Below are 70,942 nucleotides of genomic sequence, written 5' to 3'. Positions count from 1 at the left end.
GAGATTGGTCAAGTATGGTATAAACAGTACTCCCCTAAGTTCCCAAGTGATGGAAGCTCCTCAGTTGAGGACTTGTAAGATCCAAGCCATTGAGTAATCACGAAACTTCTAAGTACCGAAGTGTGGTATCATTTTCACTTGCCTTATTTGTCTCATATGTAGATGTGGCATCTTCTTTGGAAGTACTTTTCCTCCATCCAGGGGTGGTATCTTTAACCGATGAAGATGCACAAGGTAATGTATCAATTTCACTTGAAGCTTACTTGTAGTTTCGAGTTTGGTCAAGTGCGATACAAACCTATAGTAGGAATCCCCTAAGTCGTCGAGCTAGGAGATTTGCTGAAGGCGGTAACAGACAAGGTAAGTAATCAGACTTCCAAGCAAGCAACCTGGATCGGAGGTTTGACTTCGGCTTCCGATTGGTTGTTCTCATTCTCTCTGTGTCGTAAATAGCAACAAGGATAAGAAGAAGCAAATGGAGAAGAGATGATATGAGATACTTTTGCTTTTGAAGAAGTAACTTTCCACAGACTTATTCTTGAACTAGGCTGGAGGGTTTTCTGGTTTCCTCCAGAGTATAAGGTCGACTCAAGAATTTGAGGATCAAATCAAGTCATCAAATCTAGAGTATGTTCGACCCTAATGATATGGGATACTTTTGTTGTTGACAAAGTAATGGATTTATCGGCACATGTTCTGTTACGCTTGTCTCCACATGCTTCTTTGTATCCTTCTCACTTGCCCTATCTGTTCCTCAGACAGATGTGGCATCTTCTCTGGAAGCATAAGATGTTAAAGATGAATACTCAAGAGCAATGCCAGGTAAGTAATTAGGCCAGGGGTTCCAAGCAGTCAGTTCCTGACTGGAAGCTTGATTCCAAGTGCTGACTGATTGCTCTCTTTCTCCTTATCTTGCAGGTAAGAACAAGGCCAAAGGAAAAGACAAGGAAAAAGCATGATATGGGATACTCTTTCTTTTAACCTTGATGATATGAGATACTCTTTCTCTGGTGTGGCTTGTTTGCAGAGGTATTATTGGGAGGAAAATAAGCTAAGTATTTCGAAAGACTCTGCTCTGAGTGTCATCTCGGATGTGAAGAAAAGTTGAGCATTTGTTTTATTTGCAAGTCTGCCTGGCTGTGGAGGATGAAGGTCGACATATATAGGAATTGTCCCAACAGCGAGTGGTAACGCTGTTCCTTTACCTTCTCGGTCATAGCAATGTAGTGGGAGCTGCAAGATTCATGTGTTTTAACTTTATCAGAGCACTTTGAAAAAGTGGTATGTGGTATCTGGAAAGCTGATGTTGCATGTGAAGATTACAGACAAGCTTTATCCAAGGAAATCTAGCTCTCAAAGTTCGGAGAGTGATGCCTCTTCGGTTTTTGAACAAGCAATCCTGTTGGGGATCTGGCTCTCGAGATTCGAATAACGGTGCCTCTTCGATTTTTGAGAAAGCATTCCTGTTGGGAGTCTGGCTCTTAAGATTTGGAGAACGGTGCCTCTTCAATTTTTGAGCAAGTAATCATATTGGGAGTCTGGCTCTTGAGATTTTGAGGGCGGTGCCTCTTCGATTTTTGAGCAAGTAATCATGTTGGGAGTTTGGCTCTCGAGATTCGGAGAGCTATGCCTCTTCGATTTTTGAGCAAGCAATCTTGTTGGGAATGTTTTCTCGAATGTGAGTAAAAGTTGGGCATTTTTGCCAATCTGCCTTGCCACGGAGCACGGAGGTTGACACACATAAGGACTTTCCAGTTATCAAGCAGTGGTGTTGTTCCTTTACCCTTATGGGTAATAGTAGGGTAGCTGGACCTTCAAAATTTATATGTCTAAAATTTTTCAGATATCTTTGGCAAAGTTATCTGTGGTATTCGAGGGGCTGATGTTGTGTGTGGGGATTGTCGACATATTTTACTCAGGAAAATCTTATTCTCGAAATCCGGAGAGTGGTGCCTCTTCGATTTTTAAACCAACGGCCCTGTTGCCCTTTCTTTTATAGGGGCACCAATTGTGTGCAAGAAGTACGTTCAGAGAGTTATTACTTCTAGGAATTTTCCCCTTATTTTTGTACTTCAGAGATTTATAGCACCTCATTTCTCCTTCATCATTTCTGAGAATGTCTGGCCCATCTGACCGTTGTTTTGACTTGAACTTTGGTGAAGAGGTAGCCATGCCCTCTCAAGGCAACATATGGCGCCCATCCTTCTTATCCCCTACTAGTCCTCTTACCGTTGGGGACTCTGTGATGAAGAATGATATGACAGCTGCGGTGGTGGCTAGGAACCTTCTCACTCCTAAAGATAACAGACTATTTTCCAAACGGTCTGATGAGTTGGCTGTTAAGGATTCTCTGGCTCTCAGTGTTCAGTGTGCAGGTTCTGTGTCTAATATGGCCCAACGCCTATTTGCTCGAACCCGCCAAGTTGAATCATTGGCGGCTAAGGTGATAAGTCTCAAACAGGAGATCAGAGGGCTTAAGCATGAGAATAAACAGTTGCACAGGCTCACACATGACTATGCTACAAACATGAAGAGGAAGCTCGACTAGCTGTAGGAATCTGATGGTCAGATTTAACTTAATCATCAGAGGGTTGTTGGTTTGTTCCAAAGGCATTTATTGCCTTCGTATTCTGGGGCTGTACTATTGGAAGTATGCCCACAGAGCCACTCATTTGATGTAATAGCTTTTGGAATACTTATTGTATTAAACGTTTATATGTTTAATGAAGGGCAAAACTTATTGTTAATCACTATTTATTGTATCATGTGTTTAAGCAATAAGGGAATCCAAGGAATGTATTTGATCTAAGAAAGAAGTGATTTAAGTAAGTTACATTAACGAGACATTTCTCTTATGTTCATTCCTAAAACGTTCCTAGCCATAGGATTGCCAATTGGACATTGACAATCCGCTAAGGTTAGTATGTGTTATGTCAACTCAAGCGTGAGTATGACTAGTCTCAAGTCATTTAGTGTTGGACACTAAGACAAACACATAGGTGCTTGAAAGAGTAATCGAGTACACTGAACAACGATCAAAAGAGAGTTCGAACATACATGTCATGTAAGAACTCGTTAGTTGCAATATGCAAAGTAGTCATTTGACCTGAGGCATCATAGATGTCTAATGGTTAGGTCCTTGATCTTTGATCATGTCAAAGGCATTCCATCGAGAGTGTCCACGGCATTGTTGGGGTCAAGCTATCTAGTCATGTAGGCATATGAATGCACAACAAGGGATCTCTAACCTTCCATGGTGGAAGGAGAATACTCTAAGATATGATTCGGGAGTCTTTAGCCAAAGCATACGAATATGACCTAGGAAGTATGTTCCAAATCATATTCAATTGAATCATATAAAGAAGTATCACATTTAATAGTAGACATGAAACAAACTATCATTCAAACAATGTGATTAAGAGTATTGTATTATAGAACGACCGTATTGCATTGTAATTGTAACTGGATAGGTTCTCCAACCACTTCTACTTAGCTTAGGTAGCCATGATATACTGCTAGGTGTCACTCATGGTTTGTGGAAGCCCTGAAGATTAGCAAACACTAATCTTCAACAAAGGGAGAATTGAAATGTTATTTCAATTCACAATCGATTGTTAAGAGTAACAATCGACCACTGCCTCGCTAATTGGAACCTAATGGATCGTACACCGAGTAAGGGTGAAAGTGAAGAAATATAAATGAGATGGATAAGTGATTAAATGGTTTAATTGAGAATGGTCAAGATTAATTAATTAGTTAATTAATTTTACGAAAGGTTCGTATTGGGCTTTTAAGTTGGTTTTGGGTTTCGGGGCCCAAAAGTGTTTTGGTCCACAAGGCCCATTATGTTTAAGTTGTATGACAACTAAAACAAAATGGGCAATTAGCCCAATAACAAAGACAAGGCCCGCCATAAAGGTGAGTGGATGCAAACTTGAATTAATTACAAGTTTGCCACTCAAATGTGATGTAGTATAAAGTCAACTTTATAACTATTTCTCATTAGGGTTTTCTTGAGACAAAGAAGAGAAACATTTTCTCTCTTTTTCTCTACAAGGAGGCCGGCCACATAGAGAAGATATAGTTAGCAATCTTTTCTTCTCTAAGTCATCCATTTTATCTTCACACCTCATCCTTGGTGTAGAGACTTAGAGACACCAAATCTTTGGTGTTTTGGAGATCCTTTCCTCACATCCTTAAGGAGCAAAGGAGCATCAAAAGGAAGAAAATCACAAGGAAGATCCAAGGAGCTAGGAAGTGACTTGAAGGCCCTCCACTTGGGTGAATCCCTTGTGTAAACAAGGATGAGCTTCAAGGGTAATGAATCTCTAAAACCTTCTTTCTCTTTAATGTTGTTAAAGAGTCTTGTGGTTCACCATTCATTAGGCTTTGAAAGTCATGGGTTTTAGAATTGTTTTTTAATGCATGCCTACTTTAATGTGTTAATAGTTTGCATATGTGTTCAAATATTCTCACATGTTCTTAGCTAGGACAAAATTTTTCCTTCATGTACCGCGTAATGAAGCTCCAAATGATCAACCTTTGGTGCCTCCTCTTTCTGGGGTTCTGCCTAGTACTGAGGCTTCGAATAATCACCATACGGTACCTCCTCTTTCTGGGGCTCTGCAGACTGTTGAGACTTCTTCTGAGCAACCTTTGTGAAGGCTCTCTCTTGTTTTTTTATTTTGATTCATGTATATGTACATATTTGTAACTTAGCGGAGATATCAATAAACAAGCTTTGCTTTATTTCAACGTATTGCGTTAAATACACCAAGGCCTTCTTCACTAAGTTCTTTGAGTTTTTTCTTTTGTTGAAGCTTGTATGTTGAAGATTTGTGAATGAAGCATGTTTGTTGAGGTAGTGCTCCCTTAATTTCCTGAGTGGGGAAAACTTCTCGGTTGGAGACTTGAAAAATCCAAGTCACTGAGTGGTCGTGAGACTTCCAAGTATCAATGTGTTGTAGCATTGGTAGGAGTCCCCCAAGTCTCCGGTCGAGGGAGTTGACGAATGAGACATTTCCTTTCTGAGTGGTAGCCCAAAACTCCTCCTTCATAAATATTTGTTATGAAAGTTGTTAGGCCCAAATAAGAGGAGGCCTAGATATTTTTTATTTTTTATTTTTTCGAATTTTCGAATTTTCGAATTTCCCAAAAAAAAAATATATATATATATATATATATATATTTTTTTTTTAAAAGCTTTGGAGGTGAAGCTTTGAGGTTGAAGCTTTGTTGGGTACCATGAATTAATTTTGCTTCACATTATATTGATCAAGATAGTGTGAAGCTTTTGTGTTGAAGCTTTGTAGGTGAAGCTTTTATAGGTGAAGCTTTTGTAGGTGAAGCTTTTGTGGGTGAAGCTTTAGTGGTGGGTGAAGCTTTAGTGGTGGGTGAAGCTTTTGTTGGTGAAGCTTTTATGGGTGAAGCTTTTGTGGTGGGTGAAGCTTTTGTAGGTGAAGCTTTTGTTGGTGAAACTTTTGTAGGTGAAGCTTTTGTGGTGGGTGAAGCTTTTGTAGGTGAAGTTTTTGTGGGTGAAGCTTTTATGGTGGGTGATGCTTTTGTTGGTGAAGCTTTTAAGGGTGAAGCTTTTGTGTTGAAGCTTTTGTATGTGAAGCTTTGGAGTTGAAGCTTTGTAGGTGAAGCTTTAGAGTTGAAGCTTTTGTTGGGTACCATGAATTGATTTTGCTTCACACTATCTTGATCAAGATAGTATCAAGATAGTGTGAAGCTTTTAAGAATTTGTAGTTGTCATCCATTGATGAAGCTTTGTTGAATTTCCCTTTTTTTTTTTTTTGTTTGGGAAAACTAGAAATTTGTTGAATTTCCCAATTTCTTTTTCTTTTTCTTTTTTTTGGCAAAACTAGAAATTTGTTGAATTTCCCAATTTCTTTTTCTTTTTCTTTTTTTTGGCAAAACTAGAAATTTGTTGAATTTCCCAATTTCCTCTTCTTTTTTTTTGGGAAACTAGAAATTTGAAAATGTGGGAGGGACAACATATACAAATTTTGCTTCCACACTGTTGAGCAAGAGATTGTGATGCAAGCCACACTTTGTAGTAGTTGAAGGTTTGGATGAACCATATAAATTGAATTTGCTTTGAACAGTCTTGATCAAGAGTGTGTAACTTTCTATAAGTTGTAGTTGCCCTTCATTGATGAAGCTTTTGTTGGCACCATAAATTGGTTTTGCTTCACACTGTCTTGATCAAGAGTGTGTGAAGCTTTTGAGAATTGTGGTTGAACTCTTTTGATGAAGCTCTTGTTGGCACCATAAATTGGTTTTACTTCACACTGTCTTGATCAAGAGTGTGTGAAGCTTTTGAGAATTGTGGTTGCCCTTCATTGATGAAGCTTTTGTTGGCACCACAAATTGGTTTTGCTTCACACTGTCTTGATCAAGAGTGTGTGAAGCTTTTGAGAATTGTGGTTGAACTCCTTTGATCTTGTTGGCACCATAAATTGGTTTTGATTCACATTGTCTTGATCAAGAGTGTGTGAAGCTTTTAAGAATTGTGGTTGCCCTCCATTGATGAAGCTCTTGTTAGTACCATAAATTGGTTTTGCTTCACACTGTCTTGATCAAGAGTGTGTGAAGCTTTCTACGAGTTGTAGTGTTTGCATTGTTACAGAGGAGAAATGTCTGAAGCAGATGTAAGAGGGTTGAATAGCTTAATCTTCTTATGTCATGCACTGAAGTTGTTGTTGGCTTGCAATAAGACTTTGTTGGTGACTATAACTCTTGTTAGGCATAAGTGCACCCCTAGTTGAGTTGTCAAGCTTGATGGTTTTTGATTATTTGTAAATGCTAGGAGTTCACATGTACAAGTTGTACCACTCTTCTTCTGGTAGGTGCAATGAATGGTGAGTTGCTTTCATCACTTGGTTGGTGGTACGAAGATGAGTTTCTTCATCACCTTTCATCACATTTCATCACTTGGTTGGTGGCACGAAGATGAGTTCCTTCTTCACCTAGTTGGTGGCATGAATGGCAAGTTGCCAAATGATATTAGAGTAAGGGTTGTACATTTCATCACCTGGTTGGTGGCATGAAGATGAGTTCCTTATTCACCTAGTTGATGGTATGAGTGGCAAGTTGCCAAATGATATTAGAGTACGGGTTGTACATTTCATCACCTGGTTTGTGGCATGAAATAGAGTACAAGTTCTATATTTCATCACCTAGTTGGTGGCATGAAGATGAGTTCATTCTTTACATTTCATCACCTGGTTAGTGAGAATAAGGGCAAGGTGTCGAGGCACATTGTAGCAAGTGTCGAATGACACAAAGTATGTTGAACCCTTTCGAAGCACAGTTGGCTTATGTATGAATGTGTTGGAATGTATGATTGAATGAATATACTGTGAAGCTGTTCGTTTATTTGTATAGTCTTGTTGACATAGACTTTGTTTCATGTTGGAAACATTCATGTTGAAGCTTTGAACCCGAGTGTTTCATTGCTAGGAATGTAAGAGGATTAGGACCGAGTCGTCTAAATCACCTCTTTATTGAATTCATGCCAAATAGTCTTCGTTACATAGGATGCTGAACGGCTGCAGCTTAACATTTGTACAATGTGAGTTTACTTGTAATAGTACTTCAAGTGATCAGCATTCCATAGATGGCCAAGGGTCTTGCCATCGGAGCTTCTAAGCTTGTAGGAGCCAGGTGACTGATGCCAACAACTTCAAACGGTCCATCCCAGTTTGGACTAAGTGTTCCTTCACTCGGGACTCTGTCGCAGAGTAATCTTTTCCTCAATACCCAGTCCCTCACTTTGAAAGAACGAGGTTTGACTCTTGAGTCATAGTTGTTGGAGATGCGTTGCTTGTAGGCGACATTCCTCAAGTGAGCCTAGTTTCTGTGTTCCTCGACTAGATCTAAGTTGAGGGTAAGTTGTTTGTAATTTTCACTTTGCACGTAGTTCTGGATTCGGAACGTTGCTTGCTCAAGCTCAACTAGGACAACTGCCTCTGTACCAAAGGTAAGTGAGAATGGGGTTTCTCCTGTTGATGTCTGATACGAAATGCGGTATGACCAAAGAACTTAGGGTACAAATTTTGGCCAACAACTTGTAGCCTTGTCCAAGTTGGTTTTCAAAGTTCGTTTGATTATTTTGTTGATGGCTTCAACTTGTCCATTAGACTGGGGATAAGCTGGGGAGGCAAAACATAAGTTGATGTTAAACTTAGAGCAGAATATCTTGAACTTATTGTTGTCGAACTGTCGCCCATTGTCAATGACTATCGCATTGGGAATGCCGAATCTACAAAGGATGTTCTTCCATACGAAGCCTTCTATTTTTACCTCAGTAATGGTTGCCAAGGGTTCTACTTCAGCCTACTTTGTGAAGTAGTCAACTGCAATGATTACATAGCGGACCTTACCCTTCCCTGTAGGCATTGGGCCGATCAAATCAAGGCCCCATTGGGCGAAGAGCCAATGGTTGATCATATTTTCAAGAGGGGAGTGAGGAATAGTTGCGTAGCGTTGACACTTATCACATAATCGAGATATTCTAATGGCATCTTGGTGAAGTGTTGGCCAGTAATATCCTTGGCAAAAAGCCTTGTGTGCTAGGGATTGAGATATAGCATGATTTTCGCGAAAAACCTTCGTATCGTTCAATGTCATAAGATCTTCGCTTTTGTCTCACCGGCTTGGTCTTGGGGTCAATACTCAAGCGATGACATATGATATTGGGAGAGATGCCTGGCATGTCCTCGTATGACCAGGCAAAGACCTCAGTGTTCTTTTGTAAAAAAAAGATCAATGCCAACCGAATGGGTGGTGACAAGGTGGTGCTAATCTTCACCATGCGATCTAGATAATCTTTTGAGATAGAAACCTTCTTCAACTCTTCAGCGGGTTGTGCTTGCTGGGTGAAAGAGTCGTTTTGAGGATTGTCGGGTTGACTATTGCCACCATGAAGATCCAATTGGCTTCATTTGAGCTGGTTTTTATGACATGGTCATGTATAGAAAGGGTTTCCTTCCTTAGGCACAGAAAGGTGTTGTTGTTTAACCGAAGTGTTGTAACACGACCGTGCACTAAGTTGATCTCTTTTGATGTAACCATTGCTATAGGGGGTTGGAAATTTCATCAACAACATATGTGTAGATACCATGGCATTGAGATCATTGATGCATGTGCGTCTAAAGATGACATTATATACCGTTGGGCAATCAACCACTAGGAAGTTAGTGGTAATGGTAGATGTGTAAGGGCCTATACCAATGGTGAAAGGTAAGTGTATGCTCCCCAAAGGTTGCACGATATCACCGGAGAAGCTTATTAGAGGAGAAATCGAGCGATCGAGCAAGTGTTCAGCTACATTAAGTACCCTGAAAGCTTTAGCAAACATGATATTGACAGAAGCCCCCGTGTCTACCAGGATTCGTCGTACTTCAAAGTTGGCTATGTGAGCTTCCACGATTAGTGGGTCATTGCGAGTGTAGATGATGATACCTTTTTCTTCCTCAGGGTAGAAACATATTGGATCCTAGTTAGGCTTTTGATACTTGCCTCCCTTGATGTCTTCCACGTGAAACACTTGGTGACTAGGCTTTAAAGCTCGTTCGTTGTTTTTCATGGCTCTGTTGGACGATTCAGATATGGGTGTGCTGCCGCTTATGGAATAAATCACATTCACTTGGTGTTGGTTACGGTTATCCCTTGAAGGATGAAGGATGAATTGATCAATTTTTCCTTCACGCACCAAAGCTTCAATATGATTACGAAGGGTGATACACTTCTCGCCATTATGGCCGTTATGCTTTTGGTAGCAGCAAAACATGCCCGTGTTCTTCGTGGGCTTGTAACCTGATTGTCTCAGCATTGGCTTCGGTATCAGGTGTGCTATGCTGGGTTAAATGGCCACGCATGTGGAGTTCAAAGGTGTGTATGTCTCATACCTCGAGGCAGGGCATGTCCTGACACGTGCTTGGCCCACTGTGTTGACTGCCTGGAGGCGGGCATTATCGTGGCGATACCCTTGGTTATCGCGATAGTGTCCCTTACTCCTTTTACTAAAATAAGACTGGTGAGAATGAAAATCTTTCCTTTCACCCTGAGGTTGATATGTCTGTTGACTTGGCAAAGTATTAAGTAAGTCAGGGGGAGGCACTGCTGCCGTTTGGAAGGTCGAGATTTTCTCATTTGGTTGGACCTGGCTTTCAATTCCTACTTGCTGATAAGGGGTGGATATGGGGGCTTCCCTTGATATGTCCTTAGGCATGGTTGTAAGCTTGTGCCATCACCTCAGAGTAAGTCTTCCAAGTGTTGGCATTGATCATGTACTTAAAGAAACAGTCACATAGTCCTGCCGTGAAGGCTTTGAGGGCAGTCTTATCGTCTGCTTTGACACAACGGGAATACTCATGGCTAAAGCGGTCAGCATACATACGTAATGACTTGTTTGGCTTCTGGCGAATAGTGTACAAGTCATCCGCAAAGTGCAAGCGATCGGTCTGGAAAATGTGTTGAGAAACAAACAATTTCCTCAATTCCTCAAATGAGTCTACCGTCTCAGGTGGAAGATGGCAATACCAGTTTAGTGCTCCGCCAGAGTGAGTTGAGGGCAAGAGAAGACATCGCTCTCATCGGTGTGCATCCGGTATGCCATGGTGGACTCAAAGAGGTTAATGTGTTCAATCGGGTCCTACTTTCCAGTATAGAGTTGCAAGCCAAGCTTTTGCTTTGTCTTTGCTTGGAGGAGGGTGTCGAGGATCCTTCTTGTAAGAGGGCCAGGCCTAGGTTGGTTCCAATCAGGTATCTCAGCTTGTCGTTCGGCCTTCAACTTGTTTACTTCCTTAAGGAGTTGTAGGACAAGAGGGTTCTGAGTGGAGTCATGTACCACTGAAGCTTTCTTTCGTAAATCTTTATCTCTTCTTGGAAGTAGGAAGGTTTGATCAAGAGATTATTTCTGAGTCCCCTTTCTGTACTGACTTCCAAGGTATGTCTGTCGGAACATCTCTGAGTCCTCTATACCTTCGTGTTTCTCTAAGACTTGTTGCCCTTTCCCTAAATTGGTAGCCGGTCTGAGACATGGGAGGGGACCGAGTCTTTTAGAGACTCTTGGGTCATTGATCTTCGAGCTTATATGGATGGGATTGTCTCGACGTTGCTTTAGGAAGTCTCGACAGTCGCGAAAGATGGCTTTCGATCTTTCCACTCCTTCTATAAGGAGGTGTCTTCCTCCACTCCTCTTACTTCGGGTCGAAGCAGCTGGGTTGAGAGAAGTCTCATGTTGGTCGCCATTTCGATGAGTATCTCGCTCCTCAACAGGAATACCCATGTCGAGGGCAAATGACCTTCCGTGTTGGGGGGCACCTAGTTGATGGTTGACTTCCACAGGGGTGATGAGCTCATGTGTTTTAGTATACCTAGCCTCGTGGAACATCTCGAATACCTTCTTATACTACTCTTGGAGGATCTCATTCTTCATCACTATCTTGTTGTTCTGAGCCTCCAACTCATCGACTTTAGCCTGAAGAGCAAACTTCTTTTGTTCTTTCTTTCGTTGCTTCGCACCAGGTGCAAAATGGGTGTCATTCGACGTGTTGTGGCTTCCTTTGCTTCCCATGTTGGAGAGGGATGCTTGGTCAAAAGAGAGTGTACGAATGGTGGAAACCAACTTGACAAAGCTGAAGAGAATGGGAATAAGTGTCGCTCCCACAGACGGCGCCAAATGTTGATGCACAAAATCAGTGAGGACTTTGGTACAACAGAAAGTGTTAAGTTTGTGACTTTCGCTAGATTGCTCCGATCATTAGTGTGGATAAGTATGTAAATGGATAGAGATAGGGAAGCAAACACAAGATGTACGTGGTTCACCCAGATTGGCTACATCCACGGAGTAAAGGAGTTCTCATTAATTGTGAAGGGTTTACACAAGTACATAGGTTCAAGCTCTCCTTTAGTGAGTACTAGTGAATGATTTAGTACAAATGACATTAGGAAATATTATGAGAGAATGATCTCTATTTATAGAAGAGAGTTTCTAGTTTCATTCTGACATTGACATGTGTCGTGTTGTGATTGGCTTCTGATGTTGACACATGTTATGCTATGATTGGCTTCTGATGTCGACACGTGTCGCGCTGTGATTAGCCTCCTGGTTGGAGGGAAACTCTTCTGGGTCCTTGACGGTATAACATTGACCGGTGCTCAGTAGTTTCGGGATTAGTCAAGTATGGTACAAATAACTCTCGAGCATGATTTCTATATACATATGTATTACTATTTTCTGGGAAATTATACGGGTTTTACGGCGAGGGGTTATAACGTTTTCAAAAGGTTTTTAATAAAGACTTTATTTTCAGGTTCACTCACCCTTGTTTTTCCGCCCCTCCAGGTTTTAGCTGTTGAAAGTTTGTAACGATGAGGATTCTTGGAAAATCTCAGTATAGGTGGCTACCTCCGAAAGTACGATCCTTACCCTCACTACTGTACTTTACTTATGCTCTGACGTCGCGTGTGAAATGGGTTCATTCCCGCTTACAGCGCACTCTTGTCTTTAGGCACTTTTAGGTTTAAATTTATTCACATTTTTCACATCATTATACTTTATGGCTTCGTCACCTTCCAGGTGTTGGCCAGCACAGCTCGATTCAAAGTCCTAGTGGACATTTCGGGTCGGGGTGTGTCACAGCACCCCAAAATGGTGAAGCATTCTAAATACCATAAATTGCCCCTAAAATTTTAAATATTATAATTGAATTAAAAGGAGTTAAAGAAATTCAACACACTTTAATTTTGAATGAACTTAAAATTTAACAATGTTAGTGGGTGTTTTATGGTTAACTTCCAGTTTATTTTTGAATTTTTTTTAATAAAAGGGCTTAAATTTCCTAATTTTATTTGTAAAAAAATTTAACACAAAAAAATTTATTTGTAGGGAATTGATAGGAAGTGGGAAATGGATAGGAGGAGAGAAGACAGAAAGAAAAAAGAGAGAAGAGAAGTGAACGGGAGAAGAAAGAAGAGAAAGAAAGAAAGCGAGAGGGGAGGTGGGGCCGGGTGGAAGAGGATAGAGAGAGAGAAAGAAAAACGTGACTAGGGTTGGGTGGAACAAAAAAGAGGGAAAGAGAAAAAAATTGTAGTTAGGCCAATTTTATTGGGATGTTAATGTTGAGTTTTACTTTAAGAATAGTCCTTAAAGACATGGGTAGGCAATGGGTGTGTCGGTTCCGGTTGGACCTAAATTCGCTGGCCGACCCAATGGGCTCGGGTAGTGATTTTTAGAACACATTTCCAACCACTCAAACATGTAAACCAACCTAACCAACCCATTGTTATGCGGGTTGGGTTGGGCGGGTTTCTCAGTTTGAGCTTCATATTGTTTTTTAATAACAATTTTATTATTCTTCACAAACAAACATTAAAATCATTCAACCGAGTAAATCCAAATTTCCTTAACAAAAATGAACTTGAAATCTCAAATACTTTATTTTTGAACTTAAAATCCACGTTCCAAACTTCAACCATGAAAGAAAATCAACTTAACAATTCTATAATCTTAATAAAATCCAAAGCTAAACATAAAATGACATATCAATCCCAAAATTATAATAAAATTCAAAACTTAAACATAATGAAAAGCTTTAAGATAGTAGCAAGGGTTGGCGACCATTAGCAAGCTGAGACAACAACTACTAATTTATTCCCAAAGTCAAAGGTCCAAAGCATTCAAAAGGGGCTATAAGCATGCAATGGATTCCAAACATTCATTAAATCATTAGTTAACCATGAATAACAACACAAATCATTAGAATTTGGATAGAAGTTTACATTGATTAGTTCATAGAAATTGCAAAGTACCTTAAATCGACCATGTACTAATCAACGGTATCCATTTCAGATGTGGAGGCAACTGAAAGTTCTACACGACATATATAAATTAAAATAAAACAAGTCAGAAAGTATTTAATTGAAAAATGAAAACCAAATACAAGTTTAAATAATTTGTTACCTGATATTATCTGCTCATGGATTTCCATCTCCTCAATGGCTGATGATTCAACTTCTGAAGAGATAGGAGATGACTTAACCAGTTTTAAGTGCAAATCAGTGCCTCTACCATCTTAAGAGTCAGGGAACTCCTATAATCATCAAGAATACGCCTTTCGGTGCTAAAGGTATATTCAAATGCCACTGTGGAAACCGGTATTGCAAACACATCCCTTGCAATCTTAGCTAAATTGGCTATTTTTCCTAGTGAACCTTCCACCATTTCAAGCATTTAATTGCTTATCCATTGGATTCTCATGAGGTTCCAATAAGAACCTATCCACCTCATTTCTTAACTCCTCTATTTCTTTGTTTTCTTATCTTTAGAAACTGAGACAACCTTGCATCTTTAATAGAACTACCATCAGCAACTTCCATTGGCACACTGTTGCTAGATGAACCAACATTAGGAGCTTGGGGAGCTTGTTCATTAGAATTCAAATAAAAGTCATAAAGCTGCACTAACACATCTTTAATACAATTGGTCAATGTAGTCACTTCATCTGCACCGTATACAAAACTGAAGCAAAATGAAACATAATCCAATTTAAATCTTGGATCAAGCACCATTGAAATAATCAGTAGCTTATTAACATTTCCCACAGAACTCCAATATTTGTCTTACTTGGATTTCATACTAATGACCATTTTTGTAACAAATGATCACCATTGCTATTAAGGACTGTTAATTCTTGTTATATCAAGCACATCTCATGAAATGCAATATTGAAGTTACAGTTAAAGTCCACTGAACTTAAGTGTCACATCATCTTCCTCCAGCCTTTCAAAAACCTAACAAAAACTTATGCATTATCCCAATCATCACTTGTATGAGGAATAGACCCTTTTTTTTTTTTTTTTTTTGCATCACCATGTATAAAGTAAGTAACAAAATGTCTATCATCTTCCTCCAGCCTTTCAAATGCTTTTTGGTACTTAAAGGCAGCAACCAACATTAAATAGGTGGAATTCCACCTTGTTGGTACATCTAAAATCACAAGACCCTTAGACTCTATTTTCACATGTGTTGGAAGTATGCCCACAAAGCCACCCATTTGATGTAATAGCTTTTGGAATACTTATTGTATTAAACGTTTATATGTTTAATGAAGGGCAAAGCTTATTGTTAATCACTATTTATTGTATCATGTGTTTAAGCAATAAGGGAATCCAAGGAATGTATTTGATCTAAGAGATAAGTGATCTAAGTGAGTTAGATTATCGAGACCTTTCTCTTATGTTCATTCCTAAAACGTTCCTAGCCATAGGATTGCCAATTGGGCATTGACAATCCGCTAAGGTTAGTATGTGTTATGTTGACTCAAGCGTGAGTATGACTAGTCTCAAGTTATTTAGTGTTGGACACTAAGACAAACACATAGGTGCTCGAAAGAGTAATCGAGTACACTGAACAATGATCAAAAGAGAGTTCGAACATACATGTCATGTAAGAACTCGATAGTTGCAATATGCAAAGTAGTCCTTTGACCTGAGGCATCATAGATGTCTAATGGTTAGGTCCTTGATCTTTGATCATGTCAAAGGCATTCCATTGGAGTGTCCACAACATTGTTGGGGTCAAGCTATCTACTCATGTAGGCATATGAATGTACAACAAGGGATCTCTAACCTTCCATGGTGGAAGGAGAATACTCTAAGATATGATTCGAGAGTCTTTGGCCAAAGCATATGAATATAACTTAGGAAGTTTGTTCCAAATCATATTCAATTGAATCATATAGAGAAGTATCACATTGGATAGTAGACATGAAACAAACTATCATTCAAACAATGTGATTAAGAGTATTGTATTAGAGAAGGACCGTATTGCATTGTAGTTGTAACTGGATAGGTTCTCCAACCAATTCTACTTAGCTTGGGTAACCATGACATACTGCTAGGTGTCACTCATGGTTTGTGGAAGCCCTAATGATTAACAAACACTAATTTTAAGGGAGAATTGAAATGTGGTTTCAATTCACAATTGATCGTTAAGAGTAACAATCGCCCACTACCTCGCTAATTGGAACTTAATGGATCGTACACCGAGTAAGGGCGATAGTGAAGAAATTAAATGAAATGGATATGCAATTAAATGGTTTAATTGAAGAATGGTCAAAGATTAATTAATTAGTTAATTAATTATACGAAATGTTCGTATTAGGCTTTTAAGTTGGTTTTGGGCTTCGGGGCCCAAAAGCGTTTTGGTCCACAAGGCCCATTATGTTTAAGTTGTATGACAACTAAAACAAAATGGGCAAATTAGCCCAATAACAAGGTAAGGCCGGCCATAGGGTGAGGGGTTGCAAATTTGGATTAATTACAAGTTTGCCACTCACTTGAAATGAAGTATAAAAGCAACTTTATAGCTTTATTTTCTTCAAGGGTTTTCTTTGAGGCAAAGAGGTGAAACATTTTCTCTCTTTCTCTCTACAAAGAGGCCGGCCACTTAGAGGAGATTTAGCTAGCAATTTTTTCTTCTCTAAGTCATCCATTTCATCTTCACACCTCACCCTTGGTGTGGAGACTTAGAGACACCAAACCTTTGGTGTTTTGGAGATCCTTTCCTCACATCCTCAAGGAGCAAAGGAGCACTAAAAGAGGAAAATCACAAGCAAGATTCAAGTAGATTGGAGGTGACTTGAAGGCCCTCCACTTGGGTGAATCCCTTGTGTAAACAAGGATGAGCTTCAAGGGTAAAGAAACTCCAAATCTTTACTTCTCTTTAATGTTGTTAAAGAGTCTTTTGGTTCACCATATACTAGGCTTTGAAAGTCATGGGTTTTTATGAATTGTTTTTTAATGCATGCCTACTTTAAAGTGTTAATAGTTTGCATATGTATTCAAATGTTCTTACATGTTCTTAGCTAGGACAAAATTTTTCCTTCAACATGATCCACATATTCCTTAAACTTCTTTAGCCTTGAAGGCGAAGACCTCACATACTTGACAGCGGATCAAATTCTTAATATTGACTCATGCAATTCCTTTAACCCCTTAGACACAATCATATTCACAATATGAGCACTACATCATATATGCATGTACACACCATCAAGAACAAGAACATCAGTTTTCCAATTTTTCAATTTCCTTTTCACATACTTAACAACCTGATCATCTGCTGTAGCATTTACAATTATAGTGAACACATTTTCTATTCCCCATTCAATCAAACACAATTTAATTAGTTTTCCAATTGTTTCCCCTTTGTGATCAGGTACAGGGCAAAAATTCAATATGCGCTTATGCAAATTCCAATCACAATCAACAAAGTGAGCAGTTAAAACCATATAACTAATGTCTTGTGCAAATGTCTAACAATCAGTGGTAAGGCAAACTCTTTGTGCATTTGTGGTCAACACATTTTTCAAAAGTCTCCTTTCATCCAAATACAATTGAAACACATCTCTCGCAATAGTTTTGCGTGAGAGAGGGGTAAATTTTGGGGAACTAATACCACATAAAAGCTTAAACCCTTCATTCTTAACAAAGCTAAAGGGTAGATCGTTAAAAACTACCATCTTGTTTAACCCAACCCTACAAGCTTCCTTACTAAAGCCAACTGCCATAAGGCTACCAACTTTCTCCCGAAAGCTAAGGATTTTTTTTATTTTGTCCTCAACCCGATGAGGATACCTTTTACATTGGTTAGACAAATGATTCCACAAACTAGAGGTCCCATACTTCTTAGTATCACAAGCATAACTCTTCTTGTAGTAGTTGCAAGTAGCTCTAAGGTCATTGGGATCAAAAGATTCACCACCATCAACTTTGGTGAAATGATCCCACACTGTGGACATTTTCCTACTTGGTTTTTTCTTCTTACCACTATCCACCAGTGGAGGAAGTGGCATTGATGAAGCATCAACATCAATCAAAGTTTGAGAACTTACTATTTCAGTAGCTTCAACACACATATCTTTCCCAGCCATTGTATTCCAAAAAGCTCACTCAATCTAATATAATACAATACAATATGAATGCCAAATAATACATAGAAAACAAGTGGAAAAAACAAAGAAAAAAAAAACACTCTAACATGCATAATATAATCTGAATGTGCAGTATTGATTCAATACACCAATATTAGTCTATTAGATATCAAAATATTCTGGAAATTAACAAACCCAATATAGAATACATAAATTTACAACTTATACATAATACATGATTTTCTATTAATAAGAAAGATGCTTGTATGTTTTGGAAATTAACAAACCCATTATACAATATATCAGTAACCAATATATTGTTAATTAAAATTTACTCAATACATAATACATGAATTTACAACTTTTACTCATAAACATTCTGCAAATTTTCACAATAGAAATTTGATTCACTTAAATTTAACCAAAGCATCATCACAATCAGATCATGATATTACCAATACTCAAATTAAGACTCACCGAAAGGATAAAGGTTAAGTCTTTATCACCCAGGAATATAAAGCCTTAGAAAACTGCACCAAAAAGAGACAATCGAGTTTGAATTTCAATCTAGTTGAACATGAAAATAAATTGAAGAAAAATTTGAGGGAAATACTAAAATCATCACCCAAAAGCAGCAGCCAACTAATCAAGAATGATAAAAACTGAGATATTAGGGTTTTGGGATGCAGTGGTGCAAAGAAAAACAATAAAATTATAGGGTTTTTATAGATTGAGAGAAAAGGATGGATCAATCTCGAAGAGGCCATAGAGAATAATCAGGGATGAAATTGATTCTTGCGTGATTTTCCAATTGCTTGATTTCTGAAATTGTGTATGCGGGTTGGACAAAAAGAGGAGATTGAGTAATTGAGAGAGGAAATCGTGTAAATGGGCTAACATATATCTATATTTGGGTGACCGGGTTCAATGGCTTTGTAATATTGCAACTCGTGTAAGATTAGCCATGACTTCACGTGTGACGACCCATCCCGAATATATATTTATTTTATCCCAAAAAACGTGGAAATGTCGATTTTACCCTTGAATGTTGGGATATGAATGTATAAATGGGCTAAGAAATGGACCAATTATCTTATGCCTTATTTCTTTGGACCCAATGAAAAATTTGTAGGGTTGTTAGGACTAAATTCTTCATCATCCGTACAATATGTACGGTCATTCAACCAACCACCCTCAAAACGTCACAGATCAAGTAACACTAGGTTGTTTTTGGACTCCTTTCAAGCTTAGGAGTCGAACCATACCTTTAGTTTGACGTGAGGACTTCGGAAACTCGAGACACCCGAGCTTCGGCAAGGGGTGTAAATTGCTCTATGGTGATCGCGAGTGTTTCGTGGAGTTTTAAAGTTCTAGGAGATCTTAAAACTACTTCATGAAGATTGTAAAGGAATTTTGGAAGGTTTTGGACATCGGGACACTCAAGTTCGTCGAGTTGCAGGTGTGGCCGAACTATCGAGACTTTTTCTAGCCAGTTTTCGTTGGTTTTAGGACGTAAAAGTGAAACCGGCAAGTGAAGCTATGACCGGCACCGGACTCCGGCAAACCATCGAGGGAGAAGGAGAATATTCCGTCAATTTTGACGGAATATGCTAACTACGTCAGGTGAGATGTTTTCGGAGGACGAACGCAATCAGGCTAGACTCAGGGATTACAACCCTGCCACATACCAGTGAGTGGGCTTTTGGTTTTTAATATATGTATATATGCATTACATTTTTCCCAGAAAAATTTAATTAAATGATTTTGCGTTTTTATGCCATGTCAAATGCTTTATATTTTAGAATATGCATTAGTAGTTATGTATGTTAGTATTTGATGTTGCGGACGCTCAGGTAAGTTCTAGGTGAGTATATGTGTTATTGATTGTGAGTTGCATTATGATGGTCATATATAGATGCATTTAGAGCTCATAAACCTGCACGCTGGTGTTAGTGCTCCCGCTCGTGGCCAGGGCACAGTCCTTCACATGATGTTCACCTCCCGCACCGTACGCTCACCTTGGATCCAAGTTTGGTGCACAACCCTGACGTACAAACCACAATAAGTGGTTTCAACTCGTAAGTGACCCGCGATTTATCACAAAGCCTTCACGTGATCATAGCACTTGAGCGTACTTATTACACCTAGCTTTGTCATACATACCACATTATGTGGTTCCAACTCGTGTGCAGGCATACTTGATGAGCTATAGGTTCAGCCGTACAGGCCACAATAGGTGGATCCGACTGACATATCACTTTTCATTGATTTACTTCACCTAGTTTACATATTCATTATGCTGAGATATTTGACATGGCATACATGTGGATTTTGGTATTTCGAGTATGGTTTTGATATATGTATTTATTTTATTTTCTAGGAAATTATACGAGTTTTACGGTGAGGGGTTATTATTATTTTTGGAAAAGAGAAATGAGTTTGAAAAGCTTTATTTTTGTCCACTCACACTTTTTGTTTTGCACCCCTCCAGGTTCTAGGTAGGCTTGCTTATTGGTGGCTTACGAGGAGTTGACGGCGGTTCTGACAGACTGTAATCAATGTAGGATCATATCTCTGGTATTGTATAATTAGTACTTGATCTGCTGGACTGCACTTACATATTTGTTTAGTGTAAATTAGTTAGTTTGGTTTTTATTTATTCGCATTTTATATCATTATCACTTCCGCATTGCGCACATGGCTACGTCACCCTCATGTGACAGCCAACACGCCTTGATTTTGGTCAAGGTGTGTCAGTTTGGTATCAGATCCTAGATTTGGCAGTCCTGCATATTTTGTAAGTATTCTAATTATTTTGGTGTCTTCTGTCATAACCATGCCGCTTTGTAGAGAGCCACGTGCTTCAACTAAGTTTAGTTTCCCCGATATTACTCAACTTGGGGAAACGATTGCTAATGCCATTCATTCTTTATTTCATTCTCCCCAGAAGACTCCCTTGGAGACTGTGTATAATCTGAAGTTAAATAACTTTGTGGGTAATGAAGGGCACGAGAGAGCTGAGTGTTGGCTCAATCATCTTCAAAAAACTTTTCGATTGATGCATAGACAAGGAAATCTTCCCGAGGATAGATGGGTCGAGACGACCACTTGGTTTTTAGGTAAGGAACCTACATCTTGGTGGAGGCAAGAATCATTTCAGTTGTCATCAGAGGAGGCTACTGATTGAGAGGTTTTGAAGCGATTATTCCAGAAGAGATTCATACCTCCAGAGTATATAGATCATAAGAAGCAAGAGTTCATGCATTTAAAGTAGGGGAAGATGTCAGCTAATGAGTATTACAGGAGTTCACTGATTTATCTCGTTATTGCTATGAGATTGCTGTTAATCCTGCAGAGATGCTTCATCATTTTAGATTGGGTACTAAAAAAAAGTGGCGTTCTATGGCGACCATGACTCCATGTGCTTTATATCAGGAGTTTTATGAGATTCTGTTACGGGTTGAGGATTCTGAAAATATGCCCAGTGACAGTGGAGAAGAGGAAGAAAAAGATAATAGTCAAAAGAAAATTGATAATAAAGATAAAGGTCAATCATCATAGTGACCTCGTAAGACGCAGAGTTTTAAGAGAAGTGGTACTAGTTCCAGTTCTTCTAGCGGGGGTTTGAGTTCCATTGCACAGAAGAGAGGTGGCCGGTTTTCAGGAGTATCTATATTTCAGAAACAGATGGATTCCAGCAGCACAGGTGCTCCTTTATGTTGTAGGTGTAATAATCGACATTTTGGGGAGTGTAGGCGAGGTAGCAGCGGATGCTTTACTTATGGTCAGTTGGGACATCAGGCTATTCAGTGCCCACATAATCAGCAGAAGCCCTAACCACCTTCCTTACCACCACCAGTTCCGATTCAGCAGGTACCAGGGCCTAGTGGTTATACCCAGATGGGTCACGGGGTTGCTTATCATTATCAGGGGGAGATATCTCCATATTCTGAAGGACAGTATCAGTATCTATATGATCCATATCATTAGAGTGGCTATGCTCAGTATCCAGAAGGTTATGCACCATATCCGCCATATTCAGCTGGGGGATCACAATGGTATCCCGGGGGACAATCCTAGAACGTGGAGGTTACTTCTAGTAGTGCAGGTTCATCGAGGCAACCTAATCATTCTGGTCAGGGACGTAGTTTGCAGGGACGTGGAAATCAAGCTAATAGAAGTCGTGAAGGATGACAGCAGACACAAGGTCGTATTCACCATATTACGTTGCAGGATGCTCAAAATAATCCTGACTTGATCATGGGTACGTTAAATATTCTTGGCCTTTTTGCTAGAGTATTAATTGATTGTGGTGCTACACATTCTGTTATTTCTCATACATTTGCTCAAACGATGCAACCTCATCCCATACCTCTCGGGCATGATTTAGAGTTTTCAATGCCTATAGGGGAAACATGTTATGTGAGCTGGGTGTATCCAGGATATCCAATGTTGGTAGAGGATGTTGTTATGCCAGCTGATCTCATTCCGTTATATATCGTTGATTTTGATGTTATTTTGGGCATGGATTGGCTGCATTACAATCGTGCCAAGATGGATTGTTACGAGAAGACAGTCACCTTCCATCATCTAGGCATACCTATGGTCACATTCGTGGGTGAGCGTAGTGGAGTGAGACATGACGTTATTTCTGCCATGAGGGCTAAAAGGTTGTTAAAGAAATGTTGTCAAGGATATTTGGCTTATGTGGTGTTGAATGACAATACTCCTAGTAGTGTGGAGGATGTACGAGTGGTCAGGCATTTCCCTGATGTATTCCCTGATGATTTACCTGGACTGCCGCCAGACCAAGACGTGGAGTTCACTATTGATTTACTTCCAGGTACAGATCCTATATCTTTAACTCCTTATCTAATAGCTCCTGCTGAATTGAGGGAATTGAAAATTCAGTTACAAGAATTGGTTGATAAGGGTTTTATTCAGCCTAGTACTTGACCTTGGGGAGCTCCAGTTTTATTTGCATGGAAGAAAGACGGGACTTTAAGGTTGTGTATTGATTATCGGTAGCTGAATCGGGTAACAATTAAAAACCGTTATCTGTTTCCATGTATAGATGATTTATTTGACCAACTTCGAGGCGTCTGTGTGTTTTCTAAGATTGATTTAAGGTCTGGTTATTATCAATTAAAGATCAGAAGTGGAGATGTTCCTTAAACAGCTTTTGGGACTCGATATGGTCATTATGAGTTTCTTGTGATGCCCTTTGGGTTAACTAATGCGCTTGCAACTTTTATGGACTTGATGAATCAAGTATTCAAGCCATATCTTGACAGGTTTGTCATTGTATTTATTGACGATATTTTGGTGCTAAAGAAATTGAGGGAACACCAATTATATGCTAAGTTTAGCAAATGCCAGTTTTGGTTAGATCAAGTGGCATTTTTGGGGCATGTCATATTAGCTCAAGGCATTTAGGTGGATCCACAGAAGGTAGCGGCTGTTGAGAACTGAGAATAGCCACGAACCGTCACCGAGGTACTGAGTTTCCTTGGCTTAGCAGGTTATTATTGACGGTTGTCAAAGACTTTTTAGTCATAGCTTTACCACTGACGAAGTTGACTAGAAAAGATGTTAAGTATGAGTGGGATGATAATTGTGAGTAGAGTTTCTAGCAACTAAAGTATTGTCTCATTCACGCACCTGTTTTGACACTTCCAGACAACATTGGTAATTTTGAGATTTACAATGATGCTTCTTTGCATGGTTTAGGCTGTGTACTAATGCAACATGGTAGGGTGATTGCTTATGCTTTGCGACAATTGAAGCCTCATAAGATGAATTATCCAACTCATGATCTTGAGTTAGCAGCCATTGTATTTGCCTTGAAAATATGGAGACATTATTTTTATGGAGAAAAGTGTAAGACTTTCACATATCATAAAAGCCTTAAGTATCTTTTCACCCAGAGAGATCTTAATCTTCGCCAGCGGAGGTGGATAGAGTTGCTCAGCGATTATGATTGCACGATTGAGTATCACCCTGGTTGTGCAAATGTGGTGGCGGACGCGCTAAGTAGGAAATCTCAAGGCCGAATTAATGCTTTATATGCTTGTAGTGTTCCCTTTCTTGCAAAGTTGAGATCCACTGGAGTGAAGTTAAGGGAGGAAGATCAGGAAAAAGCTTTACTTGCTAGTTTCCAGGTCAAACTAATTTTAATTGATCGTGTGCTCGAGGCTTAAATGAATGATAAGGAGACTCAGGAGTTCATTCAGGCAAGATCACAAGGAAAAAAGAAAGATCTAAAGATTCGGGAGTCTAACGGTATGCTTATGCAGAAAAGTCGAATGTACGTGTCGAATAATGTAGAATTAAAGAAAGATATTTTCGATGAAACTCATATTTCGGCATATGCAATGCATCATGGGAGTACTAAAATTTATCACACTATTCGACCTTTCTACTAGTGGCCTGGCATGAAAAGAGAAATTGCCGAATATGTGAGTAGGTGTGCAATTTGTCAACAGGTCAAAGTTGAGAGAAAGAAGCCTTTTGGGCTAATGCATCCACTTCCCGTTCCCCAATGGAAATGGGAGGATATTACTATGGATTTCGTGTATAAGCTTCCTCATACACGAAATGGTTACGATGGCATTTGGGTCGTAGTGGATCGGCTTACTAAATCAGCACACTTTATACCAGTAAGGGAGAAATATTCCTTAAGCCGATTAGTTGAGTTATTTATATCGAAGATTGTTAAATACCACAGGGTTACGGTTAGTATCATTTCTGATAAGGGTCCTAGATTCACTTCTAAGTTCTGGGTGGCATTTCAGGAAGCTCTTAGTTCGAGGTTACTCTATAGTACGACATATCATCCATAGACAGACGGGCAATCTGAAAGGACTATTCAGATGCTAAAGGATATGCTAAGATCTTTAGTATTGCAATTTGGTGATGCTTGGTATAGGCATTTGGATTTGATGGAATTTGCCTACAATAATAGCTACCATTCGAGTATTGGTATGTCACCTTTTGAGGCACTCTATGGTAAGTCTTGTCATACTCCTTTATGCTAGTCAGAGGTTGGTGAAAGAGTATTGGTGGGCCCTAAGATCATAGATGAGACTACACAGAATATTCAGGTAATTAAATATAACCTGAAAGTGGCCCAGGATCGACAAAAGAGTCTAGCAAACAAGCACGCCATTGACAGAGTGTATAAAGTTGGTGATTAGGTATTTTTGAAGCTATCACTGTGGAAAGGGGTAGTACGGTTTGGGAAGAAGGGTAAGTTAAGTCCTAGATACATCGGACCGTACCAGATCATCGAACGAGTCGGTGAAGTCACTTATAGGCTTGAGTTGCCTCCTAAATTATCTAAAGTGTACGATGTTGTTCATGTTTCTATGCTTCGTCATTATGTCTCTGATCCATCACATGTAATACCTCCTCAACCACTGGAAATTAATCCAGATTTGACTTATGACGAGGAGCCGGTGACGATTTTGGATTTGAAGGATAAGGTTCTGAGGAATAAAACTATGCGCTTAGTGAAAGTTTGTGGAGGAATCATTCAATGGAGGAAGCCACCTAGGAAACAGAGGATCATATGAGAGATATGTATCCATGTTTGTTTTATGAATATTAGTGAATTGTTATGTTATTGCATGAAATTTCGGGGATGAAATTTTCTTAAGGGGGTAGGTTGTGACAACCCGTCCCAAATATATATTTAATTTATCCCTGAAAACGTGGAAATGTCGATTTTACCCTTGAGCATTGGGTTATGAATGTATAAATAGGCTAAGAAATGGACCAATTATCTTATGCCCTATTTCTTTGGACCCAATGAAAATTTTGTAGGGTTGTTAGGACTAAATTTGGTAGCCCAATTGGAATTTAAGTTGATTTATATGTATGCCCAATTCGAACCATCACACACACACTCACATGTGCACACGTTGACTTCTCTTTCTCTCTCTCTCTCGATTCTTCATCATCCGTACAATCTGTATGGTCATTCATCCAACCACCCTCAAAACGTCGCAAATCAAGTTAGACTAGGTTGTTTTTGGACTCCTTGCAAGCTTAGGAGTCGAACCATACCTTTAATTTGACGTGAGGACTTCGGAAACTCGAGATACTCGAGCTCCGGCAAGGGGTGCAAATTGCTCCGTGGTGATCGCGAGTGTTTCGTGGAGTTTTAAAGTTCTATGAGGTCTTAAAACTACTTCACGAAGCTTGTAGAGGAATTTTGGAAGGTTGTGGACATCGGGACACTTGAGTTCATCGAGTTGCAGGTGTGGCCAAACTATCGAGACTTTTTCCGGCCAGTTTCCGTTGGTTTTAGGACGTAAAAGTGAAATCGGCGAGTGCAACGATGACCGATGCCGGACTTCGGTGAACCATCGAGGGAGAAGGAAAATATTCCGTCAATTTTGACGGAATATGCTAATGGCGTCAAGTGAGACGTTTCTGGATGTCGAACGCAGTTAGGCTAGACTCGAGGGTTACGACCCTACCATATACCAGTGAGTGGGCTTTTGGTTTTTAATATATGTATATATGCACTACGTTTTTCCTAGAAAAAAATTAATTAAATGATTTTGCATTTTTATGCCATGTCAAATGCTTTATATTTTAGAATATGCATTAGTAGTTATGTATGTTAGTATTTGACACTATGGACGCTCAGGTAAGTTCCAGGTGAGTATATGTGTTATTGATTGTGAGTTGCATTATGATGGTTATCTATAGATGCATTTAGAGCTCATAAACCTGCACCCTGGTGTTAGTGCTCCCGCCCGTGGCCAGGGCACAATCCTTCACGTGATGTTCACCTCTCGCACCGCACGCTCACCTTGGATCCAAGTTTGGTGCACAGCCCTGTCGTACAGACCATAATAGGTGGTTCTGACTCGTAGGTGACCCGCGATTTATCGCACAGCTTTCACGTGATCTTAGCACTTGAGCGTACTTATTACACCTAACCTTGTCGTACAGACCACATTATGTGGTTCCGACTCGTGTGCATGCATACTTGATGAGCTATAGGTTCAGCCATACGTGCCACAATAGGTGGATCCGACTGACATATCACTTTTCATTGATTTACTTCACCTGGTTTACATATTCAATATGATGAGATATTTGACATGGCATACATGTGGATTTTGGTATTTCGAGTATGGTTTCGATATATGTATTTATTTTATTTTCTGGGAAATTATACGGGTTTTACGACGAGGGGTTATTATTATTTTTTGAAAAGAGAAATTAGTGTGAAAAGCTTTAGGGTAAAGTACAAAAAACTACCTCAACTATTGGTGTCACGACACTTTCATACCTCATCTTTTAAAATTGACAATGTCATACCTCATTTTACGCATTTGTGCCAATGTCATACCTTCTGTTAGCCTGACCGTTAATTTGTCAGTTAAATGCTGATGTGACTTGATTCGGGACCCACTTTCTATTAAAAAATTATTCAAAACTAAAAAAGATTATTTAATATTTTTTAAATATTAAAATAATAAATAAAAGTAAAAACAAAAAAAACAAAGCTTCGTCCCTCCCCACCCTCTTCTTCCTTCCTTCCTCCTCCCTCCTCTCCTCTTCTCCCCCATCTACCAGCTGCAACCCAGAAAAAAGAAGGAAAAAAAAAAAAAAAAACCTACCTTCGTCCCTCCCCCCCCCCCCCCGCCCGCCGGCATCATTCTCTCTTCTCCCCCATCCCCCTCCCACCCCCTTTGCAACCCAAAAAACAAAAGAAGAGAAGGAAAAAAAAAACCTTTATCCTTTCCCCCCCCCCCCGCGCCCATATCCGGTCACATCCCTCACCGCACCAACCCCACCCCTCCCAAGATTCCAAGATCCACACACCTGCAACCCAAAATCCACCAGCCCCCAACCTGAAGAAGAAGAAGAAGAAGAAGAAGAAGAAGAAGGAAGGAAAGGAAAAAAAAAAAGGAGGAGGAGGAGCAGTTTGTCCATCCCCCACTCCCCCCAACCTAACCTCCAGAAGAAGGAGAGAGAAAGGGAGAAGAAAAAAAAAAGAAAGAAGGAAACCAGTTCATCCATCCCCCAACCCAACCTCTTGAAGAAGAAGAAGAGAGAGAGAGGAAAAAAAAAAAACCCCAGTTCGTCTCTCCCCCCTAAAGCCAACCTGCAACCCAGAAAGAAGAAGAAGAAGAAGAAGAAGAAGAAGAAAGGAAGAAGAAGAAGAAGAAGAAGAAGAAGAAGAAGAAGAAAAAAAAAAAAAGGAGAAACCCATCTTGTCCGTGCAGAAGAAGAAGAACAATAGAGAGAGAAGAAAAAGAAAAAAAAAGGATGTAGAAGAAGAAGGAGAAGAGAGAGAGAAAAGAAAAAGAAAAAAAAAATATATATATATATATATATATTTAACTTTTCTTCATTATTTTAATATTTTAAAAATATTAAATGATTTTTTTTAGTTTTTAATATTATTTTATTAATTTTTTAATAAAAAGTATGGTCTGAATCAAGCCACGTCAGCATTTAACTGATAAATTAACAGCCAGGCTAACGGAAGGTATGACATTGGCACAAATTCGTAAAATGAGGTATAACATTGTCAATTTTAAAAGATGAGGTATGAAAATGTCATGATTCCAATAGTTGAGGTAACTTTTTGTACTTTACCCAAAGATTTATTTTTGCCCACTCACACTTTTTGTTTTGCACCCTTCCAGGTTCTAGGTAGGCTTGCTTATTGGTGGCTTACGAGGAGTTGACAGCACTTCTAACAGACTGTAATCAATGTAGGATCATATTTCTGGTATTGTATAATTAGTACTTGACCTGCTGGACTGCACTTAGGTTACCTACGCTCTGAATAAGTGTAACTATACTTAAATATTTTCACTCGCACTTACATATTTGTTTAGTGTAAATTAGTTAGTTTGGTTTTTTTTTACTCGCATTTTATATCATTATCACTTCCGTACTGCGCACATGGCTACGTCACCCTCACGTGACGGCCAGTACACCTTGATTTAGGTCGGGGTGTGTCATCGCGTGGCCAGGTTTAAATCCGGGAATTATTTTTTGAGCTTTCTAACCGATGCAACCCAATTAATGTCGAGTGGGTTGGTCGGGGTGGTCGGTTGACCGGCACAAATGCCCACCCCTACTTAAAGATATTATTAAATTAATTAATAGGGTTAATATATTAAAAATTATTTTTAGAGAATCCTTGATTCGATTTGATTGCATTTTTTTTAAATAAAGGAATATATCTTCAATTAGGAAACTTTAAATGTAAGGAATTAGTTATCAACTCTACCTTTAATTTCCTTGACTTATCATGAGCAAAGGAGTTTGGGGACTTCGTAGTCAGCAGCTTAGGTTTTTTTTGTTAGTTAAACTGTGTGTGAAACGAATACAAATCTTGCTAATTTAATGAGAATTTCCCGTATTATGAATAAAAATTACGTGTCAAATTTAAGATTTTCTAAATTATTTGTGGCTTCACAACCCGCATTAACATCCCGTGCTTCTCTCCTTGATGACTAACTTTTCGTAAAGTAGTAGGTTTCTCGAGCTCCCAACTTACGGCGGAAAACTGGAAAAGGTTGTCCCTGTTCGTAGAGGCATAGAACTTTAGTTTGGTTCACCAAGAAAAAGAAAAGGAAATGTTTAGCTCATAGTCTTATGAGCTCCTCAGTCCCTCATTCAGAAAGGCTTTTATTTTATTTTTATATTATTTGTTTAATTTGTTAAGTAATCATTTAATAATTTTATTTTAATAAAAAATAGCACACATTATATTGTTAGTTTGCTACCTACTCATAGTGGGTAGTACGTTTTACTAATCCAAGTAGTTTAAGACGTGCTTAAGGTGATCTCACAACATCATATGGTGGCAAACAAATTTCAAACACCATACTTTACTTGGCTTAGGCTTAATCACTTTAATGTACTATCTAAATACAAACATACGCACGAAGCTCTGCACACACATTATATTGTGATTGAGCAAACTAATAAGCTTCATGCAAAATAAAAAATAATCAAAATGACTCTTTCAAAAAAATTAATAATAATAATATCCGCTTGTCGTAGAAGTCAAATAATTCGACCTTGCTCACACAAAAATGAATCTATGTATTTTTGTTTCTTCCTTCTCAACTCCTGGTTGCACTCATTTGAGAGAAACAACATGCAATAGACGTACACAATATTCCATCTCTAGTCTAGATATAGACACAAAAATTCATCATTCATTTGTATTTCAATTAATAATTCGACCTGATTTCGACTGAAATTTAGATTACGTTCATTCTTTATAGATGATATTCAAGTAATACAATCAATCATGCACCTTCATTTGGCTAGGGTTTCCCCTTTAAAGAATTTTGTTATCGATCTAGGCTGTAGGAGATATTATGCATAAATCTTTTTTACAATGTACACATTGCAATCTTAACCCTAGCTCATGCAACTTCTACTTCTCAATTTCCAACTTTCCAACTTCTCAATGTTTATTTTCCAAAACATTATTCGGAGTTCCCTTCACGCTAATAATTTGGTCTATTTGGTCACCTATTGAAATTCCAGTCCGTTGGGAATTTCCAAGTTCAAGTCTATTCAAAATGAGGCTTTTCTCAAGTTCTTAATCAAATTGCTGGGAGATTTTTTAATGTGCTTGAAACACAGGATAATACGTCATGTGTTTTTATACAAGTAGAGAATTTTTCTTTTTTTAAATGTCTCTCCACTTATACAATGACATAAAACGTATGTACTCATGTTCCACGCACACTAAAAAATCTTTCAAAATTAAGAGATCTAGAGAGACAAAATAAATATTGGCGTGCTCCTCGCCTATTTTCTTTTGACTATATATAATCTGACGGTCATATGGTCCATTTCTAATCAACTGACTTTTAATCGCACGGGAGCGAAGTTTGCCGAAACAAAAAACTACATAAAAATAACTATTTATACAGAAAGTTCCATTTAAGTCGAAGCCAATATACTCGTGGCTCAGACAGCTATTTTACACCCAATCGATTCTTCAATTTCTTCTCCTACCAACATCGATTCTCTAAAAATGGACCCCCAACTCAGATTTGCTGCACCCATCGTACATTACACATTACTAATACACCTACCTAGCAATCCCACTTGGCCACAAATCAAATGATGCATGTGGACTCACTCTTACTGTCACCAAATAATATGTAAAAATATATATATATATATATATATATATGTATGTATTATTCCCGTGGTCTTAGTACTCGTAGTTCGAGAAAATTATGGTTACTCGCCGTTTAATTTTAATTCAACGGTAAAACAGAAAGTACAACAACAAAATTAAATGACAACATACCGTCAAATTAAAATCGAGCAGTAGGAGACAAATTTTACTCAGACTATGGGCTATGGAGTACGGATCTATTTATATGTCTTAGGGTAGCGGAGTAAGATTCTCTCCTCTCTTATTCCTATATTCTTCCCTCCCTTCATGTCACACTTTGTTTTTTGTCTTTTTGTCCTTGTAAAAAAACAATATAAGATTTTAACATAACTTAATCGTAACTGTTCAAATAGGATGGAAACAAAGGGGAGAGAGATTCCTCCTACTAGGATGGCATGATTAATAAAACTGCAACTGGTCATTGGATCACTTGTGGGTCCCACCAAGGAGGTATCCAACATTTCCAACTCATGGAGAGAATTTTCAATGTGGACAGAACACGTGGCGTAATACTATATATCATTATACAATTCAAAGGATACTTGAAAAAAGAATTTCCCTCCAACTATTTGATGATATGTGGTATTTCATCTCGTGTTCCGAACTTACTAAAAAGTCTATTCAACTCATGATAGGCAACCTCATTGTCCACCATGCTTCCCCCTCCACTAAAAATATTCGAATTTCACAATCAAATTATTAATAAAAAGAAAACGTATCAAATTATTATGCAGAGAGGATGGAGAGAGCAAATGCTGTCTCCACTGGGAGGTTGGGTGCGTGAGAGCTTATCAATTGCCACGTGACTGTTGGGACGTATAGGTAAATAGAAAATATTGTGGGGGAGATTTTTCAAATTACCACCTGAATTTTTCTGTAAAAAATAAGTACTTGTGAGTTGTGATGCAAAACTGAATATTTTTTTTTTCCGATGCGGTTAACCATCGGAAAACTGAATTTTAGTTGTATTCAGGTAAATGTTGAGATTTTCTAATATGTTTTGAGGGCGGGAATACCTTATACACTAAGATTTTTATTGTTAAAATTTTAGTCAAAGATGTAATAACAACCAAAAATCCGGGCATAGAGAATAGAACGTAGCATAGTAGAACTGTAAGTTTACATGTGACAATTTGAGAAGATTTCTAGTTACCAATTGGAATTTAAGAACACGTATTGGATGAATGTGGTCAATGAGTAAACAATATTTTATTATTGTGGTATTATTAAAAGGTTGCATATATTTTACTTGACTGTAAATCAAAACAGGTTTCCCGGTTTCCGGTCAAGACAGAAAAAGGGCACTTTTGAAGCAAGTGAGAAGCCGATAACTGGGTTTTTGGAGGCTTTTTGCCGTAACGGACCTGTTCTGCAATGTCTCTTCAACCAGGTTACTCTCTCTCTCTCTCTCTCTCTCTCTCTCTCTCTCATCAGTGTGTGAAAAATGTGAGTTCTTTAGTGCGTTTTCTTATTAGTGTTTCAGAAAAACAATAGCTTGCATGGTTGTTCTGGTATATGGGTTTGCTCTAGTTGCAAAATTATGAATCTTTGTGTTTTATGGGATTTATTTATTTTTTGCCCTTTTTTTTTTTGGGGGGGGGGGGGGGGGGTTCAATCTTACTGGGTGAAGAACTTTTGTGTTTAGTATTGAATGTTAAGGTAAGGTATTGACTTTGTGTTAGAACACATAGAATTAAGGTGGTGGGTGATTACATATGCGTTGTTTGAACTGTAAATTTATTTCTGGATTTATTTTTGTTGCCAAATTTGAGAGATGGGATTAATTTAATGATGCTATCTCCCACCCCACCCCCCCCCCCCCCCCCAAAAGAAAGTAAATTCATGAATTTTACCAAATGGGATTTAAGCAAGTTATCTTAATTTTGATCAGTTTGTGGTATGCAGGAGGTGATTGATGTCGATCATCGAACGTTGCCGTTTGCACAAAGTAAATGAGTTTATATTTTCTCCAACCATGTTGTCCACCATGAGAGTATGGCTAGATGATTTTTTATGTCGATTTTGAGCACGGGTTTTTCCAGAGGGCTAAATGACGATAGCTTTGTTCTAAGAACCACACTACTTAACATGCTGAATTTTTGTGACATTGAGAGTTGAGGATACTATTGAGGTTGCGTGGTATGGACACAGCCAACAACAATGAGACTAGCCAGCCTTCGATCCAATTCTGCAATTCTTACAGAGTGGCAAGCCTTTTCGACACAATTCTGGAAGCAACCCAAGTGGCAGATTTGAAAGACCGGTATATTCTAGGTGAAGAATTGGGATGGGGACAGTTTGGTGTCATTAGGGCATGCTCGGATAAGTTTACTGGTGAGGTTTTAGCTTGCAAGTCTATCGCCAAAGATAGATTGGCCACGCACAATGATGTGCGCAGCATCAAGCTTGAGATTGAAATCTTGTGTAGGTTGTCTGGGCACCCGAATGTTGTAAATTTAAAGGCAGTTTATGAGGAGGAAAATCATGTGCATTTGTTGATGGAGTTATGTGCTGGAGGGGAGCTTTTTCATCGGCTTGAGAAGCAGGGAAGATTCTCAGAAACTGATGCTCGGGTTCTTTTTAGACATCTGATGAAAGTTGTTAAGTATTGTCATGAGAACGGCGTTGTTCACAGAGATTTGAAGCCGGAAAACATTCTCTTGGCTACAACTTCTTCATCCTCACCAATTAAGTTGGCAGACTTTGGCCTTGCAACCTACATCAAACCCGGTGAATTTTCATTTTAATCTCAACTTTGTACCCCATTCCTTCTGTTTAGATTTTTCTACTAGGCTTAATTATCTGTCGCATTCTAATCACCTTGGTGTTTGTATCAGCAGGGCAGAAACTGCATGGGACTGTTGGCAGTCCATTTTACATAGCTCCAGAAGTACTTGCAGGAGGTTATAACCAGTCTGCTGATGTATGGAGCGCTGGAGTTATTTTATACATACTTCTTAGTGGGGTGCCTCCTTTCTGGGGGAAGACTAAGTCAAGAATTTTTGATGCTGTAAGGGTTGCAGATCTGTGGTTCCCTCCCGATCCTTGGGGTCACGTATCTGCATCTGCCAAGGAATTGATCGCTGGAATGCTTTGCGTTGATCCTTCCAGAAGGCTCACAGCTGCACAGGTTCTAGGTACATCATTGTGTCATTGTTATATTGTAGCCCGTACCCCGTACCTGTGGTAATTACTAAAACATTCTATATCAGTTCTCTTTATTGAGAATCTAAACTTGTCACTAAGGATATGATTCAGATATATTTTATGATAATTGAGGCTTTCCAAACACTTTAGATTAGGCCATTAATCCTATCCCTTGGGAGCGATCACAATTATGCGAATTGAAAATATTCATAAATACTTTTAACTCTTTTGGAGCGGGGTGTATGGTTATAGAATCTTATCTGCACGCCATCAATCCACAAGTTCGTCAATCTTGAGTTGTAACGTGCTGTCACAAGTTAATGCAGTTTTTTGTTTCCTGTAACCAGCCAACACAAGAATTCAATCCTCCCAAAACTGCCCATGAAATGTCATCACGCATGTCTTTTAAATTGCTAAAATATTGATTCTAGACGTTTATTCTTAGTTTCATTCATAATTATGTTTGATAATGCAGCTCATCCATGGATGGAAGATCGTGCATATGCAAGTCAAGAGACACGCAAGCTGGACAATCAATTTCACAAACAGCTGGAAGTGGGTGGAGGTTCTTTCTCTACACCATTTATCTATACGAATCAGAACTTTAGCTTAGATGATGGCTCACCCACAGCTGGTGATGTGGAACTGTGGCAATCACCTGCATTCACATGCAAATCATCTTCGTCGGGTTTTCTAGTTGACAACGGTAGTCTTTGCCCTGCATCTGGAGGTTTTTCTTTTAGCAGCTGTTATGAATTAAGTCCGCTGGAGTTTTCTTCACCAGTTCCATCGATGCCTAGCTTTACCTTCTTCAGTCCAAGTTCTGCGGTAGAGCAAAGAAACATCTCGTTAAGATTTAAAACCAACATGGCGACATTAGATACGGCGTATGTAGGTATACATTTCTTATTCCCTAGCTTGTTTGTTTATTCGAAGCTGGCTACAAATTAGGTACGTTGTTGCTAAAATGACTAATCAGCTGGTTTATCTGTCCTTAAAATCCTTAATGGGGTTATTTCTTCGGAGAAACGCAGAGTCAAGTGTGGAGAAGCTAATTGTGCTGACAGATTGCTCAGCTGTCAAGTGTGACGGTGGAGAAGTAGAGCGCAAAGAATTTTGGAGAGGCGGAACAAACGGGCCTTCTAGGGTTGCTGGAATCCACAGCAAGAGGAACAACACGATTGGACTTGGCGAGCTTGATCAGCTTAATCTGGTTGTAGCCGAATCAGTCATACGTTGGGCGTCATGCACGCATATCCCTACTGTCCCATCGCTTAGATTGTCGCTCGTCTGCTAGACCGGTGAAGCATATGAAACAGCCGTTGAGGCACACGTAATTCACACCATGTAATGTAAATGAGAGAGACACAAAAGCGTTGTGGTGTTTAATCTTGTGGTGTAGTGGAGGGGTGATGCTTTTCTACTTCTTCAAGTAATTGCTCCATTGTTTCTTGTGATCATTCCGCAACTAGCCTTTTGTCTAGAACTATATTTCCTCATTGAAAAATCAAAACAAAAATAAAAGTACATTTGATAACCGCCGGGTGTTGGATGTGGTGGCGGTGGTTAAAACCTAGTTCCGCCACTGGCTGCGGTGGCCGTTGTGGTTTAGTATCCAATGAGAGAGCTCCAAGATCAAGCATTTATCTCCAGGTGTAGGTAGACATATCAGAATCCCTTGCTTTCTTCTCTCCAGTTAGCAAGTTACAACATTCTATAGAATGACAGCAAAAACCTTGCACATGAACATGGTTATACAAGTAAAAGCAAGCAACGTGCACAAGTAAAAGGCGAACATCTCAACGGAAAAAATGTACACGGGGAACAATCAACGACGAAAAACGGTGAAAAATTGATGCATATATGATCCAACAATTGTCAGGTAAATGGGATAAAGTGGATAAATAACAACTTTGATAGGTATTTTGGTGATACAAGGTTGCTAGCTTCTTAAACACACTAATTTTATTGAGTCTAACATCAAAACTGACCCTGCTCGATTCAGAGCCTCAAAAAACACGAGCCAGCTAAACAAGCCGCCCTTGCAAAATTCTTAAAAAAAAAAAAAATAAGAGTGAAGAATTAAAATATTTTCCAGTAGTACACGATTACGTTGTTGTAGCTCACGGTACATCAACTGGCTTTCAGGATGCAGGGGCATATTCTTGGATTGCTGTGGCCAGTTTATTTCTATCCTCCTCTGTTTTCAACCTGATTAAAAAGGTACGCGCCACGACATTTCCATCACTGTCGCCCTACAAAATCCAAGAGAAATTGCACATATTGTCACATGATATGAACCACAAGTTAAAATATACATGCTTCACCGAGTACCTAGCATCATCCTAAATTACGTAGAAGGCAATTAAGCCCCACTACTGAATAGGATCCTACCATATTTCTTGTTCTTAGATTTAATTAACACATCAAATTCTTTAATCAAACCCACCCTAACACAAACTATAATTTCAAATTTCCCCACTGAATGTGTGTATTTCTCTCAGATCTACGAGGATAAAACTAATCAATGAATCATGTAACAACTAGAGAATCCCAGAGAAAACAATCAAGAGTATTTTTGGCAGCTAAACCGCTTATAATAGCCTTTTTGTGGGCCAGATGTTTAATTGATAGTCGTCTAACCCTGCCGTATTTTTTTTTCTTTGTACAGTTAAATTGACCAAAAATTCTAATTAAATATCAAATACCAGCATTGTCTTACCGCAGTATGAAATATTGCAACAAGGGAATTCTTCTGTACATTTGTCTTAATGCCAGAATATAACAAAGCATTAAGCTGCACTCTTCCCACCTGCCATCAGTAAAGAGAATACAAAGTGAAACTTCTGCTGAAGACATACATGACTTTTAAATGCAACAACTTCAACAACGAAAAGGGTCAACAAAAATAGAAAAGATTAATCTTTAAAAGAACAACGAAATGGGAATAAAGCTACAGAAATGAAGATTTTCTTGTTCTCTCAAACAAAAGCAAATCCAATAATTACATCCCTTTGCCAACATACCACACTTCTGAAAGCACACAAGAAAACTAAAAAAACAAAATTTAATGTGTCAGACTGCATTCTAATACTCAAAACCATATATGTCTGGAAGGAAACATACATCATTTCGGACAATGATTGTTGGTTTTGATTCTTTTGTACCCTTGCTGATACCCTCTTTGCATTTAATAGATAGCTGCCCCGTGCCTTTATCTTTCCATGCATCTTTATCTGCTGGATCACTTGACTGGAATATCCGAAAGAAAAATGGTGTTAAAATCAGTGAGAATGTGGAAGCTACAAATGGCGCTTGGCATGTACAATCTCAAGTTACAAATGTGAAACAGACGTAAATTGCATCACAAAAATTTCCTAGGGAAAATTGGTACAGCATGTGCTTCAAATGTGGCCCAGTCTACGCCACTTCAGCACTTAACGTCTAATTAGATGGGGAAACTAACGGAGGGGTTAAATTGCTGCAATTCAGAAACCACATGGTGTAATGTGCAAAAACTAAAACCTCGTTGCTCATTTCGCAAATGATCCCCAAACCTTGTAGTGTAAAATGCAGTCCAATTTCTAAAGGATGAGACTGTCCCGCCTTATTTATTTGTATGCTGCTTTTCTTTTGTTGGAAACCAATACAATACCGGACAATAAAATATTAGCATCGGTAACTGCAGTAAAGGAGTTGAGATTACAAAATGCATAACTTAACCCTGATGCAGCAATCCACAAGTGTAAGTCTACCAATGTGTATTGTTTAAATACTATATTCTGTACATATGGAAATGGATATGTCTTGCATGATAACATCTTCGTATAACCCAAACTTGGAAAATCTAAGGGAGGTATCAATAAACTGATACCATCACACATGCTTATAAACTTTGAACGAAAAAAGATCAAATGCATGGAAAAGAAAAAAAAAGATCAATTACAAAATTTGGAAATCAAGAAAGGGTTTTTTTTGGTAGAGTGTGAACAAATTCACAATGCTATTTATGAATGTTATAATAGAAAATATTACAAAATTTTATACGCATATACCTTCACATAAAGTTTGCACTTGACTTCATGGACAACAACAACACCCTTCTCTTCAGATTTTTCCACAGAAGGGCTGCCAGGTTGCTCCAATTCATTTTCTGAACCAGAACAAGAACATTCAATACTTAAAAAGAATCAAAAAGACCATATCGAGATAATTCCTACAATTATCAGCAAACGTAACCTTCACCATTAAACTTTAACAGCTATAAAAATGGCGAAGTGTTGTACAATGCAAACCCTATATGTCCACAAGCTTGGACCATGAACCTGACATGGAAGCATAAATATAATCATGTCTTGCAAGTTGCAACATAGACACCACTAGTAGAAAACTAAAAGAAATGCACTTTGGAGAGACAATAAATTCAAATTTAATGACCACGAATTCATAGACGAATGAATTTCCTTCCCTTAAATTCTGAAAATCAAGAAAAGCTTCTTTATACTGTCAGGAAAAATACAACATGACAGAAGCATTTGAATATGATAAGCCAAGTTGCAACAGAAAAATTATTTTGTTAACTCCTGACTTTGCAAGTCAAGGAAGTGCCTTTATTTGTTGATAGTCTTTGAAAACAAAAACAAAACAAAGATGGAACAAAAAATAAACCAATTGTCCCAGATTTCTTAAGTGAGGTGTCCTGAATGTGTCAATTTCGTCCCCAGATTACTCTTTTTTGAATTGGATGTCTACGAAACATGTTAGTGCTGGAGGACTCAACACGAATGATACAGGTATTTACTGATGGGTCGACATGTGCACCAATTTAAAACATAGTTATATTTTATGTTGCAGCAATAGCCCTTAAGGTTTCAAATTAACTGACAAATTAAAAACTGAATCAAATGCCGAGCCCTTAATAAAAAGGAGCAAAAAAGAGGTGGTATTAGCAATCACAAAGTCTTCTAACAAACCGAATTCAAACCAAACATCGGAAGCTTAAAAGCTTCCCTCAGAGAAACGTTTCTATATAACAAGTTGAGAACTCATTCATCAAGACAATAACTATAGTTAGAAGCTTAAAGCATACAAAATAAAAACAAGGCATGAAATCAAACATACATGAAGAATAAATTGAGGGAGAAAATTAACAGAAAATAAGAGCAGTGAAAGGTAAAATAGCAAAAACTTATTGTCTCACCATCATCAGCTTCATCTTGCTTTGGAGGAACTGAACTTTGAAATCCTGGTAAGAATTACCAAAAAGAAAATAAGGATGTCAAGTATACATCAAATTCACACAAGTAACACTTCTCTACTAGAAAGAGTATTGCTGCTAGATTTTCAAGGGTGCCATTTCTCCTTAACATTCTATAATTCATGATATTAGTGATAAATCAATGAGAGCAAGAAAGCAAGTAACAAGTTAACTGTGAAAACATAACAAGCTACTTGCTACCATTTTCAACGGTAGATTTAACATTCTGAACTTTTTAGGAATCTACAAATTTTATCATAAATACTTCGGAAAGCACTCTAGAAGTTCAGTATTTTCTCCTAGTCAGCATACCCTAAATTACTTGTACCATGTTCTTTCTGTCCATCAAAATAATTCAACATAATTTAGGACCACCGTGTAATCTGAATTTATAATTGGATCTACTATGAAATACATCAAGAGTCGAGACCATTTATAACATAAATGAAACATGTCGTTAATATGATACCTACCAAACATGGAAGGGGGCTGATTGTTGGAAGACAGCCCAGGGCTTTGACTGTTGGATAATAATCCAAAACTGGGAGTGTTGGAGAAAGCCGCTGAACTCTGAGTATTGGAGGACAACCCTGAGCTTTGACTGTTGGAGAAAAGCCCAAAACTGGGAGTGTTGGAGAATGCCGCAGAACTTGGACTACTAGAAAATACTCTGGAGCTTTGATTATCAGAAAATACTGCCGAGCTTTGACTATTGGTAAACATTCCAAAGCTTTGAGTTTTCTTTTGATCTGATCCTGTGCTCTGACTTGTGGAAAACATTCCAGAACTTTGAGTATTGGGAAATAGTCCAGAGCTCTGACTAGTCGAGAAGACTGGTGAGCTTTGGCTGCTGAATATTCCTGAAGAGCTTTGACTGTTAGAAAATTCTCCCGCAGAAGTTTGGACGGTAGGTGTTACTCCAGTAGAGCTGTGGTTGTTGGAGAAGGCACCTGCAGAGCTTTGGCTGTTGGAGAAAACTCCAGAACTCCATGAAGTTGTAAAGCTAGCAGTTGTACTAACTGGTGAAAACAGGGGTTTTGTCTGAATTAATTTCGTCTCACTATCCGTGGACACGGGAACTATTTTCTTTTCAGAAGTCATACAAGATCCTCCTGCTGCCAAATTCTCTCCTTTTGCAGCAATTACTTTAAGCCAGTTAACAACATCACTGAATTTCTCCTGAAATGAGAGGGTGAATACAGAAAATATAAGTGGGACAACACTAAATTTGATAAACATTTTGTTTTTCAGTACAATAGAGAAAGACAACACCAATGGCAGAACTGAAACAAAACAAGACGGTGTCTGGCTAAACCAGCCCTATCGTCACCAAGCATATCAATAATGCTATGACAGAAGCATTCATTTAAAGAGAAAATGAGAAAGGAGGAAGGGTGGGGGGAGAGATACAGAAACTAATAAAGACAAGAGGGAAAAAAGGGTATGCAGGTGACAACATTTTCCATCCCGACCCTACCATGCCAAGGGGAAATAATTAGGAAGGAAATATAGGTACTGAACCTACAATTATTGAATGAACCGATCCAATTGGCTTCTGTGAAGAATCTTTATTCAACACCTCGTCTGATTGCAAAGAATGTAGAAGTACTAGACTGGATACATATCCTTTAAAACAGATATAAAGTTGAAGAGAATTACCATAATGTTTGAAGCATGGGCTAGGTAGTCATGGACACCCTCTTCCCAAAGTTCATCAGGATGATTCTTTAGTTGTGTTTGTACCCAACTGAACAAATAGAGGCATATTTATAGCGAAAACATTATCAATTCTGGAAGGTCCAATAAACATAAGACAACTGAGGGCTATGTGTTGAGTAGCAGGAATAATTTCGAGAACAAATAGGAAATTCAAATAATGTAGAAACTTCAAAATTATATGAAGCATATCAAGTCATACTGAATAATAGAATGTGCACATCATATTTGATAAAGAAGAATACTGTCAATAAAAAGAAACCGATTTTGTTGGAACCCTAATAAAAAACTTAGACATATTCATATACAATATGATGAAAGCATATAGTTGTAGAAATAGAAATAAGGCGGACCTTGCAAATTGGTTATTCAGAGCTCTCACATGCTGCCGAGATGATGCAGCCCGCTGTGCATCCAAAGGAGCTGTATCTGCCAATTGCTCTTGAGAAGGCTCTGCCCTATTAGAGTCAAATGAGGATCCCGCCATAATCCTTTTATTCCGGAACTGCATATTGTTGAAAGAGAAAATATAATATACATCAACATACTGAAATTCCAAAATCTCTAACCCCCACCAATAAAAGAAAAACTATTGAAAAACTTAAATGTGGAGATTTGAAACCACAAACAGTCCGTTTGAAGTCTTGCATAAGATCCATAGTCACCGATAATATTTGTCTCATATTATTTGACAGCCATTGAGCCTACGTTGAGAGGCAACTGAGGAAACAATCCATCAAACATTGCTTAACTAGAAAGAGAATTTTCCTCCCTTTAATTAGTGAATATTAAGATTTCAATGAAAGCCCACAATTCAGTACAGCACTGAAACAATGAGTGTTGAAATACAAACTGACAACAAACCAACCAACCAGACGCAAACGAAATAAATTAACAACAGAAAGCCTAACTTATTCGCTTCCAATAAATACAGATATACACCTTCCCTATCGAAAGGTGAAACTTTAATATTACTCCAAGTCGAAGCTCATAAACCTAACATCTTCCTTGACATCAATAAAACCTGCTCATTGGTTGCATCGACCATAACTTCTCCGTCTACCCTTCTCCTAAATCCCCACTAAAGAGAATGGCAGCCTAACTGCTTGTTTAAAGTCTGCACATCTTCCACTACTATTCCTACTTTATTACTTCGTCTACCCCCAATTCCTTGGTCAGCTCAGGAATCGACCAAAACTGAAATTTTTCAAAAAATCCACAATCCCAATCTGAAAAACTAATAAAAACCCCATAACCCTTTTAGATTATACAGTCCTTAATTAATAACATAATGCAAAATTGCAACCACCATAAGCTAATTGCCCCCTAAACAGCTCGACTTATCAGCTTAAAATTCAAACCCTTTGGGATTTATTCACACAAAAAAAAAAAAAAAAAAAAAAAAAAACATAAAAGCCCCAATACGCAGGGCCTCCAATACACTTCAATCCACAAAACAGAAACTAGAAATTAGGTTTTTTTCCCCTCAAATTTTCAATAAAAACAACAAAAAGGTGAAATTTTTGAAAGGGAAAGTGGTACTTACGGCCGAGTCAGAGTTGAAGTCCGATACAGAAAAACGTTTCGGACCTTTCGTCATCATGATTCGAGCTTTCAGGGTTCAAAAAGCGGAATAGGGTTTTTCAGAATTTCTCTGTTTTGGCTTAACACCAGCTACACTGCAAGCAAAACGAGGAAAAAATAAAAAGCATTTTTCCATTTTTATATTAAATTAAAAAAATAAAAGGAACGGTGATTAGAGCCTTTGGATCAAGTGGGGAACCAAATTTTAATTTGGACCGTCGGATTGGGTTCCCACTACAGTATTATTTCACATGGGTCTTTGTATTTATTGGGATTTTTTTTAATTTTAAATAATCGATATTATGATATTATCCATGCCAAGTGATAAGAGATGTAGGCTAGGCCTTACACTGAACTAGCCATAATAATGTGGTTCAAATTCGTTTTTAGCGACAATTAAACGTTAGACCTCTCATTTACAAGTGAAGAAGAACACCACTAAATTATAATACTAAGTGGTTGTATCAATGGGGATTTGGGATCCCCCCCCCCCCCCCGAGCACCTAATTAAAAAACCCACTACACCCCTCCCAATCCATAGCTCAAAAGGAGTGAGGTCAACAGAAGGAGAAGCTATTGAATCTTGTTTCAGAAAGGCTACCAGACTATAAAGAAGGGATCGGTCCCAAACCAGAAATCCTGGATTCCTAGATGGCAAGAATCAACATTTTTTGGCGCTTTGGGCATAGCATAGATGTTGGTGAGATAATGTATTTTAGAATACAAATGATCTATTTCTAAGTAAAGAAATCCAGTAGACGTTTCAAGGTTTGTCTCAATTAGATGCATCAAAGGCACCAAAGGTGTGATGGGAGGCTTGAAAAACTGCTCATGTCTAGCCACAGAGTAGTTCGCAGAAGAATCTTTCTTAGGACTACCGTCCTGCCTCAGTCTCCTCTTGTCTCTTTTCTTTCATTCAGTGCCTGGGTGCGCGCTTTGCCATGAAAGATCTCAGTGATCTTCATTTCTTCTTGGGAATCGAAGCCAAATGTACATCGACTATTCTAGTCTTAACTCAAGGCAGGGTAGATAACCTTCTAACTGAGACCAAGAGAGATTCTTTTTTTCTTTAGATTTCGAGCTAGCTCTTAATCATGCCTTCCCAGATAAAGATGCATTATTTGTTGTTCTAGTCCGAAAAAAGAGGCTTGGCCTAGATCCCCAGCTTTTCACCTAGACAAAAATCCCTTGACACAATACCTAGCTGATTTAATGCCAGACTGACGTCAGCCACATGCAGCCCTTTTTTTTGCACTAGATGTGTGGGAAACACGCGCGTTCCCGATTGGTAGCCAGCCCGAATGGGGGGTTAGGGGTTTGGTAGAAGAGCAACGTGGCACTCACGAATTCGGTAGAGGAGCAATGTGGCACAACGTTGATAGCTGGATTTCTAACGACTAGTTTTCTGGACCGTTGGATTTCCAGTGATAAAAAAAATTAAAATTTAAAACCAACGATTAGTGACATGGCACAATTTGGATTGTTTGGCTTCCAGATCGACAGTCCAGGTTTTTTAGCCTAAAAATATATATAAAAAAAGTCAGAAATCTTACTGTTGGCCATGTATCCAAATTTGGGTTGTTGGATTTCAATCTTTTTTAAATCCAAAGGTCCAGATTAATTAACTCAATAAAAATTTATAAAAAAGGTTAAAAAATAGAACAAAAAATTGTAATTTTTCCTATAAATAACTAACCATTATCTTCCACCTTACACCACATTCAACATTTTCAATACTTTCAACCAAAAATTGTTCTTTTGATTAATGACACATGACGTGACAAGATTAGTTAAAATCCCATCCGAAACTAAAAATGAAATTATTTTATTAAAAAAATTTAATAATATTTTAATACGAATTGCCTAGGAAATTAGGGGTAAAGATGCACTTGGGTATTTACTATTCATTTGGATGGATTGAATTGACTATTGCCTAGGGGATTTTTAGGGGTGGAAATGCTCTAAGGAAAGATTTTTAGGTGTACTAGAAATGCGGTCTGGTTCTCTAAGTGACATGATATAAGTAATGGAAAACATGTTTTTTAAGTATCTAATAACTTGTATTATGACACTTGATATACCAGACCGTATTCTTAGCATGCTGAAAAATTTATCATTTGTATTGACAAATACTTGAAATTGCAAAATTATGAAGGAATTTCATAAAAATACTTTGGGGTGATTCACGAAGCTTTATATACTAAAGATTATTTTTATGAAAAATTTAATTAATACTAAGTGGCAACAATATTACCAAATATTGTGGTTGATCTTTTGGAAGAAACTAAGAGCATCTCCAATAGAGACTCTAAATGGAGTCATCACAACTGTACGACCCTTAAATATACGGACAAAGAGCTTTCAATGGCCAAGAATAAATGTTCTTACCAGTATCTCAATGTATAGAAACTCACCGGGTTCATCAAAGAAATCCTCACATGTGAGGACTACATAGTGACTAAGTTGGGTGCGACTCGATTGAATATTTAGGGGAAAAAAGGCCCATGCGCAAGATGCAGAGCAGCCATGATGACTTAAGCGTCAAAGCATGTGTCCTGCAGCCATATGCTATGTTATTGATTTTTATCGTTCAAAAAATCCAGTCCATATTTAATTTGAGTTTTTTTTCTTCTTCTTTACCGTTGGAGATCAGCTAACGAAATTATATAAACATCAAATTTAGGGTTTTTACTATAGGAATTCTTTCATTGGAGGCAATATTCTTTTAAGGATACAAAAATTCCGATTAAATCTCTAAATGAGTCCTCAATAGTAGTGGTGGGAGTCCTTAATTGAAGATGCTCTAACTCCTAGTCATTTCCCTTCACAATGCTCAGAATCCTTGCCACCTCATCTTTCCTTTCTTTTATCCTTGGATGTGTAGAGAACTAAATTCTAAAAAAGAAAATAAAAAGGACAAAAAAAGGTTGAAAAAGATTTTTAAAAAAAATCAAGAACAAAGGAAACTGCAGCCCTCAATACATCAGAAAACTATCAACTAATCAGAACGGTTCGTTATTAGACCGTGGTCTTTGATTCGCCAAATACATCAGTTTTGTATACTCTTTCATATGTATACATCATTATTGTATACATCATTATTGAAACTCTTCAGTTTCATTTTCTGTTTTCCTCTTCCCTAGTTTGAAAGATTTTGCATATTTGGCAACAGTATGAGAGATCACACCCCGACCAGGGACTTTGTTTTCGGGAAGCGTCTTCATTGTGATTCCCATGGCTATCAGCAGCAGCCCTGTCCCGTGTTGGCCTGTCAAGGGCTTTGTAAATATCATGTATGACAGCAACAATGTGACCGCCTTTCTAGCCGTTGTAATCTGCATTACCAGAACGAAAGATAAACCCACCAGTTAAATGTGTGCATCGATTTCATAATGTAGTTTAAAATTACGGAGATTAGGAGGCGAAAATTACGTACCATAGCAGTGGTGGCAGCTCCGAAAAGGGCAATGAGGGATAGCACAGATACTTGTCCAACGTATGTCGCTAGGGCTTCAAACACTAAAACCCCGTACACATAAGGATGCTGCAAAATCATTGACAAAAGAATAATTAACATTAGAAACAGTTTAGTGTAACAACTTAAAACACTTTTGGGATTTTCATGGGGTATAATTGTGATTGATTCATAATCTCTTTAACATTTTCCGACTTAAGATCATTAAATCCTAATTGTCTGTCCATCACATAGAACACCAATTGGCAATTGGTTCTGATACCACTCAAGTCAATAACTTTAACCTTCTACTGGTATCAGTGGAGTGAATTTTTGTCTCAGAAAACCTCAATATGCAGGTAAGATACCCCATTTGATATATATATATCAATGCATGTGTGTATGGTCATGGATCTCCATGATGAATTCCGAATAGACAGGCATGGTGAGCACGTCATTAATGACTTGACTCCAATGCAAATTCATGTGAAATATATAAATTAAGCAAAGATTAGACATTACTAATTCGTAATTACTTACCTCAGAACAAGAATTCCAGGCCTTAACCAATTCTCCTGTAAGAATCATGGGTGGAAGCAAAAATGGCAACCCAACTACTGTTGAGCAGAACAACATCTCTGTCTGTAAGAAGTTAAAAAGTAAGACATGATTACTAAGACAAAGAGGTAACTTTTTCGTTTATTCCTAAGTTCTATAGCATTTGAAGAACCAGTAAAGAAATTACAGGCACCGAAGATTTACCTGTGTGGTACCAGGATTCAAGGTAAAAATTGCTTCTTGCAAGTTACCCAAAAAGGCATCCATGATTAGAGCACCAGATATCATTATCACACCAGCCATGCTAAAATTGGGAGATGTTTTTGCATCTGCTAAGGTGAAAAGGATCAAACCCATTACTAGAAGCGTTGCCGAGATGTATTCCTGAATCGGGTATTTCCTTCTCAATCCCGGAACAAATGCACCCATCACCATCACCGGTAGTACCTGAGTTTTCGACAAATTTTTTTACAGCAATCAGCTCTAACTGAAAATGTCACAGATTATGTAAATTTATTGACAGTTTTACCTTTGTGGATTTGAACATTATCTGTGCAGGGTAATTAAGCCATGCCAAGGATCCCTTGGTCAGTCCTTGAGAACCCATAAGAACGGCGGAGAGCTTCACATACGTCTTCCATGGATTCACCATTTTCTTAGGGGTGAAGCCTTGAAGGTACATTAGTGCAATATACACAAACCCTTGTACAAAAGTGAAGTACCATCCATAGCTGCAAAATTAGAAAATATAAATAATTAAGGGCCCCTTTGGAAATGCTTATCTAGTAAGCAATTTTGCTCGTAAATGATTTTTTTGCATGATTTTAACTTTTCTACCAAATGCTGCCATAAAGCGCTTCTAGTGATATAAAATCTTTTTAACCATTCTAAAGCACTTTCAAACAAAACTGTATTTCTAAGCGAAATTGAAACAAAGAAAACATGTCATCAGATCAAGGGTAACTAACCTGAATTCGAGACGATTATACACGTATTCCTGCGATCAATGAAAACATGTTAACACAAGAAAAATAAGGGCTGCTTTTAAATTTGGATAAAAAAAAAAACTAACGAAAAATCTAAAAAAAAATCCATGAATATTAATTAAATTATTTATGAAGTAGGACAAGGGAATTCAAGGCCTGCCACAGAGAACCAAAGGAATGACACTAGAGAGGCATAACAAGAAAATAGCAATGAAGGCATGTTTTTATCCAAACATTCTACCAAACTCTGTTTGCTATCGGAGAAAATCAAATAACAGTATAGTAACAAAATAAAACTTGACAATGAACAAGAAGCAAAATTCATAATACGAAACAGTTAATGGTAAGTGATTTCTGCGCGCCTTTTTCTTCTTCTTTATCCATTGTTTATTTCTAACATTTGAATTAAATAATGCGCGAAGAATACGAAAATCTCTATCCATTATTTATTTTTTATGTTTGAATTAAATAATCAATGAAGAATATTAATATATTACGAATGTGAAGGTGTACAACTATTTTTCCTAATTATATCTTCGAATTAAGCAAAAACTGTGAGAAAAAAATGACCAAATAAATATAAAACAAACCTCGCAGATGCCATTGACAAGGTAACCAAAGAAGAAGCCAGAAGAGCAAATGATGAACTGCTGCCACCTCGGCCTATCAGACAGTGAAATCCCAAACAAGAACCTCTCGTCGTCCTCGTTCTTCATCTTCCCCACAATCCAATCAAAACCCAGAAAACTCCAACCTCTGATAAGTCACAAATCCAAGAGCTTTCCAGCTTTTATACTGCAAAGCTCAAGTTTTTATGAAAAAGGTCGGTCTTTTGGATGAAGAAAAAAAGTATAGGGGAGAGAAAGAGAGAGAGGGGAGAGAGGGGAGAGAGAGAGAGTGTACGAATTTTCAACTCTCCTCCTCTTTCTCTCTGCCTCTTCGAAAGGGAAGGTGGCACCTAGCAATGAGGCTTTTGAGGGCTTTGAAAAGAGGATGGTTTGAAGGGTTTTTCCACACCAAGAATCACGGTAGAATTTGGAGGATTTGAAGGGTTAGTGTGTGTGCAATTTGGTTTGTCAAAAGGGAGAGATTTGATGGATTTGGGGGGTCGGTTTGGTTTTTGGTCACTGGTCTGTTAATAGTATTTGACAGAAGTGTGCCTGAAAAAAGAGAAAATACTAAATGGGGTTGCATTTTTCATGCCACTTTGCCTAAACAAATGAGGTGAAACTTGATTGTTATTAACTGTATTATCATGTGACCACTTAAAAAATCTGAAAAATAGTAATGAGAGGCCACATGAAATTTGTGTGCCAAATATAGTATTGATGGTCACATACCATGAGAAAAGGTAAATTGAGATTAAACACTTAATGTAACACTTTTCCATATTTAGGTTTTCGTAGTTGTTGCAAAGCCATTTTTAAACAGTTTCGATGATATGATGAAAGTATTACTAATCAGGAAGAGAAAGATAAATGGAAGAGGTCGGGGAAGAGTAATACATAATCATATAAATTTTAACTAACTGATGTAACATGAAAAATAATAGAAGAATCAACGTACATTGAATCTGTTAAGCGACAAACTTGAACAAAACTAATCTCTCTAGTTTCCAAAACCTAATTTCTCCAATTTTTAATCTATTGGCATGCCATACGAATTTTTACAATAATAAAACTTAAACAAAACTGATCTCTCTAGTTTCCTGCTTGAAGCTGGAAGTTACATTACATATGTAAGTCATTTTTCAAGCCAATGACCTGTCTTTGAATACGACACCGTTTAGCTAGCTAGATAATCAAATCAAGTAATAATTCTTTAAGCAAAGAATTCCAAACCTCAGCCTCCAACTCCAAACCCACCTCCTGTCTTTCACAATCCAACTCTTTACAACTCCCCCACTCATTTTCCATATCTTTCACATAAACTTTTCTTCCTTCTTCCACCTCCCATCCCAACAGCAACTCCTGTGACTCACCATTTATCCAATCCTCCACCGCCTCTCGCATCACCGCGCTTTCGTCACTTTTTTTCTCAACGATTGTCTCCCTGCACAAATCCATCACTACCTTTTCTGCCTTCAAGCTCACCAGTTTATTTGATGTTTTTTCTTCTGTTTTGTTAACTTGCTCTGCATGGCAATTTGCAGTATGCATGAGTGATGCGCGTGCTTCGGCTTCGGCCTCTGAATCCATTATCGCTTTCATTCGTTGCTCTAAGTCCACTGGTTCCTGTTGAGCTAGGTTTTCGATCCGTCTGATATTTCTCATAAGTTTTTGTTGAGTACCTGCACAATGATCATAAAATTAATCAGTAAAAACAAGCACTCAAAAATACTGTTATAACATAAACGCTTCTAGGCTTTTTTGTCTTCAAAAGCGTGTTTGATCATTTGAAAACAATTTTAGCCTTTTGAAAAGCCATGTCAAACAAACTCTAAGTGACGGTTTTATGTGTCATTAATTTGTGCCTAACCTTATCGCATGATCATCATGAGACGAAAAATAGACTCCTATATAGATATAGACGACTCAAGGAGAGAGAGAGAGAGAGAGAGAGAGAGAGAGAGAAAAAGAGGGGGGGGGGGGGAAGGGAGGGACAGACCTTGCATGCATGCAAGGCTACGACTGAAGGGTGAGCGAGCATGGTCATCATCTTCGTCTTCAAATGGACAATCCAGTACGGACACTGGACTAAACTGTTCCTTCTCCTCTTTATTATTCAGCCATCCCTCCTGTGTCATTGTTACAAAAAAAAAATGTATTAGATATTGCCATGTGTGTGAGTTGACAAGAAAAACAAATGAAACGTGGATTTAGTTTTCAAAATTTTATTTACAAATTTAGTTTTTCTAGTATTATTTTTTTCGATATTGTCCACTTGCTTAATTTTGTCCATTAATTTTTTTTTTCCGTTTTCCCTAATGACTAAAAAAAGAAAATGGATCACTCCCAACAAGTATTGGTCCGTGGGTTCACTTTATGAGTTATGGACTGAGGGTCAACATTTTGGTCCACTAAAAAAGTTCGAAGAAATTTGAAATGAATGACCCACCAAAAAGATTTAGAAAATAAATAATCCCACCAAAAAGATTTAGTTAATAAATAATCCAACCAAAAATACCTAATTAATCAATCAGACCGGACAATAAAATACTACTGGCGGTTAGAGATGCCAAACCTAGCAAAATAACACGACTAGGCCAAAGCCCACCAACCCACGCCTTTCCATTCAAACGCCTTTGTTCGACAGGGGCTTTATAGTAATATCACAATTATAAGATGGAGGAAAAATCTGGTATGTTGTGTAACATGATACTAGTTAGCCTCACGCTTTACGACGCCGTATAGCCCGCAGGTCAACATGAAGTCGCGGGATCGTAGGCGTTGAAATTCTCGAAGTAAATTTTAATCCTATAGCTTTTAGAAGCAGCTCGTACGATTTCCCAGATATACCACACATGTGAGAATCCACTTTTTTCCCGCTAACCCCACAATTTTAAAATTCCCAACACATCCCTTGCTAATTCCACCCTATATACTATACCAAATGTAGTTTTGGCCCCCTTCTAGCTTTTATTTAGTTTGTGCCTCCACAATTGGGGGAGGGACTCAAGACTTCCATGGCATGGTTTGACCTCCATCGTGAGACTATAGGTTAACGATACCGTATGTGGAAGTTTCTCACAACATAATATTGTATTGTTAACATGAGATATCACAACAATGATTTGTAACGGACACGAGTATATGAATTAAAATGTGGTAGTGTAGCATTATTCATAACTATTCTTTAAGTTAAAATCTTGTTGAACTGCATGGATTAAAAGTGGGATTTAGTAGTTAGATCAATCAATTAACCAAACGAAATAGACCATTCGGGTAATGCTAGGAAGATTAAATTTGTAGACAAAATTTACAAACTAAATGATGTGTCATCAATAGGAATCATGCAAGTTTATCAATGTACAAGTAGTAATCCAATCATCTATTTACATGTCATTTAGTTTACACAATTTTATTTACAAATTTAGTCTTGTATTACTCTAGACCACTCTTTAGCCGACAGAGAGGAGAGATTTTTTAATGTGACCGAAATACGGGATGATGCACCACGTGTTATCATACAAATGGTGGGATATGTGTGTTAAAAAGCTAATAACTTAAAACATGGAATATTTTATCACTTATATAAAACACGTGGTGTACTACTCGTATTCCGATCACAATGAAAAATTTCTTGAGACGAACAATCCATGACCAAAGAAAATTTTCAGTGTGATCGGTACATGGGGCGGTACACCACGTGTCATTATACAAATTATGAGATATGTGTGTTAAAAAGTTAATAACTTAAAAAATAAATTTTTCCACCACTTGTATAAAAATATGTGATGTACCACTCATGTTCTCATCAGAACAAAAAAAAATTTCCCATGACCATGCGAAGCATTAAATAATAAAAACCCATTTGGTTAACGTACCTTATCGTTTTGAGGTGAGCAGGAGGTGGTGGTGGTTGGCCATGCCATGGAAACGGAGTCCTCACCCACTTCCCCCTCACCCACTTCCCCGCCAACTTTCTCGCTGACTTTGTCTTTCACTAAATTCGTCGTTTTGACATCCACGCCGTCGTTTCCACCTGAACTCTGGGAGCTCAAAGTAAACTCGCTCTCCGCCCAACTGTTACTGCTGCTACTGTTACCATCACTTCCACGGCTTCTGGTACTGGTAGAATGTCTGGAGACCGTGACTACGGTTTTAGCTGTGGTGGTGGTGTTTTGATCGGACGGAGGAGGTTCGTCGTGGAGGAACTCACTGAACAATCTCCACCGTCCGATGTCATTCTCTTCTTTCTTCTCTTCCTTGCTCTGTTTTTTCCAGAATCTCTTCCTCCGCAGCCGCCGGGAAAGGCTTTTCGGAAGAAGCAAGACCACTCCTCTCCGTACGGACGGGGGGGAAGGGAGGCTCTTGACGGCGTTAATGAAGGCGTCGCAAGCGGCGGCGGCCCTGGACCGGCTTCGGTGGAGGACTGGCTTTTGCGAAGTAATCCTACTGGGATACTTGTGAGTGGACAGTTGAGACGACGACGATGAGCTCTTGAATTCGATGTCGAGGAGGAAGCGGACGGTGGTTGTGCAGAACTGGCGGCGAGGGAAGGATTTGAAGCCGTTGGATGAGCAGGAGCTGAGATCGTCCATCAGAAAATCTTTCAGCAGCACCGGCCTCTGCTGGATCGCATTGGGTTTTCGAAAATCCATTCCGAAACTTGAGACTTTACGACAAAAAGTCAAATAAAGATGCAGCGAAGCAACTGATAGAGAAATTCAGAGAAAAAAAAAAACAGAAAGCTGTGTTTCTAGAGAGGTAAAAGCTAAGTGGGGTAGTTAGTTGAAGTGGGTTATATAGTGAGGGTGAGGAGAGAGAGAGAGAGAGGGGGGGGGGAGGGAGGAGAGAGGTAGGTTCTTGTGATTAAGGAGGTGAAGATCTCAAGGTGGGAGGGGAGACAAAGGACCCAGAAGAGAAGAGAGTTGCAGCAGATGAAGAGGAAGAACCGGAGAGAAACTGAGAGGAGGAGGAGGAAGAAGGAGCTGGGATGGTTCTTGGGGTGGAATTTGAATCCAAGATTGGAGTATTTTAATGATATAAAGATTTGAACTTTACTAGGAGATTGAATATTTTTTGATGCAGATACGAGAGGGTTTGAAATCGTTGAATATTTTATGGGAATTTTTTAGATGTGGAAATTTAATGCGGTTTCTGTTTTTAGGTTTTGGGGTGTATGAGACCATAAGTTGACCTTGTAACGATTTTTTATTTGTTTATGGTATTCTGTCTTCATTTTCCACACCAGAAATCTGTCGACCTTTTCACACGCTTTGACACGTTGCCATGCATCTTTCCTCAGACTTTCATCCAGCTCTCAACTCTCTCCTTTGTTTTTGTCCGGTTTCTCATCTCTTTGATGAGTGTCAGTGAAATAGTGCATCTGGGGGTTACAAAAATGGACTTGGATTATCTGCCTTCCAATTTCTGTGCCCTCATCGTGCCTTTCTGTTTTTGTGGTCACGGTTAAGCCACGTCAACATTTTATATTACTATTTATTTTTGTTTTATTATTTTTATAAAAAAATAATATAAAATATTGACGTGGCTTAACCGTGACCACACAAAACAGGAGGGCACGGGGAGGGCATCTAAATGGGAGGGCAGACAATCCAAGTCCTACAAAAATATCACCAAAATGTCGGCTTCCACCATAAACTAGCAAATTTTTTGGGACCAGGATCCTCTCCTGAGCTAAGGATGAGGATCCTCTTAATCAATGAGTGTGGACCGTTGAATTTTCATCCAACCGTTTGATTTTCATCCAACGGCCAACATAACTTGATGAGGAGGATCCTCATCCTTAGCTCAGGAGAGGATCATGGTCAAATTTTTTGTTGTGTCAACAGATAACATAGTTGAAAAACGAATTTGAATCATATTATTACTAATTTATTGTGAAGTTAAATTTATTCTTTTTCTTAATGTAGATAATATCATATGTTAAAAAAAATGATAAATGTTATTTAATAATAAGAAATTATCTAATATTTAAATCCATCATTAAAATTAGCATGATTGAGAATTATTGAACCAGTGTACTTGTTTGTTTGTGGTAACTAAATATCTTTCAGTTTGAGAAAGAAAAATAAAGAGTGCTCAACCTTATTTTCCTACCCATTTTTTATTGAAAATTTTAATGACATATTTAACCTTTTGTAAAATGACTTTTGAAATCCTAACAAAATTAATTATTATATATATTTTTATGGTCAAAATAACATAAATTCAACATTTTGTTTCCAATTTAAAAAAAACATTGTTATCTTTAATATGGAGGAGAAGTCGTAAAAAGCAAAGAGAGATTTGAGGAAAAGGATATGAGAAGCTGTGAAAAAAAAATGGCGGATGCAATCAACACACTAGCTCTAGTTGCTGCCTTGTTAAAAGTAGAAGAAAAAACAAGACAAAAATTGAAAATTAGAAGGAAAGCGAAGAGCCACGCTCACCCCGTCCAATCTGACGGCAACCATCATCCACTGTTTTGGTGTCTCATCCCCAACTTAATATTTTCTTTTCTCCATCTTAATTGAACCCACTAATAAACAAACTCAACCTTAACCCAAATCGTCATTACCAGTCCAGAAACGACGATCGATTTGACTGAGAATGTCACTCATTTTCCTCATTCCCATTGAAATGGGCCATGTCAAGGCCCTCTTTTCCTCCAAATTTCTAGAGAGAAAGTTGACTGGCGGTGGGAAGGGGGTTGCCATCGAATTGGGTCAAGTGGCGTGGTTTTGAATTTCAATTTTTGTATGCTGTAGGAAAATAGTTGAAAAATGTATCAAGGACATTCTAGGAATAATTGTGGGTGTAAAGAGAGTATTATGTGTTTTTAACTTTTTTTGGTGGGTGAGAATAAAAGATGGGTGAAAAGATAGCATTAAAGAGCCGACGTATTAGCACTCAAAATAAATTTCGAATTTCTACATATAACATTAGTGCATTTATACGCATTTAATAAAAAGTTAAACATTAGATTAATCTAATGATTTCTGTCAATCCACATCTGCAAAATTATATGGCACCTAACACCAATCCCATCTCTCCTTTCTGTATGTTTCCTCGTCCTTCCCAAGACTTCTTCCATCTTTAATTCACAGACCAAAAATCGCAATCCGTGTCTGAACTATCCCTCCCTTTTTTTCAATCTCAATTTCAAAGGCCAAAAGTGCCTTCCCCTTCTTTTTTTTTTTTCCTGAAATCAGCAAAAACAAAAAAAAAAAAAGAATTTAATATATCTGGCCCATAAGGGAGATTAAAGAAAAAAAATTTTGAGTTGGAAAGTTTTTTTTTTTTTTTGGATTTATTGGTTTCAATGTATAATTTTGGAAAAACATGAAGAGATAAAGCAAACTAAATTCAGTTTTATACCTACATAATTGCTGCAAAGAGTTTTAATAAAAATGGAAGAGTGAGAAAGGTGAACTGGAAAGGAAAAATAGGATGAAGGGAAGAAAGAGATCCAAATAATTGAAAGTGATACAATTATAGGTTATTCATTAGATTAATCCAATCGTTATGATTTTGTTAAATACGTGTAAATGCACCGATGCTAAATATTGAAGACTTGGAATCCAAGAAAAATACATTTTCAATTTGGCTGATTCCTTGTAAGGTTATTTTACTTAATAGAAACCCTAAAAATGAACGGTTGGGACCTTCAAATTGCATTAGTGGATTTATATTATATATGGGAAGGGGTGCGTACAAAAAATGTTAGTGAGGTCCACATATGAGATCAAATTTATGCACCGCTTTCGTGAGTGACATCTATCACTGATTGACACGTGTTAAGTTTATGACAACAAAGTTAAGAAGCGTTAAGTTTATTAACACGTGTCAATCAATAATAGATGACATACACAAAATCGTGCAGAAGATGTGAACTCACAATATATAGGGATAGGATCAAGGGACAAACATTTTTACAAATATTTTTACTCTCTTTTTAAGCCTTTAGATTACATGACATCCTAGGGTCATAATTTATTAAGGGTAAATTACATAGTAGCCCCTCAGGTTTGAGGTCTATTACAATCTCATACAACATCTTTAAAACATTTCACTTTCATACCTCAAGTACTATTTTATTTCAATTTCATACAACCGTTAAAAATTCTGTTAAGTTAACCATTAAGTGATGACGTGGCAAATATGAGGTCCCCATTTGTGCTGATGTGGCTGACACATTTATGCCACGTGAATAAACACTTAATAAAAAAATAAAAAAATTAGAATAATTAATTAAAGAAAAATATAAATTTATAAAAAAAATTAAAAAAAAAAAAAACCCAAAAATCCCCTTCGTCTTCCCCACCCCTTCCCCCCACCAGAGCCCATCCCCCCAACACCCACCCCCTTCTCCCATCCCCCATCACCCGAGCCTCCCCCGCAACCTTCAATCTCCATCTTGCTCCAGATCTGTCAATCTCCATCCCAGAAGCCAAAAACTGGAAAAGTTCCAAATTTTCCCACACTCAACAGAACACATAGAAATCCAAACATTTCTTACCCATTTTCTCTCAATTTCCCTCTAACTAAACACACCATGTTGTCTTTCGAAAGAATATGCAAAGCCTACCTATTCAATTTCAAATCCTCAAAAACCCAACAAAACCAAAAAACTAAAATATCCAAAATTTTCCCCTCACCCTCTATCATTTTCTCAGCAACCAAACACAACCCAGAATCCCAATTAAAAAAAAAACCTTAATCAAACAAACCTATTTAGTTGAAACCCATAAAAAAAAGAAAATAGAAAGCAAATTCAAGAACAATGGGAAAATTATCAGCCGTTGGAACGCAAATTCAAAAGCATAATAGATTTGATTCAACTCGGAATTTGACCGAGCAAGCCCACCGTGGTCCATTGGAAGCATCGTTGATTGTAAGACGTCACTGGCAGCTATTTGGCGGAGTTGAGGTTGCTCGGTGCGGTGTTTGATGTGTTCGGGGACAAACTGGGCGAACATAGCCTGAAGAGGTGGACCAGATATTCCAGCTCTTGCTCTGCGAGTCCAATGACTCTTCCCCTTATTTGAATCGGACCAGCCTTTAAAACCTTTAGTGCTCGAGTTCGACCCGACCCACGAACCCCCATTGCGACGAGGCTTCAATCCACTCCCAGATCTCTCATTGCCTTGAGCAACACAGAGCACTCGAGCTCGATGACTGAGCTTCCCTAGTTGCTTGGTACGAGAATGGAAGAGGGTTTACTGCAATTTAGGTTTTTACGAGCTTGAATCGTAGAGAGAGAATATTAGGGTTTTTAGCTTAAATCGCAGAGAGAGGGGGAAGCTTTGGGTTAGGGAAACTGAAATTAAGGTTTTTACAAGCTTGAATTGCAGAGAGAGAAGATTGAATTGTAGAGAATTGGGTGTGATTTCGAGGGTTTTGGATTAAATGACAAGGGTGCATATGTGGTTTTGGGGGTGAAGGTGGGGGAACAGATGGAAGGGGAAGGAATTAGGGTCCATATGTGGTTTTGGTGGTGAAGGGAGGGGGACGGACGGAAGGGGAACCGACAGAGGGGGAAGTTGAGGTTTTGGTGGGGAAAAGAGGGGCCGAACGGAGGGAGGTGAGTTGGGGGGGAAGATGGGTTCTGGGAGGGAGAAGATGGATGGGGAGGGGTTGCGGGGAAGGTGGCAACCACGTGGCACACAGGTGGCAGCCACGTGGTACAAATGTGGCAGTCACGTCAGCTTTTAACGGATCAATGGATGGAAAATGTAACAGAGGTACTATATTAAAATAAAATAGTAGGTGAGGTATGAAAATGAAATGTTTTAAAGATGTTGTATGAAGTTGTAATAGACCTCAAACCTGAAGGGTATTATGTAATTTACCCAATGAACATTAAATGACATTGATGCTTATGTGGATTTTAACTAATATTAAAAATAAAGTAAAACTGAAAAAACATAAAATCTATAAGGAAATTAAATATAAAATTAAAAAAGGAAGATAATTTAAAACTAAAATTGGTGCTCCCATTCCCATTTCGATCAAGATTTGGATTCACACCCTAGCTGTTGTGAAAACATTACTATCCCATCCCAGAATAATTCATCTCATTCACAAGTAGGTATTCACCTCATACGAAATAGTCAAAAGTTAAATATAAACATCAATTGAGGAACTGAATAACTTATTCAATGAAAATTAAAACTGAATATATCCTGTACAGATGATCAATTCATATGCCCACTGATGAATTAGTTTGAATCAACATTAACGATACGTTTAGTTATATAATTATAATCAAACTTACGCAAATTTAAAGCAAAATTAAACTCGGATTTCATGGTAATTATCTGGGTTTCAGAATACATACCCTGATGAATGAAAAATCAAACATCGCGTAGCGGAAGGAAAAAGCAAATATATTTACACCCTATTTGATAGTAATGTTTTCACGACATCTAGGGTGTGAATCCAAATCTTGATCGAAGTGGGAGGAGCACCAATTTTAGTTTTAAATTATATTTCTTTTTAAAATTTATATTTAATTTCCTTATAGATTTTATGTTTTTTCAGTTTTATTTTATTTTTAATATTAGTTAAAATCCACATAAGCATCCATGTCATTTAATGAATAAATTAATTAAATTAGGTGTCACATCCCGGCTCGAGCCCCCACCACATCCCGGGCTCGACTCTACCGTAGCACGATATTGTTTGCTTTGGGTCCCGACCATGCCCTTATGGTTTTTTTTTCTGGGAACTCACACGAGAACTTCCTAGTGGTTCACCCATCATGGGATTGCTCTTGCGCGAACTCACTTAACTTCGGAGTTCCTAAGGAATCTGAAGCTAGTGAGCTCCCAAAAAGCCTCGTGCTAGGTAGATATGAGAATATACATATAAGGCTTACATGATCCTCACCCCTGGGCGATGTGGGATCTTACAATCCACCCCCCTTAGGGGCCCAACGTCCTCGTTGGCACACCTACGGCCAGGAATTGGCTCTGATACCAAATTGTCACATTCCAGCCCGGGCCCCCACCATATCCCGGGCTCGACTCTACCGTAGTACGATATTATCCACCTTGGGCCCTGACCACGCCCTCACGGTTTTGTTTCTAGGAACTCACATGAGAATTTCCCAGTGGGTCGCTCATCATGGGATTGCTCTCGCGCAAACTCGCTTAACTTCGGAGTTCCTAAGGAATCCGAAGTCGGTGAGCTCCCAAAAGGCCTCGTGCTAGGTAAAGATGAGAATATACATATAAGGCTTACAGAATCCTCACCCCTGGGTGATGTGGGATTTTAGGACCCTAGGATGTCATGTAATCTAAAGGCTTAAAAAAAGTGTAAAAATATTTATAAAAATGTTTGTCCTGTTGTGGTCTATTTTATCTGACAAGAAGAGAAAGGGCTGACGACAAGGAGAAGAGAGAGAGAGAGAGATGTGTTTGTAGAATTGTAGGGGAATATGTGTGTTGTTATCCCTCCTACATTGTGCCTTTATTTATAGTAATTTAAGGAAAGAAGATATTCCTTCATCCTAAGGAATACAAGATACAATAAGAAATGACTAGAATACAATCTAATCTAGGATTTATACAATCACACTTAAACTAGGGATGTTTACAACACTCCTCCTTGAGTGTGTAAATACTCAAGGTAGATTTAACATCATGCAGAAGTTGAGGAAGTTGACTTATTGGCACTGATTCTAAGGAACAACGCTTATTCTCAATAAGGTAGGAACTTGCATAAGTAGTAAGTTTCACTAAAAAACCCTAAGGCTATGGCAAAAACCCAAGTAGGGACAAAATCCATAGTCTAAGGAAAAATGCATGACAAATGCAAAGTCAAAAGAAACGTCTACAGGACGTCATTAGGGATATGACCAGCCCAAGGTGGGTGCCTTGTTAAAACCTAGTTAGGTAGCAAAAATCCAATGGAAAAAATGCTCCTAATCATAGGGAAAAAAGTACATTAAGATCAAGCAAGTTTCACTAAAAAACCCTAAGGCTATGGCAAAAACCCAAGTAGGGACAAAATCCATAGTCTAAGGAAAAATGCATGACAAATGCAAAGTCAAAAGAAACGTCTACAGGACGTCATTAGGGATATGACCAGCCCAAGGTGGGTGCCTTGTTAAAACCTAGTTAGGTAGCAAAAATCCAATGGAAAAAATGCTCCTAATCATAGGGAAAAGAGTACATTAAGATCAAGCAAGTATCTACAGGATACTCCCTCTGAGTTTGACATAATTCCAAAGACAAATAGCAAAGTTACAACTCAGAAAGTTTACGCATACCAATTTCATGAACAAGCTTCTGAAACATCGTCTTCGGCAGTGATTTGGTGAGGAGGTCGGCTAGATTGTCTTGTGAACGGATTTGCGTGACTTCAATCTTCTGATGCTTTTGTTATTGATGTGAAAAGAAAAACTTCGGCGCAATGTGCTTGGTGTTGTCTCATTTGATGTAACCCTTCATGAGTTGTTCGATGCAAGCTGCGTTGTCTTCAAAGATTGTCGTCGGGACATCAACGGCAGGATAAAGATCGTAAGAGCTTCTAATATGGCCCACTACTACTCTTAACCAAAAGCATTCCCAAGTTGCTTCATGTAAGGCGAGAATTTCAGCATGGTTAGACGAAGTGGCAACTAAGGTCTGTTTAGTTTACCTCTAAGAGATTATGGTGCCTCAAACAGTAAAGACATAACCCATTTGAGAACACGCTTTATGAGGATCATATAAGTATCCTGCGTCGACATAACCAACAAGGCAAGAATTGACTAGATAAGCATAGAGTGCGGCATCATTCGAGGATTTGTAGGGATAGAACAAGCCCAAATCCGTAGTACCCTTAAGGTAATGGAAGATGTCTTTCACGCTAGTCTAGTGTCTGTGTGTTGGTGCATTACTGTATCTTGCCAAAAGATTAACAGTGAATGAGATGTCGGGTCTATTGCATTGAGCTAACGCCTATCGCACTTAGATAAGGAGCTTTAGGCTCCAAAATCTCTTCATCATCCTCCTTCAGACGGAAGGGATCTTGTTTTGTATCTAGCGAATGAACAACCATAGAAGTACCTGAAGGCTTCACTTTATCCTCATTAAAACCGCGCAACACTTTCTGGGTGTAGTTCGATTGATGTACTAGGATTCCATCCGAACAATTCTCTATCTCGAGACCGAGACAGTATCGAGTCTTACCTAGATCTTTCATCTCAAATTCTGACTTCAGGTGCGCGATAGTTCTTGTGAGCTCTTCAGGAGTTCTGATAAGATTCATGTTATCGACATATACTGCACCAATCGCAAATCCGGAATGTGACTTCTTAATGAACACACAAAGGCATAGTTCGTTGTTCACATATCCTTGACTAGTCAAATATTCACTTAGACGGTTATACCACATTCTTCCGAATTGTTTCAAATCGTAAAGTGAACGCCTCAGCCGAATTGAGAACGTGTTCCGGGGTTTGGAAATATTTGAACCAATCAATGTAAGTCATTCGGGAACTTTCATATAGATTCCCGTATCAAGATCTCCACAGAGATACGCGGTTACTACGTCCATCAGCTGCATATCCAGTTTTTCGGAAACTACCAAACTGATAAGGTAGCGAAAAGTAATCACATCTATAATGGGTGAATTAGTTTTGTCATAGTCAATCTCGGGGTATTGTAAGAAGCCTTGTGCAACAAGACGAGCTTTGTAACACATAATTTTGTTCTTCTCATTACGCTTCCGAATGAAAACCCTGTAGCCAACGGGCTTCACATGTGGAGGATTATGAGTTACAGGTTAAAACACCTTACGTTTTGCAAGCGAATTGAGTTCGCCTTGGATTGCTTGTTTCCAGTTTGACCAATCAGTTCTACGTCGACATTCATCAACGGAATGCGGTTCAACGTAAGCGATAGTCAGATTCACTGTAGGTTCTTTAGGACCTTATGCCGTGGTTTTCCTCTTCCGGGGGTGTGAATCCTTTGAACCAAAGGGTCTGCCACGCTTTTTGTGTAGGGGCATATGATTGGCTAGCTACTAATGTACGTGAATCACCAAGATTGGCATCCCGAGCTTCTAAGAGAGTAGTCCGTTATACATTTGGTACATACATCTTTGCAGGGGTATTTACAACTGGAATATGTAATATGCGCTGCACTTCAGTTTTAGATTGAGCAGTGCGGGGATCTAAATGAAACAAAGTGGGAGTCATCCACGATAATTCGCGTCGTTATTTAGGAATGGTGACGTTCTTATCTCCCCCTAACGATGGGAAGACTGTCTCATAGAAGTGACGATTTGCGAAACGAGCGGTAAACAGATTGCCTGTCAAAGTTTCTAAGTAACGAATAATCGAAGGAGAATCATATCCGACATAGATTCTCATCATTCGCTGATGCCCCATTTTTGTACGTAAGGGCGGTGAGATCAACACATATACAGCATAACCAAATACGCGCAAATGCGATATATCGGGTTCGTATCCGGTAACCAACTGAAGGGCACTAAATGGTTGTGTCACAACAGGCCTCAAGCGGACCAACTTTGCTGTGTGCAATATTGCATGGCCCTAAGCAGAGATTGGGAACTTGGTACGTATGACCAACGATCGAACAATCATTTGTAAGCGTTTAATGAAAGCCTCTGCCAGGCCGTTCTGGGTGTGAACATAAGGTACATGATGTTCAACTTCAACCCTAACCGACATGTAATAGTCATCAAAAGTTTTAGATGTGAATTCTCCAGCATTATCCAATCAAATAGTTTTGATCGGATAATCAGGGTGGTAAGCCCTGAGCTTGAAATCCTGAGCCAATAATTTGGAGAATGCAGCGTTCTTTGTGGACAATAAGCACACGTGTGGAAGCGTAAACCAAAACCATAAAGTATCTAAATGGTCCGGAAGGAGGGTGAATCGGTCCACAAATGTCCCCTTGAATCAGTTGTAGAAAAATGGGAGGATTCGAACGAATCTTGTCATAAGAAGGCTTAGTAATAAGCTTTCCCATTGAACATGTTTGATATGCGATTCCTTGGATCGAACCTAAACTTCAGGTTAATGGATGCCAATGTGAATATTTGAGGATACGGCTCATCGCTATTCGTCCAGGATGTTCTAAACAATCATGCCAAAGTGTAATTTCATGCGCGGTCCCAGTAGTAGGGCTGGCCACATAGTGGCATTCTATGGGGTGTATAGTCGTAGTATACAGAGCACTCGAGATACACTCCATCTTTTCTAGAATACGCTTCTGGCCATATTCGTAGAAAGTTATGCACAGAAATTCAACTCCGTTTTCTACGTGGGTTTTAGCGTGGTAATTGTTATCTCTAATGTCCTTGAAACTTAATAATGTTCTTCCGGAACGTGGAGAATAGAGTGCCTCAGAAATGGTCAAGATTGTACCATTAGACAACATTATACGTGCTTTACCGTATCCTTCAATCAGGTTGGATGGGCTGAAGAGGGTTGTCAGAGGTGCATTCTTAGGTATGAAGTTAGTGAAATAGATGCATTCAAGCAAAACAGTGTGCGTGATTTCACTATCTGCCAGACAACTAACTTTCCCACTAGTCATACCTAGAATGAAAAATTAATTTGAATGGGTCACATGCATAAAATTTTATAAAAACAAATATCAATTCAAAATAATTTTGTTTATCCAAGGATTAAAAACTTAATATCCAAAACAAATCACCAACTAATAATCTAAACATAAAGGAAAATTGTTCAAAAATCAACCAAAAACAAATGAGGGGTCCGTCCAGTAGGTGGAATTCGGCCCAATTGTCTTATTTCAACTAAAAATAAGTCTATGTCTAAGATTCTAATCTTCCATAGGGGTGGTATCCATCTGAAAATAAAAAACCTCAATCTTTGTAGTCTCTGATTCGTCCACTTGCATGAAGTTTGATTCAAACTTCTTATGACGAAAATGATATTCATCTACAACCTTCTTGGGAGCTCGGCAAACATAGGACCAATGGTCATTTGAACCATAACGATAGCACATGTCCGCATCCATGGTTTCAGGTGCTTTGCCCTTATTCTTGAAGTTTGGGGCCTTGGGACTTGGGAGCGAGGTTTGGGCGCTTCTAGGCTTTGTTTCCTCCCTTAGATAAGCCTTGACTCTGTTGACTTTGGTGGGATGGCTTCTGGCCGCCCTTACCACGCCTCTTTTGGCGTTTTTGGCATTGGTTGGTGCTATAATGTGCTTCAGGCATAGCAGTCGCCCCAGTAGGTCGAGCTTGATGATTCTTCATTAACAGTTGGTTCTGCTTTTCAGCGAGAAGTAAAACAGAGATCAAATCCGAGAACTTGGTGAATTTCTGAGCTTTATATTGTTGCTGTAGGACAATATTAGAAGCAGAGAATGTCGAATAGGTCTTTTTTAGGAGATTATCTTCTGTCAAAGTTTCATTGCAAAACTTGAGAAGTGATCAGATTCGACAAACTTTAGAATTATATTCATTCACAAACTTAAAGTCTTGGAAGTGCAAGTGCTGCCAGTCGTGTCTTACTTTAGGCAAGAATATGTTCTTTTAGTGGTCAAAACGATCAGCCAAAGCGACCTATAATGCACGTGGATCCTCCTCAACAAGATATTTAGTTTGTAGAGCGTCATGAATATGTCTTCAGATGAAGATCATAGCAGTGCCTTTTTCAGCTTTGCTAACAGGCTTGTCCGTTGCTTCTTCAATGGCAGGACGCAAGTTCTTTGCAGTGAGGTGGAGCTTCACATCTTGGACCCACTTAAGGTAGTTCCTTCCAGAGACCTCCAAAGCGGTAAAGTCGAGTTTGTTCAAATTCGACATGTTCCTATCACAAAATAGATGGACAAGATGTGTTTAGTGTAATGGAGAAAAAATCAATCCATTCACGTAGGAGTAGAACATACAGGTTTTAATAGACATGATTTGGTTTAATTTTGCATGAAAAAGCTTTGGGTTTTCATGGGTAATATGTTTAAATGAAAAACTTCAGGTTTTCAAACAAGGCATGTTTATAAGAAATTTCAGGTTTCAAAATAATTATGACCTTCAGGTTCATATATTCCTGCATGCAAACACAAATATATATGCAACAAGAATATGCAAAAATATAATATTTAGGTTTACAATTATAATTAAATTTTAATTACTTGGACTTCGAGCCAAATTAAAGTGTGAGTGAAAAAATATAAAACTCCTTGGGCCTAAAATAATTAGGCAAATAAAATTCGGGGCCCAAAAGAAATGCATAAGCCTACGGGGTGGCTTAATAAAATGGGTGCCATGCTTCCTAGACCCCGAAATTGGGCTAGGGGTCTTAGGTGCAGGCTGCAAGCGAGCCCAAAAGCCAATTTTTATTTTTATTTTTTATTTTTTTATGCAGGCTGAGGGATGGAGCACAATAGGGCTCGGGTCATACATCCCAACCATGCTGGGTGTGCGCTGCCAGGAAAGAACACCGGGTTTGGTTGACGACGCTGCGTCAGGAGGTCAGCGTTGGTACAATGATGCTTGGGACAAGTCCATGGGTCATCAAAGACCTCAAATATGAACGGAGATTTGAAAAAAAATCTCGACATTCGTTGTAAAACCCTAGAATTTTGAATTGGGTTTTTCAAAAAAAATAAAAATTAATGAGATTCAATTGAATCTCGGTCAATTGGTGTTGGCGATGAGCTTCAGGTCGTCGAACATGGTGATTCGAGGTGTGAGGATGGGCTGCAGGCCATCCTGCAATGGTGAGGACGCCGTGGTGGGTGTTGGGGTGTGCTGGGTTTCAACCTGTAGCCTACGGCTTCGGCTTGGGGACACGATGCAGGTTGCAGGCCTAGCAAAGGAATGGGCTGGGCCATCGCAGGCTGCTGGCCTGGTGGCTTGAGGCCTTGCATGGTGCAAGTGCACGGGTTTGAAGAACCCTAGGAATCCTGATTCCAGTTTTTTTTTTCAACCAATTATATGCATATAAATAATTTAATGTAATTCATGCATAATTCAATTGATGCATATATATATATATATATATATATATATATATATATATATATACATTTTTTTCTTTTTTTTTTCAACCAATTATATGCATATAAATAATTTAATGTAATTCATGCATAATTCAATTGATGCATATATACATACATACATATATATATGATGCAATTCATAACCAATATCAAATTCACATAATTCAATAATTATGATTATGAGGCATGTACAATTTATGTAGAATCTAAAATTCGTAAAACGTAAAGTTAGGTCATGCATCATGGTGAATGTTCACGCTATAAGGGCTGCAAAAATATCGAGATAAAAACCATTGTTTTGAAAGAACCTGATTACGTGATGATATGCATGAACTTGTTTGATGTAGAAAAATTCTTCAACGTCAGATTCCTAAGTGCAGTGATAGGAGCGTGTTGATAACGTGTTGTGGTCTATTTTATCTGACAATGAGAGAGAGGGCCGGCGGCAAGGAGAAGAGAGAGATGTGTTTGTAGAATTGTAGGGGAATATGAGTGTTGTTATCCATCCTACATTGTACCTTTATTTATAGTAATATAAGAAGAGAAGATATTCCTTCATCCCCAAGGAATACAAGATACAATAGGAAATGTGATAACTAGAATCAAATCTAATTTAGGATTTACACAATCACACTTAAACTAGGAATGTTTACAACATGTCCCTTCATCCTATCCCATATATATATATATGTAGTTACAAAATCCGGGAAATAAAGTTGTGTTGTAAAATTGACAGTGTGTGCATTGGAATAAATAAACAAGACACAAAATTTACGAGGTTCCTCTACAGTCAGTGTGACTGGAGTACGTCCTTGGGGCAGCAGTGGTGCTTTCATTATAATCTGAAATAATAAGAGTAAAAAAATAACTCTCTATTATCTCCTCTCCTCTTCCTCTCTTTTCTCTCTTCCTTTTCCTTCCTCCTTTTTCTTTCTTTCTTTTCCTTCCCCTATCTCCCGTGAGTCCCTCACATTCATCTCCTATCTTTTGTTGTGTTCCATAAGACTTGCTTTTATAGAAGCAAATCATAAGCAACATAGTGAAAGGCTTACTATATGCATGTGGGCATACATTCCCACTATTTACAACACTCCCCTTGGATGCCCACATAAGTCTTTCAATTAACTTGTTAAAATCTTGATCTGTTTTTGGATGCTCCCCCTGACGAGTATCTCCCCCTGATTTCAACTTCTTTAGGCTAATCATTGATCATTATGCTTCAGTCCCTTAGCGAGTAGAGTTGCCTAAAAAGGTGCTTTACTTATTGTTAACTTTCCACATACTTGTTCTTGAACTGGGCTGGAGGGCTTTCTGCTAGACTTGAATCAAAGGTCTGAATTTACTCCTTTTATCTAGAGTGGAATTTGATTCAAGGGTGGTGGACAATTGATCTTGAATCAGACTTGTGATTTCTTTAAGGACATTCGAGGCTTGATCTTGAATGAAACTGGACCATGATGAGCTTCATGTCACAAGTGATCTTCGGCTTTGTCGGGGATGAATCAGCACGTGTTCGTTGCCCTTGTCTCCACATGCTTCAATATATAATTTTCACTTGCCTTACTCCCCATGCATGTGTGGCATCTTCTCTTCTAGGATTTGTCCACTGATGCAGAAGTGGAATGCAACCCTTTCATTTGAATGGTTCATCACTTCTTGGTGACTCATCCATGTGTGGTAGCTTCAGTGTAAATATCCAACATCATATCAATAGTTGAAGATGAGTACTTAAGAGCAATGCAAGGTAAGCAACTAGGCAAATGTTCTAAGCAGTCGGTTCCTTACCGGGAGTTTAAGTGGAGGTTCCGACATATTACTTTCTTTATCCTTGTCTTTGAAGGTAAGCACAAAGACAAAGGAAAGGACAAGGAGATTGCATGATATGAGATACTTTTGCTCTCGTCCCTGATGATATGAGATAATCTTGCTCTGGTGTGACTTGTTTTGAAGAGGTATTCTCGGAGAGAAAGAAAATTGAGTATTTCGAGATGCTTTGTTGAAGATGCATTCTCAGAGATGCGGAAGAGTTAGGTATTCTTGTAGGTTTGCCTTGTTATGGAGAACGGAGATCGACATATATAGAGATTTCCCCAATAGCAGGTAGTGGTGTGGATGTGGCTTTGTCATCCACGCTTGTCGGCAACAGTGTTGTAGTTGGAATAGTAAGATTTACGCGTTTTCAACTTTGTCAGAAATCTTTGACAAAGTTGCACGCGATAGCAGAAAAATCTGAGATTGCGTCTGAAAAATGCCAACAAACTTTATTCAGGAAAATCTGGCTTTTGAAATTTGGAGAGCGGTGTCTTTTCGATCTCTGAACGAGTGGCTCTGTTGCCTCTTCTTTCATAGAGACATCAATAGTGTTCAAGAGTATGCTCAGAAAGTTGCTGCCTGTAGAAATTTTCCCCTCCTTGCATTTCTGAAATTTTATTTGACTTCCTTTTTCCTTCATCATTTCTGAAAATGACTTGCCCATCTAATATTTGCTTAGATTTCAGTTTTAGGAGTGATACAGACGAGCAGCATCAAGATAATATATGGCGCCTGTCCTTCTTATCTTCTAATGGTCCTCTTACGGTTGGGGACTCTGTGATAAAGAATAACATAATCGCTACTGTGGTAGCTAGGAATCTTCTTACTTAAAAGGATAACAGAATCCTTACAAAACGATCTCATGAGTCGGTCATTCAAGACGCCTTAGCTCTTAGTGTTCAATGTACGGGCTCTGTATCCAATATGAGCTAACGCCTACTTGCTCAAACTCACTAAGTTGAATCATTGATGTCTGAGGTGGCAAGTCTTAAACAAGAGATCAGAGGGCTTAAGTACGAGAATAGAGTGTTACACGTGTTTGCAAATAATTACTCGACAAGCATGAAAAGAAAGCTTGACCAGCTGCAGGAATCCGAAAGTCGGATTCAAAGTGATAACCAGAGGTTTGTTGCTAGATTCTGAAAGCAATTGATGCCTTCCCTTTTTGGTGTTTTGCCAAGTACTGGGGTGCCACATAAGCAATTTCCAGTGCCTCCTCCTTCTGGGGTACTGCCGAGCACTGAGGCTTCACATGAGCAACATTTATGAAGGCTTTATCCTGTTTGTTTGTTTTAACTCATGTGTATGCACATATTTGTAATTTCTCGGAGATATTAATAGATAAGCTTTATTTCATTCAATGTATTGTGCCAAATACAATAAAGCATATACTTCACTAAGATGTGGTACTTCTGGACCAAATATCAATTTATCTTTACCCTCATGAAGATAAATGATCATTCTTAGTGTCGACATTATTTGAGTATTTAACTCATAATCTTCAATCCATATGGTTCTTTAATATCATAAACATCATGGATAAGATTCGTGTTGGTAGATTTTTCGATCTGCAGCTCGAGACAATATTTCTCTCAACACTTTATAATCTTTCTTGACTTTTCAGGAGTCTCAATTTAATATCATTAACTCTTCAGGAGTTCTAATTTAATGTCATTGACTCTTGCAAGAGATTTTAGTATGTTGCAATAATATCATAATGATAGTATTCATTAAGGCAATTTATACCATTCATTGGTATTGAGTACATAATTTATGCTTTATTCTTCGGAGGCTTACTTCAAGCAATTTGAATCCTTCAGGGGCTTTCTACACTTCATGACACATTTTCCTTTGGAATTTATACAGAGCAATTTGCTCCCATGTATACTTAAGGGACTTACTTATGGAGATATGATGTTGGCGACTCACAACCCTTCGTATATAATTCTCCATTCATATGAACTCGTTTACAAGAGTATAATTTCAGGTTTCAATTAGTAACCTTGTGTCATATCATGTGAGTGTATTACACTGTATTACAAATGCCCATATGAAACCTCCTTAGTTCAACATCTTTTGGCTATTTGTATTGCATTCAAGTATATAGGTCCATTTTTCCACATTCTTAAAAAATTGTAATGGAATTGCCGTTCTCCATTTTTTTTTGGCAAATAATTTTGATGAGGAAAAAGAACGGGACTCAATGTCAACACAGCTCATTGATGAATTTAGAAGCTACTTATAAAAACCAAAATCACCATTGATTATCATCAATCCGTGATCCCATATTCTCATGTGCATGCACATGCATAAAAACTTTTCATTTTTTTTTTTGGATATCCATTGCCTCTTCAAGGGCATTACACTATCTCTTCCAGGATAATCGTAATTTAGAGAATGCGGATCATAACCTCTTCTTGAGCGTTATAGAGCTTGGATTTTAATCTCCACTTCCGGGAGTTGAGTCATTGGAACATATATGTCTATCATGCTTTATGCATGAGACATGAACATTCCCATGTCTGCGGATTGTCTTTTCTGGGACGTATATCTATGCGGCGACTGTCATGCTTCTAGCATGCAACAATTATGCTTCAGGAATGCAATAGTTAAGTAGTGCCATATTCTTCCTCTTTTGGAAGACTGAATCTTTTTGGGTCTGAGGGTCTACTACGCTTCAAGCGTGCAACAGATAAATCATT

The 70,942-nt window shown here is 38.4% G+C and overlaps 6 protein-coding genes across 7 annotated transcripts; 2 read left to right on the top strand and 4 right to left on the bottom strand.

Moving 5' to 3' along the window:
• Nucleotides 1–24,145: 24,145 nt before the first annotated feature.
• On the top strand, nt 24,146–25,519 carry LOC139194977 (uncharacterized). Its single transcript, XM_070820141.1, has 4 exons — nt 24,146–24,252; nt 24,673–24,756; nt 24,874–24,953; nt 25,170–25,519. The coding sequence occupies exons 1-4, from the start codon at nt 24,146–24,148 to the stop codon at nt 25,517–25,519; spliced, it is 621 nt and encodes a 206-aa protein (XP_070676242.1).
• A 6,867-nt stretch (nt 25,520–32,386) lies between these two features.
• Nucleotides 32,387–35,815, top strand: LOC103444750 (calcium-dependent protein kinase 10-like). 2 transcript variants are annotated; one of them, XM_070820473.1, is made up of 5 exons: nt 32,387–32,521; nt 33,037–33,861; nt 33,972–34,268; nt 34,754–35,173; nt 35,313–35,815. In XM_070820473.1, exons 2-5 carry the CDS (start codon nt 33,273–33,275, stop codon nt 35,573–35,575), a joined length of 1,569 nt encoding a protein of 522 aa, XP_070676574.1. In that variant the 5' UTR covers nt 32,387–32,521; nt 33,037–33,272; the 3' UTR covers nt 35,576–35,815. The 2 variants fall into 2 exon arrangements, with proteins under 2 accessions (XP_070676574.1, XP_070676576.1); XM_070820475.1 differs by having other exon boundaries at nt 32,396–32,521; nt 35,258–35,815.
• A 300-nt stretch (nt 35,816–36,115) lies between these two features.
• Nucleotides 36,116–42,969, bottom strand: LOC103444751 (suppressor protein SRP40). The gene is made up of 9 exons (XM_008383699.4): nt 42,798–42,969; nt 41,605–41,756; nt 41,195–41,282; nt 40,009–40,714; nt 39,479–39,523; nt 38,334–38,431; nt 37,405–37,530; nt 37,001–37,090; nt 36,116–36,533 (listed from the first exon to the last, which is right to left on the bottom strand). Exons 1-9 carry the CDS (start codon nt 42,852–42,854, stop codon nt 36,423–36,425), a joined length of 1,473 nt encoding a protein of 490 aa, XP_008381921.2. The 5' UTR covers nt 42,855–42,969; the 3' UTR covers nt 36,116–36,422.
• Nucleotides 42,970–45,793: 2,824 nt separating this feature from the next.
• On the bottom strand, nt 45,794–48,983 carry LOC103429457 (UDP-galactose/UDP-glucose transporter 4-like). Its single transcript, XM_008367606.4, has 7 exons — nt 48,424–48,983; nt 47,816–47,844; nt 47,377–47,578; nt 47,052–47,294; nt 46,830–46,931; nt 46,272–46,379; nt 45,794–46,170 (listed from the first exon to the last, which is right to left on the bottom strand). The coding sequence occupies exons 1-7, from the start codon at nt 48,547–48,549 to the stop codon at nt 45,934–45,936; spliced, it is 1,047 nt and encodes a 348-aa protein (XP_008365828.1). The 5' UTR covers nt 48,550–48,983; the 3' UTR covers nt 45,794–45,933.
• Nucleotides 48,984–49,326: 343 nt separating this feature from the next.
• Nucleotides 49,327–53,530, bottom strand: LOC103429463 (uncharacterized). The gene is made up of 3 exons (XM_029101025.2): nt 52,320–53,530; nt 50,441–50,570; nt 49,327–50,123 (listed from the first exon to the last, which is right to left on the bottom strand). Exons 1-3 carry the CDS (start codon nt 53,094–53,096, stop codon nt 49,627–49,629), a joined length of 1,404 nt encoding a protein of 467 aa, XP_028956858.1. The 5' UTR covers nt 53,097–53,530; the 3' UTR covers nt 49,327–49,626.
• Nucleotides 53,531–61,368: 7,838 nt separating this feature from the next.
• Nucleotides 61,369–61,824, bottom strand: LOC139194976 (uncharacterized mitochondrial protein AtMg00810-like). Its single transcript, XM_070820140.1, has one exon. It carries the CDS (start codon nt 61,822–61,824, stop codon nt 61,369–61,371), a length of 456 nt encoding a protein of 151 aa, XP_070676241.1.
• Nucleotides 61,825–70,942: the final 9,118 nt, after the last annotated feature.

The sequence above is a fragment of the Malus domestica genome, chromosome 04, assembly GCF_042453785.1.
Source record: "Malus domestica chromosome 04, GDT2T_hap1".
In the NCBI taxonomy this organism is placed as follows: domain Eukaryota; kingdom Viridiplantae; phylum Streptophyta; class Magnoliopsida; order Rosales; family Rosaceae; genus Malus; species Malus domestica.
Note: the sequence above shows the minus strand (reverse complement) of the source record. Positions and strands in the feature narration are given on the sequence as shown.

Excerpts from the sequence above, each read along its gene's own strand:
- LOC103444751 (XM_008383699.4), bottom strand. The coding sequence starts at position 42,854 with ATGATGACGAAAGGTCCGAAACGTTTTTCTGTATCGGACTTCAACTCT. Across the intron at positions 41,757-42,797 it reads ACTTCAACTCTGACTCGGCC|TTCCGGAATAAAAGGATTAT; the intron begins GTAAGTACCACT and ends AACAATATGCAG. Across the intron at positions 37,531-38,333 it reads AGTGCAAACTTTATGTGAAG|TCAAGTGATCCAGCAGATAA; the intron begins GTATATGCGTAT and ends CGGATATTCCAG.
- LOC139194977 (XM_070820141.1), top strand. The coding sequence starts at position 24,146 with ATGAATGATAAGGAGACTCAGGAGTTCATTCAGGCAAGATCACAAGGA. Across the intron at positions 24,757-24,873 it reads CAGGAAGCTCTTAGTTCGAG|GCATTTGGATTTGATGGAAT; the intron begins GTTACTCTATAG and ends TGCTTGGTATAG. Across the intron at positions 24,954-25,169 it reads ACCTTTTGAGGCACTCTATG|GGGTAGTACGGTTTGGGAAG; the intron begins GTAAGTCTTGTC and ends CACTGTGGAAAG.
- LOC139194976 (XM_070820140.1), bottom strand. The coding sequence starts at position 61,824 with ATGTGGTATAACCGTCTAAGTGAATATTTGACTAGTCAAGGATATGTG.
- LOC103444750 (XM_070820473.1), top strand. The coding sequence starts at position 33,273 with ATGGACACAGCCAACAACAATGAGACTAGCCAGCCTTCGATCCAATTC. Across the intron at positions 33,862-33,971 it reads TGCAACCTACATCAAACCCG|GGCAGAAACTGCATGGGACT; the intron begins GTGAATTTTCAT and ends TTGTATCAGCAG. Across the intron at positions 34,269-34,753 it reads CACAGCTGCACAGGTTCTAG|CTCATCCATGGATGGAAGAT; the intron begins GTACATCATTGT and ends TTGATAATGCAG.
- LOC103429457 (XM_008367606.4), bottom strand. The coding sequence starts at position 48,549 with ATGAAGAACGAGGACGACGAGAGGTTCTTGTTTGGGATTTCACTGTCT. Across the intron at positions 47,845-48,423 it reads TTGTCAATGGCATCTGCGAG|GAATACGTGTATAATCGTCT; the intron begins GTTTGTTTTATA and ends CATTGATCGCAG. Across the intron at positions 46,380-46,829 it reads CCTGGAATTCTTGTTCTGAG|CATCCTTATGTGTACGGGGT; the intron begins GTAAGTAATTAC and ends ATGATTTTGCAG.
- LOC103429463 (XM_029101025.2), bottom strand. The coding sequence starts at position 53,096 with ATGGATTTTCGAAAACCCAATGCGATCCAGCAGAGGCCGGTGCTGCTG. Across the intron at positions 50,571-52,319 it reads GCTCACCTCAAAACGATAAG|GAGGGATGGCTGAATAATAA; the intron begins GTACGTTAACCA and ends ACAATGACACAG. Across the intron at positions 50,124-50,440 it reads TAGCCTTGCATGCATGCAAG|GTACTCAACAAAAACTTATG; the intron begins GTCTGTCCCTCC and ends ATCATTGTGCAG.